This window comes from Cyrtonyx montezumae, unplaced genomic scaffold (assembly GCF_038088225.1).
Source record: "Cyrtonyx montezumae isolate F1298 unplaced genomic scaffold, pur_monq_1.0 scaffold_3, whole genome shotgun sequence".
Taxonomy (NCBI): domain Eukaryota; kingdom Metazoa; phylum Chordata; class Aves; order Galliformes; family Odontophoridae; genus Cyrtonyx; species Cyrtonyx montezumae.
The window spans coordinates 136,603,582-136,672,653 of NW_027072034.1; the positions used below are offsets into that span (position 1 = coordinate 136,603,582).

The 69,072-nt window shown below is 41.7% G+C and overlaps 2 protein-coding genes across 2 annotated transcripts; both read left to right on the top strand.

Annotated features, from left to right (window-relative positions):
• Positions 1-27,187: 27,187 nt before the first annotated feature.
• Positions 27,188-35,959, top strand: CAV2 (caveolin 2). Its single transcript, XM_065743477.1, has 3 exons — positions 27,188-27,380; positions 27,460-27,647; positions 33,929-35,959. Exons 1-3 carry the CDS (start codon positions 27,234-27,236, stop codon positions 34,077-34,079), a joined length of 486 nt encoding a protein of 161 aa, XP_065599549.1. The 5' UTR covers positions 27,188-27,233; the 3' UTR covers positions 34,080-35,959.
• Positions 35,960-41,134: 5,175 nt separating this feature from the next.
• CAV1 (caveolin 1) lies at positions 41,135-58,522 on the top strand. Its single transcript, XM_065743478.1, has 3 exons — positions 41,135-41,240; positions 41,761-41,925; positions 56,178-58,522. The coding sequence occupies exons 1-3, from the start codon at positions 41,211-41,213 to the stop codon at positions 56,517-56,519; spliced, it is 537 nt and encodes a 178-aa protein (XP_065599550.1). The 5' UTR covers positions 41,135-41,210; the 3' UTR covers positions 56,520-58,522.
• Positions 58,523-69,072: the final 10,550 nt, after the last annotated feature.

The following is a 69,072-nucleotide window of genomic DNA, read 5'->3' on the forward strand; positions in this document are numbered from 1 at the left end:
CATTAGAATTGAATGACTGGAAAGGCATTATAGTCCCTCTTGCAAAATTATTTTTTCCTATTATTTACTGCATAAAAATTCCCTGGAGGGAACTGGACAACTTCATTTTACACATTTAAACACAAGAATCCCATCTGTGTGTTCTTGTTCATGACAAAGATGTTGAGGCTTTTCCTGATTACAGATGGGGTTTAAAAAGCTGATCATTTCATCCAGTGTTACTTTCTTTTCGTTCAAAGATGAAGAATAAGAAACAGCCTTATTTAAAAATCAGCAAAAGCCAATGATGGCAAAATTAGAAAATGTGCATACACTGTCTGTGCAAGTTACTGAAATCCCAGGTGTTATTCATCTTCAGAGCGGGGAAGGCAGTGCTGCTAGTGCAGGCTGAACCACGAGCAGCATGGCTTCGTGGAGGTTGCCCATCACTTCCCTGGGGCTAAGAATGAGGGAACAGACTGTGGTAACCACAAGTTCACAGTTAGCTTTCCTATATTTCCCTCACTGACTTTTTAATTTTGTTTTGAAGCTTAATTTCCAGAGTTCACTGTGGTTTGTGTACACTGAGGAATATTCTGCTAAAACGTCAGAAAATTTATAGTCCACTGCAGATGAATTGCTGTGCCCTAAACCCTGCTGGGTGTGTGGATGAAACAACAGAAACTCAAGTAACATAAGTCCCGTATACAGAAAAGCTGTGGGTGTAGGCATCTGGAGCATTCCACTACACAACAGTGGGAAGGAGGATGGTAAAAGCACAGCAGGACTATTTGAGACCAGATGGGGAGAGAGAAAATGCAGAGGTAGAGGAGAGAAAATACAGCCATTACCTAGATCTGACAACATTTACATGGCATTTCAGGACACAGCAGTGCCTGCAGCCCCCAGGCTTGTAGTAGCATTCCTTAGGAGTGTAAACTTCCACCTTTGTATGACACTCACAGCAACTGCCACCTTCACAGGACTAAGCATCTCCTCCTAAGTGTGAGGGGTTTTAATCCTAGTGGAGGAATGGTTTCAACCTGGAAGTGATGTCAAAGTTTGACTGTTGTGTTTCACATGCCTTTTAAGTTGTGAAGGGAAACAGTGAGGCAGCAATTGGCTGTCTGCACTGAGAAACACATCACAGCTCTGCCACTGCTCGCAGGACCAGCATGCCAGCCACAAGCAGGGGTCTGCACCCATCTGCTGACAAACACTATGTCCAAGGAGCTCAGAGCAGCTGCTCCTCTTGGTGGCTCAGAAGCAGGGTGCTCAGCACTGCTGTACCCGGACGCGGCATAGCAGCAGCACCCAAAAGTAGGAACAATATGATAAAGGCAAATATGCTGACAGCCAGGGGCAAGGAACGCCCAAAGAGGAGAGTTGCTTAAGTCTGGAAATGACATTTTCTTCAGGAAGAGCTTTGAAGTGTCAGTAGTTAAAAGGAAGTGAGAATTTTATTTGAGCTTTTTTTATACTTTTAAAGACCTCCCACAGGATTTTTAGGTACTGTTTGGTATCTCAGCCATGCCATAAATTTCACATTAGCTCTGTAATGCCCTTAATTTTGCTTATTACTTTTATCTGCAAAAATTGCTTGTGCAAATGGTACTTTGAGGACACAACACACAAAAGCATCACTCATCTCTGCATTGCCATTAGGCTCCAAAGAGTCAACACTGTAGACTTTAAAATCTTTTTCTGTAGTAAAGCAATGTTATTAGTTCAAGTAAAGGAAAAGAATGTTCCATGAAAAAAGCCACCATAGAAGCAGCAGGTTAGTACTCCTTTAGATAGATTTTTATTTTTTTCCCCAAATACTTTAGGGATATCAGTGTTTTTACTAAGCTTCTCATTTGGGATGACTCACAGCTGTGGCGTCCTAAAACAGAAGGGATTCCTATTTGGATTCCCTAAGGGGGCACCTCCTTGCCTACTTGCTACTTACGTAATAATCAGATGCAGAAAGAGATTAGCAGCCTCATTCCAGTAACTGAAAGCAGCCCAAGCCCTCAATGTTCATCTTTTGCAGATTTTCGAAGAATGATACGTTGAGCTGTACAAAAGCTTAGGGTGGCAGGAGAGAACAGGGGAGAGATTTGTTATCCTTTCAAGAGAAAAATAAAAAGGGGAAAAAAACCCAAACAACTGTTGCTTGAGCAATTAATGATAAATGAAAACAAAAACAGTGGAAATTCAATAAATAAAAGTAAACCTGGGCTGACATGAAACATAAATTATGCTACAGGTATCAGGGTTTTTTTTTTTCTGCTTTTTCTGCTTTGGACACAAAGAGGAAAAAAAGTCAACCTCCCAAGCTTCGACTGAAATGAGCAGCACCATTAAGGGACCAATTTAAAGCTAATAAAAGCCACTGAACTCAATGCACCAGGGTCATACTGTTAACAATCTGGACTAGGAGGTAAACAGAGCATTAATTCAGCATGCAGCTGATTGCAGTGCTATGAGATCAGGGACAGAACCTGAAAATAGATGGGAAATCAGACTGAATTTAAAGTAACGTGAACTAATTCATCTGGGGTGAAATAGAGGGAAAAAGCAGCCATGGTGTGCTCCCCAGCCTGGCTGACATATTTGGCTGCAGGGCTTAAACTATGGGTTAATTCTCTACTGGCTGGAGACTGGCATGGACAGGTATTGCCTCCAAGAGCAGGGCAGCCAGGAGCTAACTCTTCTGGTTCAGGAGCACTGAGGGGTGAGGTAACACTGCTGGGGCAGAAGGAGTTGTGTGGCCATGGAGTGAGCACTGATCTGGTCTCACATCTGATCCTCATCCAGATCCAGCAGTTATACCAATGCAAAACTTGTGTAAATTTACATTAGGATGAAGCTTTTATAAACTATTCCCACTGAAATATGTGTTTATATTTGATAGCCTGCAAGTCTCACTCAGGAAACTAGTGAAAAGAAAGCCATTCCAAAACAATCTCATTTGAAAAGCCTCCAAGTGATACATCCCAACAAAGGAAACATGATTCCCTTATGAAATGGGGTTAAATGTCTCTGCACAGGATCAACATTTAACATAGGTGAATTTGCAATATTGCAATAAATGTTGCAATATTACAATAAATGCAATATACATTTGAAAGGCAGATATCAAGATCATTCCACATGTTTAGGAGCTAAGCCAGGAATAATGCTGCTTTTAATCTGGAAACTTTTCTGCAAGCTCTTAGTCACGAAGACATTTGCCACAGAATAAAATAAAAATCAAGCCTGTCCTTAGAGCTGTAGATCCAGTATCTGGGAGTGCTTTAGACTTTCTGTGTTGCTCCCATATACCACTTCTGTGTTTGCATTTCCTTTCCTTGAAATTAGGGTGTAATAGTTCCATACTTGGTAAGTAAGTCAGTAAGCTTTCCCATTGAGCATCCCTTCCCAGCAGTGGTACTCCTACAGCACTGCATATGTTTACCTGACAGCTCATCTACCTGCCTGCATGTCTGTTGTGAGTTAATCTTAGCAATGTGTTGTCATTAAGGTGAACACTATAGATAGCTGGATCAAAAGTTCATTTGCCATGCTCCGTATTTTCTTTTACTGATTTTTGGATTAATCTTGCAGACTGCATTACTGTGCTTAAAAGCAACTTGCTGAACTGTGTAAACAAGTTTCAGATTCCATTAATATTCTGGAGCCAAATATGGTGTTCTCTTGTGGTCTCCAATTAAAAAAATAATTATAAAAAAGTACTTCATATATGGATTTTTTTTTTCCTACAGTGAGAAAAAGGCTGAGAAGAAAGATGAATCTGTTTGGAATCAGAATGGATACTCTGTTTAAGATCGTCTGAAAAAAAACATTCGAAATTCTACCACAGAGGTGAAGATGGGCAGTTTTTTAAAGGACATTCCTCAAGCAATTGCTTATATGTACCACATAAATAATATTCGTTGCACATGGGCTTCAGGAGCAGAACATAAATTGAAGACAGATTCAGCTAAACAAATCAGAACATAGAAGATTTTCCTTTCCACAGGTCATTGAGAAGTTAAGGGATAGTCCAGAAAACCAAGCTGTTTACAAAAACTCTTCATCATATTACTTTGCATTAATTACATCTAAAAGACTTGTTATTAACAATTTTAATAACCAATTATTGACAAATGGTTGAAAAAACAGAAGACTGTCTAAACTGAAGATAAAGCCAGATCTAATTGCCAAAGCATGGTATTGCCTGGCTGATAAAACCAGCCATGATATTTGTTTTGCTGCCTACCACAGATTAGAAAAACTGAAAGCATCACATACATGTGAAGAGGAACTGTGGAGAGGAGCGTTTCCACACTGCAATAGCACATAGAACATTATTAGTATGTCAGAGAAAACCAACCACATCTTTTTATGCGATCTATACGAAATCAATTTGCACATTTTTGTTTGCATTTTATGAAAAGAAAACAGCTACAAATATCCGAGCTAATACCTTTCCCATAGCCTAGCCATACCTATTCAGGAACTATCTAATCAGATACAATATAATATTAACATTCATCAATGAAGACATTCAGTACAATTTCACCTATGTCAGAAGGTCATTTCTTCCAGTGGTAATTTATGTATCAATAACTCAGTAATCCAAAAATATTCATGTTGGCTTCAGCAAAAACCGTTTGCTTACAACTATCCCGAGGCCGTGGCATCTTCAGGATACTTTGTTCCTGCTTACTGCTGTCCGATGTGAGAGAATCTTCACATTTATACTTAAAATTTCTTCTTCCTCTTTCTCAAGGCCAAGGAGAAATGAAGGTGCTGAGGACTCACAAAAGTAGGATCCTTATTTATCTTTCTAGTGCCAGAAGTGTCAGCTGGTCTTTGATCCTGTAAATAGAATGATCTCCCCATGCTCTCGTTAATAAAAGCTGGGAACTACCAGTGTTCCTGGCCCTGTGCCTCTCTGAGTCAGAGAGTTATCAGCCCTAGACTCATCACCTATCTTCCCTGGAGACATAAGCTCAAAAGGCAGCAGATGATATAGACTGACATTGCAAAACGATATTAAATTCCCAGACTTAAGATTCTATTATTTATTAAACATAATTGTAAAGTTGCAGATACATTTTCCTATCCATCTTGAAGTTCCACCCAAGCTCTAGGCAGTGTCCTGTCTTTTTTAAAGTTAGCCATTGTCTGTGGTTGATGAGCAGGACACACACAATGAGGGCAGGACCAGATTCTCCCCTCCCTTTGCCTACATGGAGGTAGTGGGAAGTAAAGATTGTACTTGTAGAGACAAGTCCTTGGAGTTAAAGATTGCAGTCCCCAGAGAAGAAAAGTAGGATGCAACTCTCATTTAGGTGGGACAAATTTTGAAAGTGATTGCCTTAGGAACAGGGGAGCACTTGTATGTGGGAAAAAAGTCTTACCCTCCTTGAGAACAAAAGGAGGAAATACCATCAATTCTTCCTTTGGATGTATTTTGTCCAAATAACATGTAATCTTGTACAAGTGCATGAATATACCCACCTGAACACATGCTAAAGTGCATACAAGCATTTAAGATCAAAGTTGCTTCATGCTCTGGACTGATCACAATACCACAATAACTCCTGCCCCAGTCTGATGAGGGAAATGGAACAGAAGAAAAGAATGACAAGGATGAGGGAAAAAATATGGTTGTCAGTAAGCAAATTGTCCAGGAGGATTATCTTTTTCCTACTTTATTCTCCCTTCTTTTCTTCAGCATGAGTTCCTATTGTCTCACCAATCTATGAGAAATTCAAATCGTTCAGTCCTCTGTGATTGGGAAAAGAGTACAAATGGTTTCTTTGCTTCTTGCTTAAGCACTGGCCTTTAATGGCAGCACAGAGGGTTATCACCTTTATCTCTGAAAAATGTTTAATGTCTTTTGACATCCTAGCAAAAAAAAAATCTTAATTAGTCACCTCAGGTTTTCTCATCATGGATATTATTCATAAGTTTTGCTAATGGCTATAATGGATATAATAATTCCACAGACAGGGCTGATATATTCAGAAGAGCGGGCGCATCAGAGAGTTCATTACTGCCACTGACTCATCCATATCAATCCAAAACCACAGGTTGCATTATGGCCCAGAAAACACATGACTCATTTAGAGGTAACTCTGAGACTCTGTTGCCCACTTTCCAAGCTGTTTACATATTCACGCTAAATCAAAGAACTCACAGGAGAGCACAAAATCACATAAGAGCCTCCTTGTCCACCCTTTCTCTGCATTCATGATTTCTTCACGTGGGCTATCAGCAGTCTATCTGTGATAGGAAGGATGGAGTGTGACCCCATCCCAGCTCAGCGCAGACTGGGAAATGGGAGGGGGCTGGGACTTCCTCAGGATATGGAGGAAACTGAATCAGATCTCCCACTTCCCAGTCAAGTGCCTTCCCCCAGGCAATTGGGAAAGCATGTTCACTGGCTTTCCCTCTTTCCTAGGTAGTTTATTGCTATTCCTTGCTGTACTGGGAGTGCTCAGACAGCTTCAAGCAAACCAAGCCCTTCAAGCAAAACAAAGCACTGGGCAGCTTCATTTAGCCAATAGCTGTGGCCCTATCATGTGTAGCAATGCCACTAAGGGTATCCAAGTTTTTCAGGATACACGAGCACCTAAACAGCCCAGGTAGATTATATGTAAATTGCCTGGGAAAGTCGGGACCCTTAAATTGGACTTATAAGGGAACACAGATGCCAGAATTGTGAGTCTGGCCATTAAATCTCATTGATTTTGTCTAAACATTGAGCAAAGCTAGGAGCCTAAGAGCAAACTGAGTCTAGACTCAGACATGTCTCTAAGGCAACCTTGTGAAAAAGCTGAGAAACCACAAGTAAAATGCCTCTGCAATGTGAATATTAACATGCAGCCTTCTGCCTTCAGTGATCTCTCACTGATCACATCTAGTGGGAGCCTTTGCTTTGCTCCAGGCTTGCTGCAAGGATCTGTGAAGAGGCATCTCCACTGTTCATGGCAGGAGTTGGTGCAGCTTTCCCAAATAACTAACAGCAGACATAAAACCAACTCTTTTGTGGTCATTTTCCAGAATTAATTCCATTTGGCACTTGCCCCAGAGAAATGCTACTGCTGTTTTCTATGCTCATATGCTTTCCTAATTTCTAATAGCACATTATAATAGTTTCTCTATAAGCACAATATTTGAATCAGGAAGTCAATATCGAATTCGTTATATTAGTTTATAGATAAGATAATATAACTCAACTGATGTCAAACCTGAGAGAATGAAATCAAAAAATTCTTTACTGTCAGTAACTTTTCACTTTTAATTCCTTGCTAATTTTTACTTCAGATAAAAAAAAAAACAAAAACAAGGTGCTATTTCAGAATTCCTGGCTCTTAATATTCTGGAATAGTAAATGTTTCAGAATGGGGCCTGAACCTTTCTTTCTGTAAAGTAATAATTATAATTATATATACATACATAAAATACCTAATTTTCTGATCTGAACTGGATAACACAACGGAAAATATCAATTTTTCTACAGGGAAATGTGTTTTGTTTTTATTTGTAGATCAACAGAGCCACTAAAAATGTAGAGAAAAGGACAACATGAATGGGACAACTAGTAGATGAATACCTGGTAACTGGTCTACCTTCTGTTAGCAGACTTGTCTGAATGTAAATTACTTTTAGATACATTTCAGCATCATTAGATACATATCTTGTCATGGAAAAGTTCTTCCAGAAACTTTTAGTCCATTCCTAATGTGATTGTGAATAAAACAGAGCATGAATGACTTCTAATTTGTTCTTCAAACAGGACCTGGAAATCAATTTGATAATAAATGTACAATTCCACTAGAAGTCAAGTAATCCTTATATGCAGTTTCTTCTCTGACTGCATAAAAAAAAGTCCTTCTGAGAATCCTTGCTACTTTTTAATGATTCAGGGCTTGCAGAACATTGTATTTTATGACTAGAAGATGATTTAGCATAGAGAACATTGACTCATGGTGGTTTATCCCCTTCTGCAGGGTAATAAAGCATGTCTTACCATGTTGGATGTGGTGACATTTCCAAAATAATGGCCTGAAAGCAAAAGGCTTTGTCTGTATATCACCAGTGCCACTATTGTGTTACTGATTTTACTAAAAGAACTGGAACCAGAATAAGGATGAATAAACGTACTTCCATGATGACCATATGCTTAAAAACCATCAAGACTTTCCTTCTTTACAACTTTGCTACACACAATGCTCTTTAGGGCAACCTCCATTAGATTTTTAGTGAATAGGTGAAAACTATGAGCTACAAGATGAATTTTAAATATCTAAAACAGACTGCACTGTTCCCACAGAGCAATAAAAATGTTTGCATGCTAAGAGCATTCTTGTATTTACATTAGGAAAATATTATCCACTTGACAGCTGTTACCCAGCCTAAAAAACAATGCAAGAGTGAAGCCAACAACTTGGAGTGGAAAGGAGCTATTTATTTCCTTGCTATGGTCCAAGGTGTTTTCAGGATGGTTGAATATAGTTTCCTGTTTTTTAGACAGTTCTTAAAAGAGGACCTTTGGGGGAACAGATTATTCTGAATGTTACAGCAACTTGAAAGTAATGTCATTGATTTCCTTACAATTACTGCTGTTTTAAGTTGCTGTGACTCAGATTCTTTTGTGTGTTGCAAAACAACACAGTGTAACTCCATACACGTTCAAGTATGGAAGTACCCATACTTCTGTTATCCAAAACTGGGAGCAGTTCTAGTTTTATGAAGTTGTTTGGAGTCACCAGTGCAACTGTAGATGACATTTGAGATGTAGCTGAGCATCCAAACCTATGGTTTTCTCTAATGTATCTCCATTTTACAGTAAGAAAGCAGTAGTTCTTCCTATGTGTGTGTCCCCCTTCTGCCTTCCTGCATCACAAGTTCCAGTAGGCCATTGGCAAGCTCTGGGAAGCCAAGGAATTTCTAATAGACTCCTTACTGATGGCCCATTACTTTACTGATAGTCTGTTAGGTGCTTCACATAAAAAAATACATCTCAGCTAATGGAAGGAGCTCTGGAACATCACAGACCATAGTTTCCTTTCAGCTGAATCAGTGATAAATAGAAATAAATTGGCTATACCACAGTATTTAATGTATTTTTTTTCTTTATCAAGAGGGAAGTATGTAATATTAAATAATGCTCAAATATTTAGTGATACTAAGACACATAATGTTTCATTTTCTCCAAGTATTATTTGGAACGTGGAGTTATTTCATCCCTATCTACCTTGTTTGCTTGACCTTTTTACTACTCTGCAACATGCAGGTTTCCTGGCCTGAGGTGTTGGTGGTGTTCCTGGCCTGTTGGAGAAGATACTACAGCATTTCAAACTCGTAGGCCTGAAAACAGATGTTGGCTTTTCTCAGGACCTATTCAATTCAGGGCTCAGTGTAGCTCCAGCTGGAAACTGGTAGGCATCTTCTGGATATTTGTCCACACAGCTGCTTTATTTATGATACTGCATTCATACTGCCAGTCGTGAGTTGTTACAGAGGCATGATGGCATCTTTGTAGATTTGGCACAATAATAAGACGAAAACCCATCTATTTCTGTGCAATTTATATCTGAATTAAATTTTGAATTCTTGTCAAAGAGTTGTTAAAAAAAAAACATACTTGTCCAAAGTTCACATTAATTCAGATATAGCATGTTGAATCTTAATGGTCAAAGCTATAGCATACATAATTTAAGTATAGATCAGTAAACTAAATGTCAAAACTGATGTTAGAGATAAGGTTTAAATCACACTAGACACAGGGGAATCTCTGTCTTGTAAACTTTAGCTAGAAAACTATTCACAAAAATCTGTTTATTCAATAGGTCAACACTTATCTTTAAATATAAGCATTTTATGACCAAATAGGGACTGTTAATAGGATGTAGTTTCTTTTTTAAAAGATGATCTAATGAAAGATGTTCTGATAGATGTTAGCTTGCCCCTGTTACTCTTCAGGATGTGTGAATTTATGTATAATTTAAGTTTTACTTTTCCTGGAAGACTTCCTAGCATTCGCAGAATCAGTAGAATTACCAGATTGCAAAGATCTGCAAAGCAAAAACTAATCAAACTACCATGTTTTTCACTATTTTTATGTTTTGCTTCCTTCTACTCATACTCAACACTGTAAACACCTGCGAACAGACAGAACTGTCTCTCCTGCAGATTAGCTCTTCCTGCTTCCTTAGTCAAACTGTGCAAGCCTGCCATCCACAGCTCTGAGGACCTGAGGCTTCTATTGACAAAAACAGAGTCAGGGTACAGAATGAAGCTCTAAAAGGGATGATCAAAGGATGTTTAGCATTTCTTATGTGCCATAACATTATTGAGAAAAACACATAATCCTACATGCATAAACATGGAACTATTAACAGGGAGTTTACTCTAGTATTTTATGTATTTAAGAGATTACACAGTGATGAACAGCTGAATGTATAGATCAATAACTTGAAAAAAATTGAAATTAATGTGAACTAGTGAGATTTATCAACATACTGACACTCTTCTTTAGCTGTTGTCAGACTGGAAACAATTTTACATTTATCTGTATGTATTTTAAACTGCTTTAATTTAATTTCAGAGAAAAATTTCCTATTCACACAAGCTAAGTGAGTAATCTATCAAATCAGTGATGTCACACATTTTACAGTACCTGTAGTGGGAATTATATTTAGGCACGTGTACTACTAATCATCATTTACATGGATTGTGGTTTTTAAGAACACTGCTTTATTGTCAGTCCTTAATATTCTGTAATTTGTTTTCAAAGTTATCTTCCCAGTGATTTTTCAGCCCTCTTGAATAAACACCCATTGTCAGAATGACTCTTACAATGTAGAAAACAAATACATTACTGAGTAAAAATTGAAAAACCAGAAAAAGAAGTTTCATGAATAATACTAATGCCATAATATATTTATGCAAAGGAATGATTGTTTTGTTTCTCCACTTATTTTACCAATCCATGGTAAAAAGAATAGCCCACACATCCCATATTCTGAGGAAATGATAGAACTTCCTGTTCTCTCACATCTGGAACATTAGCAAGCTCAACCTCCAAAAAAATAGAGGCTAAATAATTTACCACGCTGTTTATTTCAAAGACCTCCTTCCAGAATTAAAGGAAATCTATTTGCATGTTTCTAAAGGCATTGTTTCTTCAGTCTGTGATGTTCATCAGTCAGTTTTGCTGCTTTTGTTTTTGTAATCTAAATAAATATAGTTCAATGGTTTGGAACTCCATGGTTATCCCAGTGGATTCCTCTGTATCTATTGTGTAAGGCAGAACTAGGGGAAGCAAAGGATGACTAATTTTATGTACATGAAATAATGGAAGCAAGTGGAAATCTCTACAGTCTGCTAAAATCTGCTACTCTTGTAAAGCCTCATGATTTGACAGCTTCTGAGTATCTCACAGTTAAGCTGGTATTTTCCATTTTTCAATGATCACAATTTATCTGAGGCAGATATAATAAATTCTGCGTAGCCAATACTTGCCCATAGTTTTCACAATAAAGCAAACCTCTGAAAAAGTTTCTCCATCAAAGAACCTACCTGTACTTTGAGCAGAGGTTTGAAGAAATGAGACTTTTTATTTTTTTGATGGAAATCTTGCAAACTGTGTTTGAAACTGTTTTGAGGCAATCTAAAAATTTCCTGGTATTTCCTATGAATCAGGCAATACCAGTATTTTCTAAGAAAATAACACTAAAATTGACTTATATTTATATTGAAAGTCAAGTACTTTCATTTTAGCAAAACACTGAAGATAAATAATTAAGCACTGTTGGTTGATGCCTATTTGGAGCCCAAACCCACTGCTTATTCTGTTCCTCCATTGAAAACAAAGTGGCTTCAGGTAGTATCAATATACAATATATATATACAATGCAGGACTGAGCTCAAGTCTATACAGACAAAACCCCGGAGCTCAAGACATAACTAAAACAATCTATACAACAGGAAGATTTTATTCTAAGCCTGTCCCTTACACTGCCATGCCCAGAGGTCGATGTCCCATCCCTGTGGGTATTCAAGGGCAATTTTGCTGGGTTTCTGGGCAACCTGATCTAGTTGGTGGCAACCAGCCCACAGAAGTGGGGTGAAACTAGGTGGGATTTAAGGTCCCTTCCAACTCAAGTTGATATCCATGATAAAGAAGAGATTGCCTCCTGAAAACATTAAAATGAACATATAAAATGCATGTCTAAAATATAATAATGCAACTGAGAAAATCTCTGGTCCATAAAAGCTTTGAAGACCAAATGGCTCTGGGGATCCTCAGAAGATATCTGGAGTTCATCACAATCTCCACTCTCTTTAGAAAGTAATACCTAGAAAACAGTGTTCAGAGATACTGGGAAACAATTTCTGACAGATAGATGCTACATTTTGAAATACTTGCAATTCATGATAATTTTTATTCCAGACTAGAAGTGTAAACTGTGGTTGCTTTGAACATCACGAACAACATCACAAAATTTGGTCAAAGTCCTGGTAAAAATTGTACTTCAGCTTGTAGAGGAAAGGCTTGGAAGACAAAGGGCAAATTCTGAACTGTCATTAGAATTGTGTAAGAGGCCAATGAAGAGTGACTGAGAAGAAGGGTGGAACATTTCCATTTCCTTGAGTAAGTCCATGATTTAGCCACTGAACTTTGGACACTGAGAAGCTAAGAGAGTTAACAGCACAAAAGTGGCAGCATAAATACCTAAGATGGGAAGTGATTAAGGCATGAACAATGTGAGGATGGAAAGTACTGCAACAGGCCATTGGGAAATAATGATTACTGTGTCAGCACTGAAGTGCCAGATGTGTTTTCTGAAGTGGACCCAGGATTTCTTAGTTTCAAAGTACAACACCGCTAAAAATGAAATATTTTGTCTCAATTGATAAAAATAAAAAATTAAGACAGTGCTGTTACCTCCAACCTCCTCAGTGGACACATTTGTGCTACAAGTGGTCATGGACAGCAGCACATCAGTGTTGCTGTCAGTAGCCCATGTTTCTTAAAGTAATTTTCCCAGTGTGTGGCAGAAGTGTTGCCTGAATGGTGAATGGAAAATAAGGCAGCGTGCCTTAACAACTTATTTCAGGAAGAAGAAATGTATTAAAAATTCACTGGCAAAACAGCACTGTACTTTTATAAAAAGGGAATCACTCAAGGGGACCTTTCTCAAGAGCAAAGCTTGTGCAATCTAAAACTTGGAATGATATTTCGACCACACTGAGCAATCTGTTGACCTTTCAGCAACATGCTCTTGGTAAACTTGTGTACCAAAGGTACAGGAGCCAAGTGACTATGAAGTAAAGTTGTGCCTGTTCAGGACATGCTTCAGAAGAATGCAAACTCACTGTTCTTACAGGACTTTGAGGAAAATATACAGTCATATCATACTGTGCAATCTATCAGATTATCAAAAACCATCTCCATTGATACAAATTAGCATTAGATATATTAAAATGCTTCCAGTACTCAGTGAAAATGTACTGGGTAAAATGTTAAATTCAACATCTGTTTACTTACAGTGCTGGAGCTTGAGAGGTCTCCATGTTATAGTTTCACAGCAGCTCCAACAGCTGTGTTTCATGAAGACAGGCACACATTCTACAACAGAGGCCTTTGGAGAAAACTTCTTCTTTTCTTCTGTGTGTGGAATTTATATTTTATTGCTAAATGTCCCTCTTCATACTCTGACATTTACCTATTCAATATTTTACTTTAATGCCTCCATCTTAATAAAGATATTCTCAGATGCTGCCACACGCATTCACAGGGAATTTATTACCACTTGAAAATGCTTTCTCATCATTCTGTTCTCTAAAAATAAACAATTCGCTCGGTAAAAATGGATTCTTCTGAATAGCCAGCATCATTTAAGCACGGCCATGTCTTTTGCAGTAAATCCAAGTGGTTCCAACACAGAACACTTCATGAATCTCACCTTATAACATGAAAAATAACAGACATTGAACAGTCCCTGTGGTTACTTCAATGCAGGAGCTGTAATTCAAGTTAGCCCTGTGGCTGCCCATGCAGGAATGACACATTTTCACTTTCTGCACCTACACTGCCTCCCACGTACGGTTCCGACCCAGCCCATGCAGATTGTCTTGCCCACACGAGCCTGAAGGCCTTAGAGAAGCAGGACCTACACATCCCATCCACACACTGGAGGGGGCTGGAGGCACTCACTGTCTGCCTCTCTGTCACACACTGGCTCCCAGGGGAAGACAGCCCAGCCAAGTGAGCTCTGGAGGGACTGCGGCACATATCTGGCACATTCTTGTACATCCAAGCTACAGGACACACAGCAGGCAGTATCAGCCTTATTCTACTCCCAGTTACCCAGACACTAAACTGCCCTCAGACTTCTACAGTGTCAGGATTTACCCTGAAGGGTAGAAGAACAAAGAAATGCATCAACACATAGAGGAATAATTTCTCCCAGGCATTTACATTTTTCTGCATGTTAAATAACCTCAGGTGGTTTCCCCTGGGTGTTTACATTTGAACTTGGGAACCATAAACCTCACTTCACATTCTATTCATTCATGGATTTGTAAAAATGGCTTCATTTTGTTTCAAGAGCCAGATGTCAGTACAACACATCACTAACAGATCTCTCTGACTGAATAAACAGGAATCTGTGTTTATGCACGATACAGGGAATTGTGTAGGGAGTTCTCCTCATTAAAACAGTAAACTAAACCCAACATAATTACAGCTGGAAAGCCAAATGGGAAGTATGTGACTATCTTATCCTGCAGGACACAAGGGAATTTTAAAAAACAGTCTCATGCTAGTGATAATGTAAACAGAAATAGAAAATCAAACCAGGCAATAGTATTTGATGTGCTTCATCCCTACAGAAATCTATTTCCATTTCTGATGGTGATTTTCTGTCTAGACAAAAATAATAATAATAATAATAATAGTTTTCTGAAAGCATCTCCTAAAGCATGCTGGAAGATCTCCAAATAATAATGGAAAATGAAATGTATATATAACATATTTTACTCCAAAACATTTTATATAGGTTCTGCATTCATGCTCTGTAGAGAGAACACACTCGAAGAAAATTATTTTTTCTATCTTCTAACAAGAAATTAGAAGTAAGCTTTCTCTACCTCCTTGTCTGATGACAAAAGGCTGTAAAACTGCTAGCCAAGACATTAAGCAATTGGGCCAGAAAGAGATCTAGGCACCATCATATAAAAGTCACAGTACTGCAGACTCCACTGGTGCCTTTCTCAGACACCATTTTGGACTTACTCTTGGTTTGCTTCATTTTTGAAATTATTTATGTCTGAAGGCATTTCCAAAAGGAACTGAGCACAGTTTTCTCCCTTGCTGCCATTTTAGTAGCAAAATGAATTCACAGCCTAAACAAATCTCCCACTAAATGATCTAGCTACGAATAGCAGTGGTATATGCCACAGTAAGTCAACACTTCAACTGGAAATAAAGCACTATATTATCAGAGCAGCTTCAGCATCCGGCTTCGGCTGTTCATTAATTCTCACCTAAAAGAAGAACTCTTCTTTAGTTGGGTTGAGGTGATGCATCTCCAGCTAAAATATGTAATTCACATAGTAGATATCCTGCAGGCAGCATACATTGAACACTTTATGCCCCAAATGATCTGTGGTGCTATCTTTGCACTGTATCTCTGTGGTTAGCAGAAGCACTCTATAAATAAGCTTTGGGTTCCATGTTCTCAAGATTTTCAGTCTCAGGAGGTTGGAAATTAAAGCCTGTAAATCATTGGGATGTGCTCTAACCACCCAACATGGGGAAGCAGGAGGATACTATGGTTTTGGCTTGCGTACAATACAAACGAACTAATTGTTTCCACCTCACTGAAAATGTAAAAAATACCTACTTCTGTCAAAAGTATACAAGAAGCCAATTTTTCAGGGAAAAAAAAAAGGGGGAGGCTCAGAAAAAGTGAAAACCATCCAAACTTAACACTGAAACAACACCCAAGAAGCTTGTGAATACAGTCAGTCTATCAAACTTCACATGAAGCAAACTTCAGCTGTGGATAGTGTCACAGAGCCATGTGCAAAAAAAAAAAAAAAATACACACATTTTACCACTCCACAGAATGAAACTGCAATCCCACTGGTGAAAATAAGAATACTCTCCAAATGAGAGCAGAGGAGCCAGGAACCACAGAAGCCACGTCTGAGGCTCTCTCTGTTTTACTGGCAGTGGCTGAGCCGCTACGTTAAGTCCCTGAAGTTAACTCAGATTAATAACTGTGCTGTGGGTTGGCATTTGGCCATCTCTAAGCAAATCATATTTATATATCTTATCTGGTCTTGATATGTTAAATCTGATAACGTAAAGGAGCTGTTCCTGTGCTGTACAGAGTACTGGCATATGGAGATGGTGCTGAGCAGTGGACTGAGTCCACAGTCTGTAATTCTGAGCCAGGGAATGGAATTAAAACACTTAACCAGCCACCCAGCTATGTGTTAGTGTAGTGTTATCAGATGACTCTTCCAGATCCCTGGTGCCCTGAGCAGAGAGAGCAGTCAGGAAGCAGGGAAATGGGCTGTGATAGATCACTAATTCCAAAGTTCATCTCTTCACACAGGTGGGCGCACTTGAACATATTTTAATGCCAAAGAAGTTTGATATTATTTCTCCTTTCTTTTACCAGAGGTATTACTGCTGCCTCGTGCTCAGCAAGTGACTCAGTTCCCATTTCTGCTTGAGCAGGCTGCAGGGTGTGCTGCACAGGACAGTTGTTTAGTGATGCTGACTGACGTGCTAGCAGATGGCAGACCCTGCTTGATGGCAGACCCTGCTTGGAAGCTCTGTGTGAACAGAGGAAGCTTAAACACTAATTTAACCACATATTTTCCCTACCAAGCTCTTCGACCATTAATAGAAACATACTTTTTAGACAGTTTGCATGTCCTGCCTTCCAGTTTCTCCTTTTCTCTACAGCCTCGGTCTGAGCTGTGCTGCTCTGCCACAGTCTCTGCTCCTCTGCAGTGGGTGCCAGGGCAGCCCAGAGCTCAGCAATGTGCAGGACGGGACAGCCAGTGCTGTACACATCTGATTCTTCTGTCCTTAGTCAGAGTTTGCAGATGCCACTGGAAAAATAATCTTGCAGCACCTTCAAACACTGCTCACAGAGGACGCTTGTGGCACCTCTGCAAGTACAGGAATGTTTGGCCAAGCTCACCCACTGCCCACAACTGGCTCTTACAGAGAGCACTTAGCAAGCAGCAGAAAACTGGGACTGCTGAGAGCACACTCATTATGAAAATGAGCTTCTGTTCATCATGATGGACTTTTGTGTTGTTCCTGAATTTCCTTTAGATTTTTGCTCTCCGCTCTCTCCTTTGTGAGTTCTGGGTAAGTGCCTGCATTGCCTGGGGTTGCTCCAGCTTGCCTACATAAGGGTAGTTGCACTGTGAGAGCATCTGAACAAAACACCTCTGCTGTCTGGGTCATGAGATGGGGTGGAATTTATGAGGCATATTTCTCCAGATCACATCGCCTTCGGCTACGTTCTGTCAGAGGCACTCCGCAGCCCTCTGTAAATGCATGCTCTTTCATGTCACAGTGCTCTGGAAATAATTCTCTGAATGGAACAAAATAGAAAGAAAAGATGTCTTATAATGGCATCTTTAAAAATATCAGAATAATCCCTATCCTATGTAGGACAGACAATAATGTGCCTTTTTAAAATTCTAACATCTTTAGAGAGCAGGTTGGACTGCACAGCCCTCGTGCATTCCTATTTATTTTTATAGGTGCCTCCTAGCCAGCCCCTAACAGGAGGTCTTCCCAGGCAGACTATGCATTTTGAGGAAAACACCTCCCAGCTGACCTGCAGAATGCTTTGCCATAAAGCTCATTTCTGCTACTTCAATGGGATCAAGGTTCTGGGCAGGATTACACATCTTCTTGTGCACTCACTGTGGAGACTGGCAGACTTCTACAACACCTTGCACCTCAGCTTTTCTCCCAGCATCAACAAAGATCACCAAAGGCAACAGCAGGATGGGGAGCACAGCCACCTGCTTCCTAACAGTGGGTGGTTAGGCAGTGAGCTGAAAAAGAAACAGTGGAATTTGAATGCTGCCTATACCACTGACTTGACCTACAAGTCGAGGACTGGACAAAATATATCTCCATTTGAAAAAGAGCAGTGCCAGGAAGCACGGGGATAAACTGCTCTTTAGTCAAACATGGTGGTGATCCCAGAGCTGAGTCCTGAGTCCTGTATTCTCAAAACCACAGTGAAGACAGAAGATGCATCCATCTCATCACACACAATAGGCAGATTATATTTAGAACAGCTTTTGCATTCCTCAGTTTTACCTAACAAGCTTGATGAACAAGACTTTGCCTTGAAGCAATGTTGCCAATAAGGGCAAACAAAGTGTCTAAAAAGATTTGGGTGCTCATACAATGTCACCAAGATGTGAACTATTAAATGAATCCCAGTGAAAAGGAGAATTTGCCAGGATGATGAAAATTTTCACAAAATAGCTGGGAGCCACGTGTATCATACTGTGCAGGATATGCTAACAGGTTTTCAGGTGGCACTCTGTGCATGTACAGAGGCAAGTGGGTTCCCTGATTCGCTTCCCACGATCAGTAAGCCTGAGCCTAGCAAAATAGAACCACTTCATTCTCACATAATGAAACTGCAGTGAGCCACACAGGCAAAGACAAGATAACACAAAAAGGTCAGATGCCTTGCCTGGCATTATACAGAAAGAAAAACAAAAACCAGATCTATCAGCTCGTGGCATGCACACTGGTAGGTACTTCCATACTCATGTCAGAAGGTCCTCAAAAGCTGTGTTCTGCCAGGCTCATGCCTCCCTTTTTCTACCAATTTTTAAGTGAATTAGAAAGCCTACAACAAAAAGAGTTAAGCAAATCTAAAATGCTTGGTCAAGGCACCAAAATAAACCTGGAGCTGCTGAAATGGAAAACAGAATGAGTCATAATCCAAGAAATGCCTCGGGCTTGCCATGTTCTCAGCGCAGTATGTCAATATAATCTAATAAACCTGCTATTAAAAAAGGTTCAGAGTGCCTAGTGTATGTTCTAGATAGTCACCAATACACACACACAGATGTGTAGATGTATATGCATCTCCACTGCTTCTGCATTTTGGGAATGAGGCTGAACAGATGCTTCCCAGCTGCTTCCTTGGAAGAGCCCTGGGAACTCCCCTTTAAGTGTCCCCAAGTGCGAGCTGCAGTTTGGAGGAACCAAAGCTCAGGTCGAGAACAAATTGCCCCAGAGGGTACAACGAGGCTAGGTCACAGGAGTGGCCTAGAATTCAGTGTCACCCAGACTGTTTTACCATATATAGCTTGGACACAGTCACTAAGCACTTGGGTGTTCTGCCCTTATTCCCAAAGGTTCAGCTGGAAAAACTGCAGCTCTGACTTGTTTCAGCCATAGGGCTAACAAGTTTCTCACCAGAGGGTGGAGATCTTTATAGAGAATTCTTTGCCAACGTGGAAGAGAAGAAAGACACAAAAAAGTAATAAGTAGCAATACTGAAACAACGTGAACATACATACACACAAAATATTCAGCTACAAACTGAAGCAGCCTACAGAAAATAAAATGGGCACACCTTCAGCTGGCATAAATAGGAGCAACTGAGGCCAAGCATTTATTTTCATGAACCTTAAACCTATAATGCCTGAGAGAGCCCACAGTAATAGCAGGCAGAAATGCACTGTCTGCAAGGTAATATGGCAACAAAACAACAGTCTCAATCTGTTTTCAGATATACATCAAGTCAAAGAGAAAGGAGGTGAAAATCTATCTTTGTATGACCTTAACCTCTGTGTGCCTGCCAGGAATTTTACATGAAGTTACAGACATCTATCAGAAAGATGGGGGGAGAAAAATGGAAAGAGGCCAGAAAACAACAAAAAGGAACAGAGAGCTGGGGAGACAGACACATATAGCATGTGATTAAAATAGAACTGGATTCTGAAGACCTTGGCAATATGACAAGAAGAAAAGATAAAACTAATATACAGTTTGAAAGGCTTAAATACAAAAAAGCAAAGGACTTTTACGGCAAAAGAGGAAGAGCAAAGAAATAGTAACTAAATAAGTGAAGAAAAAAGTATGCCGGACATCCAAAATAGACTGAGCACTTTCTCAGGCATGGAAGATATAGATCCATAAGGATTAATGTAGGACTGACAATGGTTTCTTCTCCCAAAGCTGTCTGCAGGAGGTCTCTTAAAACCTATCCCTCAGTAGTTCACCTATTCTGTGTTGCATGCTATTAAGACAACATAGCTGGCATTTCATTTAAGGATCATCTACCTCTGGTCAAAGCAGCTTTGGAGAACAAGACGAACAAAATGATCCCTAACGACTACTGTCATCTGCTGTCTCTCCTACCACTGCTGTCACAGGCACAAACACTGAAGGAAATCTTAAGATGTGCACATCACATACACACAATTTCTTCCAGCGCTTGTTGAATCCACTGGGTGCTGCTGACTCACTTAAGCAAGTTTCCTTATTTCATCCAGGCTTAATAAAAGTTATTTGAAAGACAGAAAGAGAAAAAAGCATATAGAATTGGAAGGGAGCAGGCTGGAAGGGGAAAAAAAAAAGAACAACAACTGAAAAATAAACTGGAGGAGCCAATTGATGAGGAATCAGAGTTTGCCAGAATTAATCATATGCATCCTGTCTGTAAGGTAACTTTGCAATCATTCTCCTCCTGTCTCCTTCCTCAGCACAATCTGGACAGAGCAAAACACAATAATAGGTAATATGCATATATACATGTACATGTACATATAAACATGTTTTCATACGTATGTTTAGTAAGATACACGTGTGGTAGTTGCAATCTGCAATCCCAATGATAATAGAGAATTCTTACAGAGAGAAGACACATAACCCAAGCGTGTTTTCAAGAACAGGAGCAACTACACTAATTTGACTCAAAGCATTTAGCAAAAATGCTAATTGCTCACACGGTCAACAAGTTATCCAAATGGAAAACAAACTGATTCTTTCTCTCCTAGGCTCTCTCAGTGCAGTTGCCAAAGTAGATTTTTTTTAATTGCCTGACATTTAAAAAAGTATTCTGACAATTCTGCAATTCACAAAGTAGCAGCCATTTTCACAAAGGAATATATTTTTTATCCCAAAAATGACTTTACGATTAATTTACCCAAAGCCAGCCAAATAAGACATTCAACCAAGCCACTACAAAAAGATAGAGAATATGGTAGGAAAAAGAAAAACAAGAAGTGCCAACACCAAAATAGCACAACAGTAGTGTTCGTGAAGCACTCCTTCTGCAAGTAAAAATCCCTTATGAGCCGTAAGTGTAGGACCAGCCAACGCCTTGGAAAGGAAAAACTCATCAGTTTTCCACTACGCCATTCTAAAAGTAAACTCTGAATAAGAATGAAAAGTTATTTTGTCTATATTTTAGCAATAAATAAATAAATTCCTTTTTCTCAAGGACTGAATCAATTTGTTGCTGAGAATGTCCTGAATTCCTTGGAGATGTTCCATCTCATCAGCATATTGCAAACAGAGCAAAAATGCATTCTCAGGATAAGTAGTTTATCAGATCACAAGAATATTCTGTAAAGGCACAAGAACTGTACAAGAGAAGAACCTAATTCAAGCAAAACATGCTCAGTATTTCCCTTCCACATCCCAAGTATGAGAAAAGCAGAAACCTGTGAAAAGATCAAAGAGCATTCAGCAAACCCTGTGAGATATTGAGTTGCAGGAATCATCCAGAAAATTTAGTGGCAGTAAATGGCTGAAGTGTGGTTGAGAAATGCTAAGTAAACCATGCGAGTCTGAATCAAGTCATTGTCACTTTCAGAGTCAAATTTCAGCCGGACATCTTTCATAAACTGCTCTGAGATGTATTTGATCCATCTACTGAATGGATAGGAATCTGCAGCTTCAGAAAAAAAATATTAAGATATAAAACAGCAACAACAAAAATAAAGAATTCCTGAACATCTCAACTTGCAGCAGCTATTGAGGAGCTCCAAGAGTTTGTTTTTCTTTTTTTTTTATTTTTGAACTCTCTGTCAACAACTGCACATCACTCTGCAATTCCCAATTGTCATCTGGGCATCAGAACCCTGCAAAGCAGTGATCCACTAATAGAAGCACGGAACAGCCATTAAGAGTGCCCTCGTTAAACCAGAGCATTTAGTAATCTTCAGCAAACGTGGAGCAGCCCAAGATAAAGAGCAGGACTCTGCATCACAGAGAGCTAAACCTCAAATGTTTCCAACAGATGATGGCCAAACAGCTACTCCTTTTATTATGATTTTCCATCAGAATCCGTGGTTTAACTGTTGGCTGCACAAAATGAAATCCTTGTGTGGTCCTCCCCACAAGTCACACCATCATCAGGGCTGTTTACATATCTCTTCCATCATAGCCCTTTTTCACCTTAGCAAGCTCTGAGGTTTGATCAGCATTCAGTTCTGGTTTCATGCTCTATCAAACTTTAAGGCTTTTCTTTACTTATACGAATAAACAGTCATAAAACACTTGGGTTACCATATTGTAGCAAGCCACCACAGCAGTAGCTGTTGGAAGACCATGCTGTAAGGTTGAGTGAGAGGTTTTTCTGTGGCAAGCTTGGAGCACCAACAGGCATCATGAGCAGTCAGTCAGAGCTTTCTACCCCTTACATTCCAACTTCTTGGAACATGCAGCTGGCCCACCTAGCACAAACCTGTCTCAGATGCCTTAACACCCAGTATACTTCCCTATAACAACATACTCAAGCATATAGGAAAAATGTATTATAACTATCTCAGTCCTTCTGTAAACCTTGAGGTATGTGTCACACATCAGTCAGCCCCCAGTGCCCAGCTTGAGACCTCTCCCACTAGATCACCATTTTTTCAGCATCCAAGCCTGGGTGCCACTGAGTGTCATGGTCACTTTGACCTTGTAGCATACCCTGACACATGAGTAACATCTCTGCCGATATCAATAAAATGCACCAAGAAGCAAAAATTAAAATAATAATATTGATAATTAAAAGGAAAATAAAAAGAAAATATGAATTATGTAAACACACTGAAAGCATTTCAAGAGTTTTACTGATTGGAGAAATGAGACAACGAAAAAATGCCTCACCCCTGCCCCCTCTGCTATTCTCCATGCTTTCCATTTCCTCACAAGAAAATGAATTCCCCCTGTTGCCATAAAGCAGCAAACTCTCTCATCTCCGCTCTAGAGCTGATTTGAGCACTAAGTGGTAAATCAGCAAAACAGTAACTCAGGAGCCCTCGTGGGAGCACTTACTTTCTCATGTTAGAAATCAGAGGCTATGCTGAAAGTTATTATAAATACCTTTATTCTCCCCAGCCTAGCTTGGTTGAAAGATATCCAGAAAATCCTAAAATCATTTCTGCAACCAGTTTCTGACCTGAACACATTTATCACATCATCTCTACTCAGATTCTGTAAGCAACTTTCACCCTGACACATATACAAACTGACTTCATTGAAGCTTTTGGCTTAAATTCAGCAGAGTAGGAGAGAATTTGGCAAAATAAATACAAATGTTTAGCTGTGGCTTCCATTTGTTTATATTGATTGATCACTGAAGGCAGCAAAATTTGCACTCCATGAGGAAGAAAACTACAAGAGAAGCAACTGGGAGCAAGAGTATCTACACAGGGTCAGGACCTACTTATCCTTTTTCTTGAAACAAGTGTTAACTGGTTCACATATAACACAGCCAGTTTTGGTAAAAGTCTCCCACCAGTTTTTCTTATGTGTACATTTCAAAAGATAATAAATATATGTATGTACATACACATACATTCATACCTGCAGAAATGGCAAAATCAAGACAGCTTGAAGTTCCCCATGTGTATTAAACCTGAATATGTAATCAATCCACTCTGAAATTAAACAAACAAAAAAATAGATTCTAATCCATACCTTTAAATTCTGAGAGCCACCATTTTAACTCATCTTGCACATTCCTGAATGCTACATGAATCTCTCAGTTCACTATACCTGCTTCCTTCATATGGATTTAGACCCAGGCACACATTTCTCAAAAGAAAACTTAGGAAAAGGGTCTGCACCCTCCCCATTCCTACTGCCTTGTTCATTTCTTGATATCTCAGCTGTTCAGTTCCTCTCCCTCCCACTCTCTGAACACAAGTTCAGCTGAGGGCTGCAGCCACTCCACTCACACCTCACTTGTGATGCTCACTAAAATACTCAGGGCCCAAAAGACATTCTGTGTCTCATCAGCCCACCTGTGAAGCAGTAGTAGCAAAAATTCCTCAGTATGTCATAAAGATATGAAGACAAGAGACTCTTTCCATAGCTACTTAGAAATTTTTAAGATTTTCAACACTGTGAAAAGAAAATAACTTACTCTAAGCACACTTCAGTTGAAAGTGGAATGAGATGACAGGAGAAACTAACATCATTTCTTGTTCTTCGCCTTTGAAATGTAAAGTGCTATTAATAGGGTAAGCATGACACAATCATTTTAGATGAGGTTAGAAATATGTACTTTTAAAAGGGGAAAGAAAAGGGAAAGAGGCAGAAAGCAGTCTGAGAACTGAACTCAACCAAACAAGCAGAACAGACTAGACAAGGCCCAGCTGGACATTATTCAGGGTCTTGTTGCAAAGACTGAAGAACTTTCTGAAATGCGAAGTATATCTGCGTAAATTTTTGCCAGAAGCCATATAATTGACATCCTTACCATGCTCAGGAAAGATAGCCTCTATTTGTATATAAAACACTACAATAATCAAAGTCATGCTCAAAGTTTAAACAGGAACATCCTTATAATACAAAGGTTGAACTGACTTGACATTTTGCAATGAAATTACACACTGGTTAGATGCTAAATGTAACCAACTTAACCTGTTCTTTGCCTCTTTGCCTCTCACAGATTCATAGACTTTCCTCTTCCAAAAAGCTGTTCATGAGCTGTTTCCCCTTCTGCTACACTTCGCTGCCTTAGAGGAACTGTAGTGAACATTTATGGTGCTACTTCATAACCCTCCTCCAAACAGTTCTTAGAACTCCCTCTTCAACAACATGTTAAGTGTATGGTAGTAAAACTGCTGCTCCTAACACATCCTTGCTTGTTCCACAGGATGCCCCATCGATATGTCTGCATCCACCAGTCACCTCTGGGCCTTTGCTTCTGATTACAAGCTCCTTGAGAGACTACTATTCAGTGCTTTCACAGTCTACACTGCAATAAGTTCTTAGTATTCTAATACAAAGAAGCTGTAAAAAGAATAATTTTACCCTTCTCCTTGTTAAAAAAATAGAGCAACAAAATGTGGAATGATTAGAAAATGGAGGCACATTTTATCTCCTCAAAATCTGGTGGCATCTTAAAGCCCCACAAAGAACTACACGTGGGCTAGTGTACACAAAAATTGAAGAGAAAAAAAACAGCCTGTCCCAAGGATGTTACAGAGCATTATATAAGACAGGAGAAGTTATGCAGAGACCAATTTGCACTGTTTGCAGTCACTGCTCTCTACTCCTGTGTTAGTACTTCCAGCTGTACTCTCCAGCCATGCTGGCAGAAAGCTGGGTCTGGCAGTCCTGAGGAGAGCAAATAGACCAGAAGGAAGAGTTGGGGAAAATCTCCTTTCCTAAGCATGCCTTGCTGTTTTCTGTTTGCCAGAGAAGCCAGGGATCAGAACTTGACATTGCTTGGGTTTTACCATCAATCCCATTTGACAATTCATGTACAAATCATATCCAAATAAAAACCCTGCCAGTTATTGAAAGCATATTCTAAAGGGTCCTCAAAAAACAATATTCCAAGATCTTTACAGCCTTCAACATTTATTGCTTCTAAACAGGTTTTTCCTGAAAAATGTTATTCTTTCAGGAGCAATTGCATCACCACTTTATTTCAAATCCTTCAGTCGTCAGAGATTATAAAGGAAAAAATCTTCATTTTCCACAGTGGTCTCTTGACAGACATCATTTCTCAGCTACTACACTAACAGATTTCAAAACCAGATGGAAATTAACAAGAAAGTGCTATTCTTGTTGTTGTAAAGGTGGCTGATACTCCAAGCCATTCTCACATGACAAGCTGTGATTTGGGTCATCTTGCAAGAACAACCCCTGCTTAGCTTTTAGCAAACCTGGACCTGAGCATGTGGAGCTACAATCTCACTGTTCCAACTGATTGGTGGAGAGAAACACAGGAGGAAGGCAGATGTGTTCAGGAGCAGTACGTGCACCTCAATCTATTTGTCAAGTGAGAAAGAAGGTAAGTCACTGACAAAAAGGAGAGTGTTCTGACCTCAACAGGGGAAGGGCTAGCTTGGGACCCTCTGCTGGTTGCCCCTACCTCACTTTTCAGCAGCACCAGACCCAAATTTCTGTATCCAACACAAGCAGACACCAGAATCCCATTGACTGTCCTCAGACTGCACTCAGACTGAAGAGGCAGCTCCTGTTCCCAGAAGTTAAACATATAATTGCTGGGCAGAAGGATCCTGAAGGGTGTCTGAACCTCAAGCCTACCAACTGGCCTTCTTGTTCCCCCCACTCACAGAAGAAAAAAAAAAAAAAAAAAAAAAAGAGGAACTGAGAGGTAGAAATGAAGCTCAAAAGTATATCCCGAGTCATCACTCTGTTTCTTTGCTTGTATTTAAACCAATTGTATACCTCTGCTTGCGAGCCTTTACAGCTAATGAGCCACAGCCAGACTGCTGGATCTAAACCATTTATGTGACACCAGGATCTCCAAATTCATCAGCAGGGAAGAAAAAAGCATCAGCGGGAGTTACGCAGAGCTGCGATCCGGGCAAGAACAATGCAGCGTGATCCGGAGCATTGTGTTAGGTGACTTCCTACCCAAACCTTGCAGTAATTTTTGTATCACTTTCCTGCACGTTCCTCTCAGCTCGAGGCTGTTCTTAATAGAACGTAGCGGGGAACATTAAAGAAATGAAAGAATATTAAAGAAAATTACAGGTGGGCGAGGCTGCTTGTGCCCCGTTCACCCTCGGGCTGGCTGCGGGCAGCACACAGGACCAGCACGGCTCCCGCCCGCCTCAGGGCCGCCGTCGCTCCGTGTGCCGGTCCCGGCGCAGGACTCGGTGCGGCCCTGCGGGGCGTGGCCGGACCTCCCCGCGCCGCTCCGCCCCAGCCCGGCGGGGCCGCGGTGCCGGGGGCGGCGGACGGGGCAGGGCGGGAGCCGGGCAGCGCCATGGGGCTGGAGACGGAGAAGGCGGACACCCGCATCTTCATGGACGACGATCACTTCCCGCCGGGCGGCCCCGCGCTGTCCGAGGCGGAGAAGTGCGCGGAGGACGCGCTGGAGCGGGACCCCCGCGGGATGAACGCCCATCTCCAGGTGCCGGGCGGGGCGGATGGGGCGGCGGGGCCGGGGCCGGGCGGCGGCTGACGGCCGTCGGGGCTGTTCGCTCTTCCAGCTGGGCTTCGAGGACGTGATCGCCGAGCCCGAGCTCACCCACTCCTTCGACAAGGTGTGGATCTGCAGCCACGCGCTCTTCGAGCTCAGCAAGTACGTGCTGTACAAGCTGCTGAGCCTGCTGCTCGCCGTCCCGCTGGCCCTGGTGTTGGGGATCGTCTTCGCGGCCCTCAGCTGCCTGCACATCTGGTGAGTGCGTGTGCGGGGCGGGGGCAGAGGGCGTGGGGCCGGGGCTCTGCCCTGCTCTGCTCTGCCGCCTGCGTGCCCCAATGGCACCGCCGCCATTCAGCTCTCTGCTTTGCTCTTAGCAGCTTTCCCGTCTAAGGTAAGCTCCTTGGGGACAGAGCTTTGCCGTTTGTGCGGCACCCTGCCTGGCTATTGGCTGCTTGTTATTGTAAACCAGAGTACAGAACTGTCGAAACGAGTGTGTTTTAAATGGCAGGCCCGTGCAGGAGCATTGCTTACACCTGACACCTCCTCAATAAGCTTACCTCTTTCTTTGCTCGCTGACTGAAGGAAGCTTTAGGAGGCCCAGCTCAGTCTTTCTTTGCTACTGTCACGAAGTCAGCTGTCACTGCCTCACAGCAGGTGCATCTGAGGTGTGGTGCAAAGACCCGCTCCTGAGCTCAGAAAAGCCATGGCCATGGTTCACAGGCAAATACTCCAAAGTTGCAAGGCTGGTGTGCTTTATACAGAAAGTGCTGGTGAAATATCAGGGAAGAGCCTCTTGAGCCCAGAGAGACAGGTGATGGTGGAGAAGGAAGAGAGGCAGGGGAAAGAATGATGTTGAAGGAAGAAGGGAGACCATCAGGCTGCAGAAGAAAGCACAAATGCCTGTCATCAGTGTCATTCTTGCAAACCAGGATTTTCTGTGTGCATGAGTTTTGACGTAAGCCTCGTTTGGCTTGAGTAATACTGGTATCATGAAGGACTCAGTAAGGAAAACAAAATGCTATCCAGAAACTGGGAAAAAAACCTATGTAAAAACATTGATTGTTTGAACTTCCAATGGCAATCTTTTGGTTGCAGATTTCAGATTTCAGAAGAGGAATGGAAATTTGGGTTGATGGCATTGTTACAATCAACTTCAAAACCTGATTAACTTCAATTCTGGAGCATGCGGAGTTTGCAATGAGGAGTTGCAGTATAATTTAGAACTGCTACTTTTCTGAGCCTCAAATTATTATGGACAGTTTATAGTGGGCCTAGACTTTCATGTCAGCCAGTGATCACTGTGCCATACCATACCAGGACTGCAAAAGGATATGGCGGACATAAAGATTTCTTTTAGTGAAATGTCTATGGAAGAGTTCATTGTTGCTCAGACTAACAACATTTAGTGCTGGAGAATGGCCTTATATCTGGATTTCGTGGGCTGGATATGTGGACACAAATTCCACCGAACAGGACTCAGAGGTCAATTTCTATTTGTGCAAGTAGTCCCCAGTGACAGTGTCAGGAACTGTAGTTCCCAGTACATCTGAAATAGAACCGAGTGAATGTTGCACTTGATTTTGAAAAGTTTCCATTGACTGTCTGCAGACTCATTTGTCTCCCCAGCAACTAATTTTCTGTGCTTAAGTTCACTGTCAATACGGAGATGATCTTTCATTTTGATCTTGCACCTGGATGGGTGTGAAAGAATCACCCAGCTCAGGAGTGCTGTCTGCACCCCCTTGCACCCTCCCCAGTGCTACAGTTGGTAGCACGGCACAGTCTGGTCTTCCCACAAACACAGCCTGGATTTGTTCTCACACAATGTTTGAGCAGGCTGAGGTTTTGGTAACTTATTTCTGCAACTCCCAGTGTTGTAAATTTCTTGGCATTAAGGAGTTCAAAGTTGCTGTGTTTGGGAGGATAGTGCAGGAGCAACTGATAGCAGAGACATTAAAAGGACCTAAATGCTGGCTCCCATGTAAGCCTGTTGGGTCTGTAAAAATAATCAGCTTGTTTTGTGGTTGCAGGAATGGGAATTCTGTTATAATTCTGACTTCAACTGTTTCAACGTCATGGGAAAGCGTTGGGCACGCTCTCCCACATGGCTGCCTACAGGAGGGCTTATCTCTGCCTCCTTTGCAGCATCCAAACCACTGAGATGCTGATGTTGATCACTTACAGGGGAGGTTTTCCTAAGAATAAATTAGAAACTGTTTCAACAACACTTGGAAATTCCAGGGAACAAAGCTCACACAAATGTTGCAGTTTTGTCGTCTTGCTAAAAATCTACTGAAGTTGGACAGCATTCCTCAAGCACCAAGGACCCTTCATGGCTTGCACTCTTCATATCTGATAGTAAATGTTGTCTTTCATCAGAGAAAGAGCACTAAAGAAGGAAATGAGCACATGAAACATTGTGGAAAGCAGAAATAACCCTCGAGTTTTCATTGTGACCTATTAAAAATGAACGCACTCTGGTTCACTTCTCACATTGCTTGAGCTAAAATCCAGATTTACACTGCCTGGTGAAAGATACTGAAACTGCAGTAGCTAGTGTGCTGGTGACATACATACAAGCTACTTCAAGGAAGGCTGCTTCTCCTCGTGGCTTCTCTCTTAGTGATGGCTGTCGTTTTCATCGCACCTATACATTCAGAAGTTGTCAGACCAACTTTAACAGTTATCTGTGAATATCTGAGCAACCTTTTAAACATGTCCCTAGATTGAGGCTGTTAAGATTATTGATTTTTTTTTTAATATGAGCAGAACACTGCTGGTTCTCCAGGCAGCTCCTGGAAAGTCATGATCTCTGTGGTCGATCCAGAGACTAATTCTTGTTTCAAGCCATGTGTTTGCAACCTCTTGAATTTCACATACGCTTTTTTTGTAATCTTATCTATAAAATGTCCTGTTAATAAATCATATATTTATTCTCGGAATAAATATATGAGAGTCTATAACTTCAGGTTGGAGATGAGCTCCAAAGCTCAAGGAGTCATCCGGCGTTGTGCTCTTGTCACACGAGCATCTGTTCACAGTGCTCAGACATAACCAGGGGCACACACACAGATGAGCAGATTTGAATGTGCATCATCTCCTAAACAATTTTTGTCTGCAGCTCCATTTACATGGCTTTTTGCTATCATATTCAACCCCCAAAATCTCCCTATTTGGCTGTCTGAAATCAAAAGAAGTTACAGCACAGCTGTGCCATGAAGACATGCCACGTGGTCTGGTGTTGTCTTGGTGTATAACTTGTCCTCTAGGAAGGGAGTAGGTGGTGTTGTCTTGCTTCTCTTTTAGTTTTATCTTTTCCAGTCTACCTGAGCCCTGGGATATGAAATGCTTGGTTTTACTGTACTTTGTGTACTGCGTGTGGGTCATGCTTCAGTGGTTACCTCTTTGCTCGTAAGTATGGTTAGTGGGGTTTTACAAGAAGCTCTGAAACTGCTAGCTCATATCAGCAGTCTGTTCACAGTATTTGCTTATACTGTAATACCATGCAAGACAAAATCATAATGCAGTGCTCATGCAAGCCTGGAACCGGATAGTTTAAGCACTGGCTGGTTTAGTATTTGAAAAATGTCGTTAGGATTTGTCTGAGATTTCATTTTGAAAGACTTCACAGGAGAAGATGCAATTCTTCACTATAAAACAGGAGCCTGAATTAATGGTGAATGATTACTTCAAGTACATTGTCCAGCTCCATGAAAAGTTCAATTGCCTCCTGAGAAAATACCTTATGAGTAAGAATCAAGTTGTATTTTGTTTGGTTCTTACCAATGTTCCATTAGGAATTAGCAGGAAAAAAAGCCAACAGTGTTAACAAACATGATATGTATAAAATGGATGATATGTATAAAATTGTAGAAGTCATACCTTGAACAAAAATAAAGACAACAGAATAGGCTGGAACAGAGGGGATCATCTGCTCTTTTCAGGTCAACAACTCCCAGAAGAGGTGAATTGTTTTACTTTGTAAAAGGATGGGTATTTTATAACATATAGGTACAGTATGATTTAAAGGCAGGTTATATGAGTAGCTGCAATACCCTGATGATGCTTCAGCTTAGATATCAAATTCAGAAAAGCTTTATTCTTCTTTCCAGTGCTCTACCATTCTACCAAGAGTAGCTCCAAAATTGCAGTAAATGTTGATATCCTTAGGATATGTGTATTTTAAAAGTAAGAAAACACTAAGTCAACTGACTTTTGTTTTAAAATTGAGAGCTACTTGCATTCTGTTTTTTTTGTATGCAGTATACCGTAAACATGGATAATGTGTAAAGAGATTTAAAAAGTTACCAAACATTTTTATATTTCTTCTATGTAACATGACCAAAAGATGCTGAGTTGTGGTACAGTGTGGATGATCTCTATAGCAGCTGCCTGTAGTGTGATGGCTGTTTTCCCAGCCTTCCCTATTTTTCTCCTGGTGATTCACTGCAACTTTCTGTAAAGCTTTTGCATAATGTGGTATTTGTTTAGGTTGTAGTTTGTGTGGTCCTGTTTATAGGTGATCCAATAGAAATGCAGGCCTCCAGTAGAGATGTAGGCCTCTCTGCTTCCCTGCTGATGAGCTAGATTGAAAAAAAAGAAAGGAAAAAAGGCAGGCCAAATTAAACTTAGATGGCAGCAGAGGAGGGGTAGCCTCTATAAAATAGTTGGAATGGAAAATGGGTGCAGTCAACACAAGCTGAGTAGCCATTTCTGGTGTTCTCCATGTGTTGGTTGGAGAAGTTTTTTTCCCTTTGCATTATTGATGCTCATCAACTTCAGCATGAAGCCCTGATTTTATTTTCTATAAATTATCTATTCTATATGTAGTGATGCTGTAAGTGATTAATAAACATGCTGTTTACGGAGTTCAGTTTAAAGCTACAGGTACTATGTTCCAGTAGCACTTGCAGTTCTATGCGGTGTGTGATTGACTAGCAGACACAAAGGAAGAGAAGGCTTTAGAAAAACCATTCTTGTTTAAATCCATGTGGGTTAGCTTGGAGCACAGCACAGACATAGTAGCATACAGCTTGCACTGTATGCTAAAAGCTGAGAGTCCAGTTAAACATTGAAAATAATTCTTTTATTCTTACTCTTTAGGTATCTAAGCTTTGATTTTTTTTTAATGACAGTTATATTTTTTTCTACACTGTTATTTTGAGTAGTGCTCACTGAAAATACACAATATTTACTTAGATATTTTTCAGAACTGTGATAAAATAATTAAATGTTTTGCATAGTACTTCCAACCGAAGTCAGTGGGAGTTCTGAAACTGAAAGCAAGACTGGGATCTTAAATCTTGAACGCAACAACAAACTGAAACAGCCTGTTATCTCTGTCAAAATGATCTGTGGCTTCTTCTGCCTCATGTAGGAAATGAATACATTACATATGGTGCGGAGATTTTTGAAAACCTCTTTCTAGTATGACTTCAGTATTACATATATTATGTATACATGTAATCTGTTTGCACCCAAGAACACCAAGCTTAGTGAAATGGCCAGGGATCTGGGCCAGGAAGTGATTAAAAAAGGAGAATAACTGGTGCTGCTGTGGTCACTGATCCTGCATGTGTCAGCCCTGGTGCACCAGCCATATGTGCACGCCTGGCTCCCCTCTGCTGTCAGTGCACTTAGCTTAAGCCACCACTAATGACACTGCTTTGGAGTCAGGACATATGGAGAGCGTACACGGATGATTCCTGAGCTCAGCGGACTGAAAGCACAATTCTTTCAAGTACGCAAGCAGATAAAAAGATCTTTTCCCTAGGCAAGAGTTTTGACCTCATTCTGCTTTTCTGTTACTCATGCATAAGTGAAAAGCTTCACAGTATCAACAAGGTCCTGCATGTGTGAGGTTTGGCATGTCTGTGTACTACAGCAATTAAATGTAATTCAGTATTGCTCTACTGTTTCTGCACTATTGTAACAAGTTTAACCTTGGTCTTCCATCAGCAGGAATGAAGTGTGGATGCCAAGTTGTGTGTGTGTGTGAGAGGGGGGGACAGAAAAGAAACACCTGAGAGATGTCAGACCAAGGGACACAAGAGTGCCCTAAAGGGATCATAGAGAGCAGTGTTCCCAGGTGATCAAACCAGGGAGAGAATGGTTTCTGTCAGACCCCAAAAACTCCCACTCCTGACTGCTTTAAGGACAGATCCTTAACTACAGGTTGCAGCATCACCTCCAGCAGTAGGAGAGAACAGCAAAAGTTCACCCCTATAGGAGGCATGGCCAAAAGTTTGCTCAGTGTTGCCACATAAGGATAAGCAGAAACATGACAAGGAGTGACCATCTGCTGCACACAAGTGAGCACAACCAGAGGAGCATATGTGTTGTGCTTGCATAAGTGTGAGGCTTTGAGTGAACAAAATTGTTGGAGAATGAGTGCAAGATTGCAAAATAGACTTGTTTAAGAGATGTAGAGTAGGAACATCACCTCCCTTTGCCATAAGTAAGCACTTTTCTTCTCTCAATTGCCCCATGTTATGGCAGCAGTAATCTCACAGATCCTCCTTCTGCTTTTTTTGCAGGATTGTGGTGCCTTTTGTGAGAACCTGTCTCATGGTCTTGCCTTCAGTGCAGACCATATGGAAGAGCCTGACAGATGTTTTTGTTGCACCGTTCTTTCATAGCGTGGGCCGCTGCTTTGCCATGGTTAATATACGTCTGGACCAGGAGTAATGTCAGGGTTGCAACACTGCTGTAATTGTAGATGGTGTTATCCCTCTTTCTAATGTAACATGCAAGCACTTACCATTCATTCCAACCTGTTAAGATGATAATGGCTGGTTAAGTGGGAACATGCTATTATTCTAAAACTCATTTATTTTCAGGGAATCAATTTAAGACTAAGTAGGCAGTTTTCATATCTAACTATTTTAACGGTAGAATAAATCTGGAGTATGTTGGCAACACTTTATTTTAATGGTACGTTGATTGCTGGATTGCAGAAAAATTCTCTTAAAAGTTTAATTGTCACCATTGTGAGGACGATTGGCATTATTACGATAAATATTTAAATTTAAATTAGTAGGCTGGGTGGGCGAGAATGATCTCTAGGGTTTCACTTTGATTTTACTGCAATTCCTCCAGGGATCATTTTTGGCCCTCACTATGCTGAATGATATACTCAGTCCATTATTTTATTATCTGCATTTAAAATGAAGGACACGATGCATAAGCATACACAGAAGTTAACTCTTCCACAATTCTGTATTGGGGAAGAGACTCCCTAGAAGGTTATCCCTTAAAATAAGGTGTTACCTAATGATTTGGAATATCAGCTCATCTGTATATTTTATTTAATAAGAGGTTAACTTTGCTGTATATTTTGTACCTTTGTAAATGGCACTTGATGAGCTTTCTTTTATTTCTGTAGTATTTGAACTCTTAACACTTACTAGGCAGCAAGAGTGAGAAACTGCAAAAAAGTGACTTGAGATAACTAAAACTTCAGTGTATAAATTATGCAGATTTTTAAGCATTGCTGTGCAATTCTAGTATATCCATTATATATAGTCGTGTGCAAAAGAAAGTTTTTTCATACAAGACTATGCAAAAGAGGTGGAAATATCTGTTTATGAGAAGTGGTTTTTCCTATTAAAAAATGGACTGTAGTAAATGCAACCCTGCCTATTTCTGTGTATTACCTGTGTGGACACCAGGATATTTAAAATGATGGATACTATGCTGGCACTTTAACTAAGTAACAAGCTATTTAATAAATCAAGTGGGTGTAATTGGTATCCTTGCCTAACTCTTGGTCTACTGCCTTGACTCAACTTCCCATGTTGCTTATTACTACTTTAAAGCCTAACCTGTAACAAAGCCCTTTTTCTGTCTGCACCTAATGTGGCTTGTAAACCAGAGTAACAGAACATGTATGGAGGTACACTGAAGTTACATTAGCCTTCTAATGGCTTTATGCTGCTGTTTTTCCTGCTGTTGTGAAATGTTTGTATGACTTAGAATTTTGTTTTCTAAAATGGTGTCACAGGTTTCTTATCAAAAAGAGTATATAATAAAAGAATAAAATATCAGCTTTTTTCCAATTGTCAACTTTATTTTTTCAGGTTTTTCAACTTTTAAAAAAGCTTTTAAAATGCTGAACAGCGTGGGATTCTTCCAAAATATGAGAGAGGGAAAAGAAGTGGATAAGCATCAGTACTGTTCCACTATTATCCACTGTATTTAAGTTACACAGGGAAATTATGTATCTCTTTGTGTCTCTGATGCAGGTTTTTTGGTGCAGAATTTTGGCTGTACTCACTGAAAAGCTTAATTCCTTTTTTGAGTGCATGCTTTACTTACAAATAAGCTGCAGAATTTTCTTACTCATTGGCCTACAGAAGCTAGCTAACACTGCATATTTTTTGCACGTTAAGGACATCTTTGTACATTAAGAACTTTTCTATTTGTCACAATTAGAGAGGGATTCATAAGGCTTTTGAAAACTGGACCTTAATGACTTCTATGGAGTTTGGTCTTCTTCAAAATATCTTTCTTCTGTTAAAACTGAAGTATTTCCTGCTGAAAATAAAGATTCATCAGGCCAGGCTTGACTTCTTTTGGTATTTATTTTTTTCTTTTCAAAGTCCAAGGATGTTTACAAGGATATTTTACACACACACACACACAAATAAAAATAAATCCCTATAATGAATTAATTAACTAAAAATGTGTATTGAATCATCTCAATCACTGGTCTAAAAGGAGCCCTATAAAAGCCTGAGATATGAGAGAACTCAGGTGTGCATCCAACCTTGACATTAAGGAAAAATGTGGCCATTTAGGTTAAGTACTGGATATATGCACTCAATAGCTTACTGAAGTCATCCAGCTGTGGCTACCACAGAGAATGAAGTGGAATGATTTTCTTAGTTCTTTTGATTTGCACCTTTCTGTTTGTCATTAACTGGTTCTTTTCACCATTCCTCTGTTACTGTGCATCTGCCCCAGGCAGCGCTGGATTCCAGTATCCATGGACTTCAGGATGTGACAGTTGTGACATATGACAAAACCCTCCAGTAACTGATACTATCCATGGACAGCAGGAACCAAATGGATTCTGACTCTGAACTGTGTTTGTAGATGTAGGATCCATTCCTTAAATTCATTTCTGTTTTGAAACATGGACAAATGATACCAACTGGCACCAGAACAGCAACTTACAAATAAGAATTTAGGCAAAAGGAGGAATCCAGAAACTTAGGCTCATTCTCTACTACAAATCTGGGCAAATTTGCACCTGATTCAGATTATCTGCTTTGAATGCTGCTCCCTCTTCCCCTATGTGAAGTGGGAAAAATGTTGCTCAAAGCAAAGGTAAACGTTCCATCATTATGGTAGAGTTGTGAGGGTAAGTAAATAAAGCATGAGATGATCCAATTCCAACCTCTTTTTTTGTTAGCAGACTTTACAAACAAGAACTGGAGATTCAGTTCTGTCGTGCGTAATGTTTCAGTATCATGTTTTTCATGGAGGTCACAAGTTAACAGACAGAAATAACCCCATTTATCTTCCTGGGCTTTTTTCTTTTAACTCACAATGAAATTTAACCTGCATCATTCTGAAAACAATTTCTTAAAATCCTTCTAATCTGACTGTAGAACTTAGATATTTATATCCTATCTTTCCACACCCTCCTTGCTCACCACATAAATTGGCACAAATTCTTAACAGAAACTTCGAGATCTTAGGAAATGAGGAGCCCTCCTTCACCTACCCAGAAAGCTCACCCAGACGTACAGCAACTAAAAAATGCAGAACATCCCTGCAGCTCTGGGACCTCAGACCACACATTCACATTTATTGGAAGCCAAAGAATGGTAAGCCCATTATTTTTACAGGGTGTGATCTTTCCCCCCACCTGCAGAGATAAAGCTATTGCTGTTAAGCTGTACTAACTCTCTTTTAAAAATACATGGACAAAAACATGTGGTTTTTTTCAAGAAAAACAAAACGAATATGGAACACAGTCAAACTCTGGACACTCTACCAGAGTTGTCTGTTAGTACACTGTGTTCATGAAGACCTCCAGTGAGCACACAGAACCACCAGTTACACATTTAAAACTGAGGTGCTTTCTTCATGCAGTTTTACAACTGAGGGGTGAATTATTAAGGCTATTTTTAACCCAGTGACACTGATCTTCCAAAGCTTATTTCAATAAAAAGAAAATGTCTTCTGTAGAGACAATCCAGAGGAGCTAGGATAGGTTCCGGCTCTGAATCATTCTCCAGAGAAGAGTCTCTGCAGTGATTAATGCAAAATGTTTGTCTTGGCTTGGGTCCTTTCCTCTGCTGAGTAAAAAAATTTGTATCCTCCAAGAATTGTGCAGGCCTATGGAAGCAATCTAAGTATCTAAACAGCAGAACAGGCTCTTCTCCATGTACATTTCTCATAATCTCATAGTTTAGATGTTAAGAGGAAATTCTGTACTGAGAGGGTGATGAGGCAGTGGCACAAGCTGCCCAGAGAAGCTGTGGATTCCCCATCCCTGGAGATGCTCAAAATCAGGTTGGATGGGGCACAGGGCAGCCTGAGCTGGGGGGTGGCAATCTGCTCATGGCAGAGGATTGGAATGAGATGGTGTTTAAGGTCCCTTCCAACCACAACCATTTTACAATTGTGTAATTCTATGATCTCAATGACAAAAAATCATATCTTATGTAAGCATCGGGGAGGGGGTGCTTGAGTCCCATGAGATAGAGTCGTTCTCAAGCTTCTATTTCTACACAGTGTAGTTAATATCATGCTAGAACTGGCTGAGTGGCACAGAATGGTGTCGACACCAACAGCAGTCATGGCCCAGCTCAGTTTTGTCCAGATACTGAAAAGGGCTGAGAAAAGAGTGACTCAAACTGCTCAAGGTCTGGAAAACTTACCTTCAGTTGACAGAAGCGAAGCTTTCAATCTATTTTCCTCACCAACCAAGGTGGTTACAAGACGCCTTGATTGAGAACTACAGGGACTAGCTATAAAACAAGATATACATGCCTTACACAGGATTGAAATGATAGTCAGGCATTTAGATCCAAAACTGTAATCCCTGCCCAGATGCCACCCAGCTAGGAACATGTTTAAACGCAGAAGGCACCTCCCTCTCATATAACCTTCCCTCAATACCTACGGTTTTATTTTCATCGTGCCTAGAGCTGCCCTTGTTTGAGCAACTTATCATCTTACTTGCATCCAAGCCCAATCAAAATAAGCAAAGAAAGCGACTACATGTCAGCAGAGTGGGGTACTTCCCAAAATATGCTTTCCCAGGAGTCCAACTGCATTAGCACACTTCAGATTGGCAAAATTGAACTCGGGTTTCTCACTTGCTGGATTACACTTCTAGCCCTCAGGCTGTTGTGAAATGTGCTATGGCAGCAGCACCTCCATTTAAAAGGGAATCACTCACAGCTAGAGGTTATGAGAAGAAAGGAATGTGAGGGCAGCTCACCATCTATCCTGAGGAAATGTCTCCTCTGACACAAACGGGCCAAGTAACAAAAAAGCATGCATGAGAGATGATCCTATATTCTGATATAGGACCGAGGCAAGGCCACTCACTTCAGTGGAAAAGCTCTGATTCACTGAGTGGTAATTTAAACCATGGACAGCCTCTGGAGTGGGGACAGAAGAACTATCATGAATTCTCTGAGACTGAAAGTCTGTACATTGGGGAACAAGGAAAACACTGGTCTGCACTTTAAGCCCATCCCAATGCCTGCTATCACGCAGCAGGGTAAGCACTGTATTCAGAGCTGATAAAAGCTCGCTACCAACAGCTCTGGCAGCTCAGGCCTTCAGCCAGCAAACCCTCCAAAAATGCACATAAAAGGATTCACTTCAGCAGCTGAACAGAAGACACTGGAACCACAGTGATTTTCCTCTCCTAAGCCTGAGGTTTAAAAACCTGTGTAAGGAAGGCTGCTCGTGGGCAGGCTGTTATCTGACAGCCTTGCTGCCGTTGTAGCCATACAAAAGAATACCGATTCTCAGAGCTGATTCCGATCTCTCTGGCATTGTCATGCAAGTATCAGGAGTATTGCTGATACCATAATTGGAATAATTACACAACTTCAGGGGGAGGAGTGGAGTGAGAGGCAGCGTTTGATAGCAGACAAAGCCACGCAGTGAGCAGCCATGCACATTTCGTTCAGTTTTGTGACTCATTTTCTGACACTATTTTTTTGAGGAATTGTTTCCAATCCAATTTTTGCTTTTGGGAAGAAATGTTTCCTGCCAGTACCAAGGCTTTTCTTCTCAGAAACTTCTTCTTGCACATGCTCGGCTCCACGTTTACAGTCAGTTCTCACTTAAGGCAATCCCAAGATCTGAAAGTTGAGTTAAAGCAAAACTTTGAAGCATAAAATGTTTTTAAAATGAGACTTGAAATACTTAGAGTCGGTGTGATGGAAAAAGAACAAGGGCGGGGAGGTGGAAAGCTAGTTAATACATATTCTGTTCAGCAGCTACTGTGGGCTGCCAACGGTGCAGCAAAGCTCAACGAGAAGATATGCAGTAATACTGAATAATGGGTCGAGATCTTCCTTTCAGCACTTGAGGGGAGATTATCAGCAGGAGGAGGCCTAAAGTGAGTTATCATGTCAATTAAAAAATTACTTCCAAAAATGACAACTACAGCTCTAAAGTTTATGAGCAATAGAAACATTTGAAGTTAACTGATGGCCACATCAGAACTATGAAGGCTGCATCCCCAACAGGTGCATTTATTTACATTTACTGAGCCTTCCTCATCACAGCCAGTGGGCCTGTTTGAGGTTGCTTCTCTGTTGAACTGCCAAAGCTGAACTCACTGCATTAAGGCTGTTCTACTCCTGCTGCAATTCTCTGCTTAATGGCATAACACAAAGGTCTCCATTTTCCTGTTAATGTTATAAATCTTACACCATGCCCTGATTCACTAAGAGAAAAATAACGGCTGCAAAACTAAACATAAGATGAATGTTTAAAAAAGGGCTGAATATAACTTGGGGTTTGTAGATGCCATTGCAGCTGTGCCCTGGTCCATGCTGGACCCAGCAATGGATTGCTACAGCTTTTCCACTTATGTATGTCCTGGGCTTATGGGAGGTCCTGAGAACAGAGCACGGCCGAACATCCATGTCCCACCGCACCTCTCAAAGTGAAGTCCCAGCAGTTAACATGCATGGCAGACATGGGTCAGCTTCCTCCGAGGAAAAATACAGTACAATTAGCATGTGAAGCTGTTCAATATTTGCAAAGCTTTGAAATGCCAGTAGAGAAAATCTTTTTCTTCTACCCGAGGATGTCCCAGGTTTCCACAGCTGCTCCTGGGACACCGTGTGGACCATTGTCAGAGGAGGGGGTCCCTACCAACGCCTCTCTCTCGCACCACTGTTCAAGTTTTCCATCTCCTAATCCCTTCCCGGCCCTTCCACGGCCCCTTTCCCCCGGGACTCTGCCACACGCGGGCACCGCCAACCCCCCTGTGCCCAGCGGCGAGGACCCGCCGCCCGGGTACGGCCCGAGCAGGGCAGGACGGCTCCGGCCGTTGTCGCTGCGGCTACCCAGGCAGCCGGGGCCGCCCGCCCGCCCGCAGGTCTCCGGGGCCGGGCCACTTTCCCCTCCCACCGCGGGCCGCTCCAAGGCTTGCTGAGCGATGCGGGGCCGCTCCGCCGCTTGTCATCAGCCCCAGCCCGAGGCGGGGAGCAGCCCCTGGCCGTCCGCCAGCCGCCTCCCTCCCCCTGGCCGTCCGCTCCGCCGTGCGGGATCCTCCTGCCTCCGCTCCTCCGAGTCATAGCGCAGAGCAACCTGCGGCAGCGCCGAGGCAGCATGTCCGGCACCAAATACGTGGACTCGGAGGTAGGGCTGCCCGGGAGGCACGGCCGGGCGGGACGAGACGGGACGGGACGGGGAGCGGGGTTGCAGACAACGGGACGGGACGTGGTGCGACGGGACGGGACGGAGGGCGGGCAGGGGGTCGCGGGCGACTCGACCGCTTCTAGCTGGGCCGGGGCTGCGGGGCGAGCCCGAGGGCGGCAAACCGGAGGCGGACACGCGGGGAGCAGCGCGGGGGGACCCTCTGCACCACCCACCAACTGCGGGTGGCAGCGCCCCGAGCCCAGCCCGAGCGGAGCGTGGGGGCTGCGGGCGCGGAGGGGACGCCTGGCGGCGGCGGTGAGAGCGGGCGCAGAGCCGGGCACAGAGCCGGGCACGGGGGGCGGTGAGAGCCCCGCGCCGCCGTTAAATAGCCCGGGCCGCCGCCTGCCGCTCCGCGCCGCGCTCCTCGAGGGACCGGGGCCGCCCCCAGCCCGCCCTCCCTCCCTCCCTCCCTCCCTCCCTTCGCGCCGGCGCTGCCCTCCGGCCGCTCTCCCTCCCGCAGGGCTTTCTGTACGCGGCGCCCGTCAGGGAGCAGGGCAACATCTACAAGCCCAACAACAAGATGATGGCAGACGAGCTGAGCGAGAAGGCGGTGCACGACGTGCACACCAAAGAGATCGACCTGGTCAACCGCGACCCCAAGCACCTCAACGACGACGTGGTGAAGGTGAGGGGCCGGGAGGGAGCACCGCTTCCCTCCACCTGCTGCGGGAGGGAGGGGCGGCTCGCGATGTCTTTTTGATATTGAGGCGAGACGGGAGGCTCCGAGCTGCGCTGCCCCGAGCCGTGTGTCCGGGGCTGCGGACCCCGAGCAGGCGGCCCCAGCCCGGCTGAGCCGCGGGATGGGAGCTGCTGCAGAAGTGGTTTGGGTTCGTTTGTTTGGTCCCGTTCGGGTTCGTTTCCGTGCTGTTTTCCCTCTCTCAGGAAATAAGGAAGCTAGGTGAAACCCGACTGTGCCCCTTTCTGGAGTTTTTCTTCTGGTTCTTAGCTCAGTTTGACACTTTTGACAAATCTGGAGTGACGGAGGTTTTTGCTCGGACTCAACTTTGGTCAGAAAAATCATCGGGCGGGAGAATTTCATGCTGTCTGTGCAAAAATCCGGGATGCTGCCATCTGGGCTTGCCAGAACCCAGCAAAGCCACGGCTGCCCAGTCAGTTGCCGTGGGTGAGAAAGCCGCTGGGGTGCTCAGCACCCAGTATAGGCTTCCTGAGCACTGGGGCTGTTGAGCAGGAAGACCTGTTTTTTTTAAAAAAAGATAAATGTTGTATTGTTTCCGGAGGTTAAAAAGGTTGGAATCCAGTTCCTAAATGTATGTCAGGAGTATGATTTGTGCCATGTGCAGGCAATGCAGAAAGGTCTTGAGTAACCTCAAATCCCACTGACTTCAACACTGTTTGGAGGTGCTGAGTGTGGCTGGCCATGATGCTGGATCAAGAATAGAAATTTGGGCTGTCACTTTAATTAGACCCATTGTCCGAGATCTATAAAGAAAAGGGATGAAGTTTCCGTGTATTTAGGCGAAAATAATCATGTGTACTACTGCATAGTGGTACAAAACTTCCATTAAAGTGCTTGATGTTAGGAAGGAGGGGACAGTTCTTTTATCTGCTACCCACGGAGGAGCAGCTGGGTAGCAAGAATGTAGGAGCTGGAGAATGAGGCTTCCTCATGGCTCATTGCGTACATCAACAGAAGGAGTCCCCAAAGCAACCAAACCTTCCAAGGATGAGTCACAGCCCCCGGGCAGGCTGGAATTCGAGTGTCCAGACTTAGCCTGGGAGAGAAGGATCCTGCTGGGAGAAGAGGCGGGCTGCTGGTGGAAAAAACTCCTAATGGACATAAAAGAAGTGGCATGCAGAGCCTGTCCTGCTTTCTCTGCCTCTTCCTGGGGCAACGATTAAGAAAGTTAGCTTCATAGGTTCAATAATCCAATAGACATTTGAAGTATAAGAATTATACCAATGGAAAAATCAAGCTTTTCAGTATGTCCCTTCAAGATAATTGAGGACCGTCAAATGCATTCATTGGGAACTAGCAAGTAGCCAGAACAAAGAGTTTGTCTTGTATCCATGAGCTCCTGGTAGCGCACAGAAACAGGTCAAGATACAGTGATATATCAAAATGAATGTAAACCAGACAGTATCCATTTTACATTATAAAAGCAGCAGCATTTTTTTTTTAACTGGACATCTCAAAGCAACATTTTCCCATCTTGTCACAAGGACAAATAAGAATCACTTTGATTTGTATAAGTTAGATCCAACGCTACCAATACAGAAAGGAATTGACACGCTTTGAGTTTATTCGGGTGCTGCTTTCAGGTTCAGCAGATTAGAAGTAGCCACCAAGTCTAGATCCAGTTCCTAGGGGGCAGACTCTGACTGAGAAGACAAAGACTCAGTTCCTACCTCAGCCACCAGTCTATGACCTCTTCCATCATGTTATCTAGAGAGAGTAAAGAATGTACCCGAGTAACAGGAGTCTTGGGTACTGGAAGACAGAAGAATGCTATTCAGAGGTGTTCTGAGGCCTGAAGGGTGCTCCAGGTTTAGCTCAATTTTGTTTAGAGCTGTTGCATTTTTCTGGATTCAGAACCTTCTGCATTGTAACCAGCATATAATGCATTTCTTGCCACTTGACTATGAGACACAATAGCATGGAAACTAGGGACAAACCGTTCAACCGTGAAATAGAAATGATTAGACAGAGAATGAGGAATCTGCTCTGTAAGCAGCTCTCTAAAAGGCCTCAGTGTTGTCTGCATTCAAATACTTCCCGTAGCACATTATAAAAATAACACTTGCTCGTAAGAAGCAATGCACGTTCCCTTGGAGTGCAATACAGAGATTCTGCAGCTCTGTCCACAGCAGATAAATGGGGCAGGCAGCAGCAGGGGAGCAATCCAGGCAAGAGGGAGAGATCTCATCCAGACCCTTTAATAAAAATTAGTTTATGAAGCAGGTTTGTACCAAAGTTATTGGTGACTGTGACTTTACCTTTTATTTTCAAACTAGATGCCGAGTGGACACTAAGTGCTGTGTCAGGTTTCTAGAAAGGCAGGGAAGGTAACTGTCTCTGTATTCAGAAAGGGCTGAAAATTGGGCTTTACTGACCTTGTGGTGTGAAAGCGGAGGTCCACAGTCAAAACTGTTGGCAGCTCCATGCAGGAGGAAGCACAATCTAGTAAAACCACCAGAGTTTCCTTCCTGTTCTAATTCCTTCAGCAGAGAGCGGAAAGGAAGGAGTTTCTTCCTCATATGGCTGCCCTCGTGAGTCACCTTGGGATGCTGACATTGTGCAGCATGGTCCCATTCCTTGGGGTACCAGCTTCTGGGGTTGTCTGGTCAAACAGAAAGCAAAATAGGAATTTAGCAAGGGAGATGCAGCCTCTGTGTACCTGGGAACTCTCTGAGAGTCATTTTGATGATTATACAGCTGTTTGCCTCAGTTATGTCTTTTTCACACATCAGATTCCAAGGCTTGTAATCCACAGGTTATATTTGTGTGTGTTGAGATGGAACTGGCAGAACATAATTTAATTTTTTTTTCTGTCATTTATCGTTCCCTCTGCCATTGGCCTAGGCTTCACATAAAGTTGCCCAAAGTTCTCTTTCAGGTCTCGCTCAGTCTTTGCTCTTCCTGTTTTCCATGCAATATTTATGTTTTCCAGGTTATGGCTAAAATTACAGCCTTCTAATACTTTGCAGTTCAAAGTCTTTCAAAGTATCTGTGGCCAAGTCTGCTGAGTTTGCTGAATTAGGAGGAAACATGGGAGGCTGCTTTCCTGCAGCTCTCGGAGAGCCTGGCTTGTGCTTCTCCATGTTTCCTTGCTCCTTGCTCAGGTTAGGAATGGACCAGGCACCCAACCCAGCAAACTCTGCTCCTTCTGGACTAGTGAGGATCAAATGTGCTCACATCTGACTACAGTTCTTTCCGATAGTGTTGTCCTAGGGTACTACCATACCATCCAGAACATAATTATTACTTTGTTTTTAGCAAGTGGTGTCTCTCTGCTGCTGTTGCGTAAGTGCCCTTTTCTCTGGGAAAAAAAATCCATTACTTGGATGTAGCAATGTGGAACTTTTATACCAAGCAGTTGTGTTCCTGCCTTTTTGCTTAAGCCAATGCAGTTAAGGGCGACTCAGCTCACTGCAAGGCTGAGCCTGGAACTTTTAGTCAGATCTTGACAAATACCACGATACCATGATGTAGGCGTTAGGGAGCACAGTGTTGCTCAGCCATCTTGAACCGTGCTTAAAGCAATTTAAAACTTATGCAACTTTCTAATAAATGAAAAATAAATTAAAAAAAAAGAACCATTTTCAGTTCTGTTTACTTAATCCTTCCCAAATGCGGTCACTCGCTGCACAGTGCAAGTGCTCGGGGACCTGACTAGGCCGCACCTCACACCTCCAGGCCTAGGAGCCCACTGGTAGGAAAGTGGGTGCTGTCCCCATCATGTTTGCTGAGGTAGGAAGGGTAAGGCTCTGAGGGTTGTCACTCTTGTGTGGTGGCATGGGGGAACAAAGCTTCTGCCCTTCAGATAGTTGGGCGCCTTATGAAGGAAGATTCGTGTCATGTTGTTCAGGCCTAACCACAAGGTAGGGTAAGTGGATCTCCCAAAGTGCATGTCTCTCCATTTGGTGATATGAGCATGACTCTTCAGCTTTACACAACTGCATTTAAAGGAGATGTTCTTTGCATCATACTAACATCCAGCTGTGGATTTCAGATTTTAAAATGCAGCACTATTCCAGTGTTTTGCTATCCACATGATACAGTTCTCTTCCAACTATTTCCTCCAAGGCTAGTGCAGGATTCAGAAATGACAGCTCAAGTTGTTACAAAGCACAGTTTGTGGGGGGACTGAGTGAGGGCCGGGAATTCCGAAACACAGATTCCTTGCACAGGAGCTAGGAATTTCCAAATTGTTACACGTGGATACCCATAATATTACAGATAGTAATTGAATTTGTTCTGATCAAGCCTCAGATCTCAAACAAAAGCGGTTGTCTTTAAGCTTATATTATTATTAAAGCCTTATGCACTGCCTTCTTGCTTAATGTGATGAACATGACTCATAACTCCATAGGAAAATGTTCACTTGATGACAATGATGAGAGAGCCAACTATTCAACATGAGTGTTTCTTTTGTTAGAATTTACTGCTCACTACCTCATGTTCAGAGAAGGCAACTATTTTTTTCCTTCTGTTAAATGCAATATAATTCAGGCTATGTATTAGACAACTTTAAGAAGAATTTGAATTCATTTTAGAATTTTCAAGCCTATGTATGGATAGAAATACCATCTCCATTGAAGAAAGTAAGGACTTCTAATACTGAGAAATGTACTGAAATCTAAAACTCTCCAGTGGGAACAGGGAAAGTGTGTGTGGTGAAACAGCTTGTCCATGAGATCCCAGTGAGAATTTGATCTTTGTTATATTTTAAGCAACAGAGAAAAAAATCCAAATGAGCATAGATGAATCAATAAAACTTGTGATGTTTGGAAAGCAGAAGAGAAATATAGCTCTAAACTAAGGTTTGTTTCCCACTGCACTCAAATATCTTTGTAATGAATAGGCAGTTGGATAAAATCTGAATCAGCAACTGACTTTTTGAGCTGTTTTGATCTAGAACCATTTGCTTTTTCCAGAATATTTTTAATAAAAAACATCCAGAATTAATGAAATGTTATTTCTTAGTTTGAAGATAAGTTATGACATTAAATTTATTTGATTGCTTGGAGGGCCCGGGTTAACTCTGTAAGTGTCTTTAATTTTTTTTCTAGGAAATTTCTTATGAAAATGCTTTTTAATAGTTCCAAAACTAACTTCTGATTTTATACTATATCGTTCTTGTCAAAATGATGTCATCAGTTTAGTATTTAAAAGGACAGTCTCCGTAGCACTATGCCCACTCTAGTGAATACATCAGCTGAGGAAGTTTGCACCCTGTTTTATTCGTGATAGTCAAGGAGTTGTGCTACAGATGCTAGTGGAGCTGTTCAGTGAGGCATGTTTGTATTCTACTTATCTGACCTATGCACTTCCATTTCAAATAAATGGGAGCTGTTAAATTCAGCTTCTTGAATAATAATGATGATACTACTGCAGCTAAAGGTGAAAGCATTGCATTCCCTGTCCAAAATCCTGCTGTGCTGAATGTTAACTCAGAATTTCCAAAAAGCCAAGGGAGCCTTATATGAGGGTTGCAACACTCCCTCTGTAAGCTGTAAAACACCTTCTCAGAACTCAAAACAAATACAATAAAAACGCATTCACATTTCCCTGAAGGTCGGGTTAATATCTCCTGTAGACTTTAATCTCAAAGTTTCCCATCATATTAAGAAATCCAATTTCATTTATCTCTTTTCCTGTGCAGTTTATGGTAAGGCCGTAACTGTAGACCAGTGAAATCTTGATCTTTATGAAATATTAAAGAAATAGTTGCTTCATATTTGAGCATCAGTAACTTGAGATCTTCCAGTACAAAGAGAACATTCTAACAGAAGATTCAACGCATAGGCCAATCTCTTTCACTGTAACATTGTTTGCTGGGCATGCTGCATGCTCTCTGTAAGTGGTAAGTGATCCAGACACAAGTGAAGGAAGTGAACAAGTCACACACATGTGCTGAAATAATTGCAGCAATTAACAGGAATGTTTATGTGGGTAGTATACATAGTTAAGAGTCGTTTCTCATCATACTCCCTTAAAAATGACAGAAATAAAAGAATTCCATTCTAGATCTAAGCACCCTGATGGAGGTGCCTGTCTCTCTCCACATGCTACCAAGAAGTCCAAGGTCACTGTAGTTCCATTTCCCATTAGTGCCCATAGGAGGACTGAGGCTAGAGCATTCTTTAAAAAGGCTTAAGGCAGTTTATTAAATTAGGATCAGGTCTGTAAAACCACCAACACAAGGCAACATGATCAACTAAAAAACTGTTTAGAGAATGCCTTTACTTTCATTAATGTTTCTGAATCCTGGTTAATTCCAGATCTCAGAAGAATCAATGAAAGAACTCTCATTATTTTTAGTATCATCCACCTCCCTGTTCATACTGATGAGTATACATCTTTAAACATAGAGAGATGGACACACGTATGTACGGGCACATACACAGAGATATTGGAGTTCCTTACTAAAGTAGCAGCATCAAGCAGGGTGAAACTGTGGAACATGAAATAAATAATAAAACGAAGAAAGCTTTGTGAGAGTTCCATTTGGGGAAAGTTGCAACCACTGCCCAGCAGACCAGTTTCCAGGGATGAGAAGAGCCGCTTTGTTTTCTGACTGCTCACTGACTGCACCGAGATATTTTTCATGGAATTGACTGATGTGATCTCCTGCACAGGAAGATTAGCTGTGTTTCAGAGGAAAGCAGATGTGTCCTTGAAGCTCTTTCCTTCTGCTGGACTATATAGTAAGAAGCATTGGCAGGTGAGGTCTCTGGAGGATGCCTCCTTGCTTCAGTGCTGACCCACTGCCACAGCAACATTTTTCCCACGAATACTTCCACAGATTTAGATGAGCCTGTCCGCTGAGACGGAGCCCATCACATGGGCTTTCCTGACATGTAATCAGTAGTTCAGTATGGTCAGAGCTTATTCTCTTGATAATTATTACCAAATTTTGGCAGTTTTCAGTGATTTTCAGTTTGTGAAAGGTGATCTTGCAGTCATGACTTCTTTCTAAGTCATGGCGTTATATTAAATTGCTCACAGTCCATCTGGATATTTGTTACTTGTGCAGCAGTGGTCATTCCTGACAGGATGTACTTTTCTTTTCTAGCCAGAAGAGTGTAGTCCTTCAGTTCTGTTTCCAACACAAGTATCCTTGTTTGTTAAAACGTGGTTTGCTTTTTCAGCATTCTCTTTAGCATTCAGGAAAGTTCATAAGTTCAAAGTTCATAAGGTTGGAAAGGACCTATAAGATCATCTAGTCCAACCATCCTCCTATCACTATCTCTACCCAACTACTAAATTAAGTCCTTTAGCACCTCATGTGCAGTCTCTCCATCAAGAGCTCTGCAGCCAGAGCACTCAGTTTTTGCAATAAGATGGGAAGTAGGCACAAGGAGAAAGGGAATGGAGTGAAATCTCATTAGTCAGTTTGAACACCTACAGGTGGTGAAACTCTCCCCTGACTGAACCTCCTGGACACAGCTGGGTTCTCATGTTGAGCATTCACCCTTGCCATAACCTTAGGTAACAGAAGGTGTTGTGCTTTTATGACACAGCTGACAGCAGTAGTAAGATGTTATTAAGGTGTATGTTTTCAAGCACAAGGTACCAGCTTCTTTATACAACGCAGGTAAATGTTTGCCAGGTGGAGGCTGCATAGAGCTCTTGAAAAGGTGAACTTTATAAACAAGTGAGACATGTATGTAAGTGGTTCATCAAAGACCCATCTTTCAGTCTGGCTTGGCTATAGCCCTTGTCTGACACAACATTTAAGCAGATTGACATCAGCATACAGTTCTCATTTTACAGGTTATGTGTACATTTAAATGGTTTGCCTGATGAGAGATATCAGTGATGACTCAGAAGAGATGTGACAAGGACCCAGGCATCTGTTCACTGGCTCCAAAAGATATCGGTGGTGCTCAGAAACAAGGTCATGCTGAGCTGATGGTTGAGTTCCTCCCCTGTGGTGCCTGTCTCTTCAGGCCAGGTAATAGGAGCACAACAGCAGCACACAGGCAATGCACACAGCAATTGGAGTTAATTGTAGTTACATGCACAGAAACGTGGCTTAGGCCAAAGCCTCCATAAAATGCTGATGGTCTTTATATGTATATAGTTCTGATGTACTGTGCTGAGTCTATTTTCAATGGAACTGATACTTCAAAGAACAAATTTTGAAGAGAAGCATAATTGTTATGTAGGCAGTTTGAGGATGGGGTTTGATACACTTCTATAGCCTGCCAGATTTTGATTCATAGGGACCAACATGACAAGGTCAGCTACTTTCATATATGATAAAACTGTTTTCATGTATAGAGCATATATTCTTGACTCAGCTGTTGGGATTTCTGTTAATTGGTTGGTTGGTGGTTTTTTTGGTTGTTTGTGTTTCTTAGAAAAACAATAACTTCACAATGTTAAGGTTTTTTTAATTAAGTTATATGCTTTAAACAGACTTTGAAAACAAAGACATTTTTCCATACCATTTCCCTTTGTTGTAAATAAGTCTCTTCAAGAGTCAGCACAGATTCCTAAATTTCTCAACCAAAGTTTAATAAACACATGTAAAGCCAAAGAAGTTACAGTAGTTCTCACAGCAGAATCAGACAAAAGCTTCAAGCAATGTAAAGACGGGCTTTACCAAGCTGAATAGTAGGAAACAAAAAATAGCTGAAGTCAGGAAGTGTATTGTAGGCATGGAACAGAAGTTAATAGTGTTTAATAGCTCTGGGTGAAGAGGGGGGCTGGTGTGAATTATTAGCATCCTGTAAAGGGTCGCAACAAATTTCCTTTGCTTCTCCCCTTGTCACAAGTGAACGTGCCTGTATTTTCATTAGCCCAGCAAATAACTCATAGTTATTTCACAGCACACCCTGACAGCTCTAAAGGAACAAACTACACACCGAGCATGTAATCTTCAGGGCAGGACCTGTGGCTAACTAAGTATGTCTTTATGTAGATCACACAGAATCCGACGCAGGTTTACATGTACTTGATGCTTAAAGTGGAGTTGCAAAAATACCCTAAATGAAGGTATATCTTATCCTTGCGAGACAGTCAGGTCCATTTCCAGAAATTAGTGGAGAACTGCAAAGTGTCTTTCTTCCCTAGAAGCCCATTTCTGGCCATCTCTCTTTTCTCATGTCACTCCTATTTTTATTTTACTTAGTTCATTTGGACTCTTGTTATCAGCCTGATGACACTTACCATTGCTGAGTGCTGCTGGACTGAAATACAGAGGACAATGATAGAGGAGGCTGAGGACAGTGTAACTGAATGAATTAGCAAGACAAAGCACATCTGTCCACCTATTCCCTATGCTGCTTGCAGAGGATGGATCTCTGAGAGATAAAAACAGGATCTTCCATGGGAGGGGTTCAATGCAGGAAGAATCTGGGTGATATCCGAGTTCCTGCAGTGTGGGGAGTTATCTGTACTGCCCGAGTGGTGAAACAGTTGGAACCATTCCCAGCCAGGGGATTCATACGTGATCTCTTAGCAGCTGAATGTGGAAGAACCTAGCTTACCTCAGCTCACTGCCTGTCTTGATTTAGGCTCTGTACTGTTTAGAGTAAGCCTAATTTTGGACAGTACTGCATTGTAGCTGGACTCTCTTGACATATATGTAATTTCATAAGATTACTGTGGCCTGTACTCAAATAACAGATTCGTGTTTATCTGAGAGTGTTTTAGAGCTGCCTTTCTGTCTTTTTACTGTCAAGTTTAGTTTGATATCTCCCTTATTCAAAGTGGAGCATTGGGGAGCATGGAACTTGAGCAATAACAGAATGGAAAATACACAGTCATTGGTTATAGTCCTTATGGCACCATCTATATGCATTGGTAGAAATGTCCATAGCACTGTCAAAATTACCACAAGAATGTACTCCACCAACTCTTTGATGACTGTTGGTGGCATGAATGCACTGTTGTTACTGTCTCACAGACAGATTGATTCCCAAGTACTTTTAGGACAACTGTGCCTGACTTGAGTTCAGAAGCCCTGGCCAAGGATATATCGTGAATGTTCTAATATTAGCATCAGCTCCTGGAATGGGGACAGTGCAGTCCATCTGGAAATGTGTTGTGGTCTGATTCTTTTGTTGGCTCCCCAGAATTAACTCTCTGATATCTTGAGGTACACAACAGACTAAAACCATCTGCTTTTGAGAATCACTATCATAGAAAATTTACTATATGATTTGAAAACTGTTGAGTTTACCAGCTTCCATTTTTCAGTGAAGTATTCACTATAATTAATTATCTAAAAGGAATCAAATTACAGGCAGTCTTACTGTTCATTTGCAAAGTTCTAGGAGATTTACATTAACTTACAGTTTATTTTTATATGCCAAAAACATGCTTTGCAGATAAAATAGGTCCCACTTAGCTAAACACATAACCGTGAAGAAGCTGATAGAGCTCCACATAAATCTGCTCTCCTGGTAATTTAACATTTCCCTTATCAGCTAGCCGAAAGCATGCAAGATAGACTCTGCCATGACAGATAAATAAAAAGATTTAAGGCACAAACCTGAATAGCTCTTGGTGCACTGAACTGCTGTTTGATAGCTATGTGCACACTGCCTCTTCCAGTTATCACAGCAGCAGCTGGTGGGAAGCACACAATAAAATACCAGAAGTTTTAGAATATGAGGGCTATGTGAAACACATGAGAAAAAATGAAGTCTTCATGTATTGTCATTTTCTTACAGTCAACTTTCTATTGCTGAAACCATCTTCCTTTTTTTTGCTATCATCTGCATATTGTTTTCTGGTTTCAAGGCTGATAATGATAATAAGCCAAGAGCACCCCTTTGACTTGAAAATGAGCACTGTGTGATACAGCCTACGATGAAAAGCTTGCTTTTGAATAGCAGCAGGAACAGATAATGCTAACATGCTTGCTGGTGTATTTCAAAAAATAAATAAAATTAGGCATACATGTTTCCAACACATACACTCAGTTGAATAACTAAGACTGATTTCAGTGAATAATATGCAGTTCTTGCAGACTTTTTTCTTTTTTAGAATAGATCTAAGACAGTTAGATAACATCATCAGAAGGTAATATTGACTTTTCTATGTATATATACCTACAATCTTTTCTTCTTTCTGTTGTAACGCAACTCTGAAATCCAGTAATTGATACGAGGACATCTGATTGTTCTGTTTGATACAAGAGACCACAGTACATCATGGAAGGCTTCTTGTTGTGGACAGCAGCTAACTTCTAATGAGCAATTCATATAAGTATTTGATGGCCAGTGTACTTCAAAAAGCTAATATTGTGTCAGTTATACAAGTTCTTATCTGGAGACTAAATATCTAATCAGGCTACAGTGAAAATACAGAACATACCATCTGTAATGATTTTCCCAGAATCAGAGTTATTTCTACCAGTGCTTCAGCGTTGTCCTCACTGAAATGACAGTCCAAATAAGTTCAGATTTCCTGTCTTCATTCAGCAGTGGATGTAGTGTTATATGTGCTGCTTTTCTACACCAGTTTCCATGAAAATATTTTCCAAGATCTGTACCAAAAAGTCACGTGTGTGACCTACAGAAGTGTGGACTGTTTTGTATGTGTAGAAAGAGTGTAGAAGGGAATAGTTATTCTATCTCTCTTTCACTTACTCTTTTTTGTAGCTATTATTTCAGAATTACTGTGTTGAGTTTCAGAAATTCCAGATAGACTTTAATCTCTTCACGCCTTTACAGAGAAGGGCATGGAGTTGTGGTGTGTTTGTTGGGTACTCAGCCAATGCAGATCATGCTCTTGATTTCTGTAGAGATAGAATTTCAATCCAAATGCTAACGTTAGGTGTGATGATGATGATGATGAATTCCCATCCAAAAGAATCGTGGATCACTTTCAAATCACTAAAGCCTCATGAAGATAAAGAAGCAGATAAATAACAGAAGGTTTATAGTTTGCTTTATCTGGTGCCTGCAGAGATGCAGTGGCCAGAGCAGGCATAGTGACATTGAGGCCCAGTAACACATTGAATTAAACCTGCATGACATTAGGGATGCAAGATATTTGATATCACAGCTGATTCAGAACTTTCCTCACAAGGGCGTTCAAGCTTTTTGGGTAAATTACCCCTAAACTGTACAGTTTTGTTTTGGAATTAGATTTTGTTCAGAAAACTGTAAACTTCCAGTAGTTCCTTTTGTAGCCAGTTGGAAACTTTTGTTAGGAGCTAACTGAAGACTCAGTGAGAGAATCATAGAATTGCTCAGGTTGGAAAACACCTTCAAGATCATCAAGAACTCCTGGAGAGCAGCTCTGTGGAGAAAGACTTGGGGGTCCTGGTGGATGAGAAACGGGGCATAAGCCAGCAGTGCATGCTTGCTGCCCAGAGGGCCAACCTGGTTTTGTGGTTGGTGACTCTGCCCCTGACAGGGAGGTTGAAAATAGATTATGTGCTCTTTAACCCAGGCCATTCTGTGATTCTGTGAAGTCCAACAACAACCTGACCATACTACCCTAACTCTAACAACCCACTGCTAAACATGTCCCATCCAGATGGATTTTAAACACATTCAGGGATGGTGACTCAACCGCCTCCCTGGGGAGCCTATTCCAGTGCTTAACAATCCTTTTGGTAAATAAGTTTTTCCTTATACCCATCCTGAACTGCCCCGGCACGACTTGAGGCCATTTCCCCTTGTCCTGTCACCTGTCACCAGTGAGAAGAAACCAACCCTGTTCTCCCTGCAATCACCTTTCAGGTATTTGAGGAGAGCGATAATGTCTCCCCTCAGCCTTCTCTTACCCAGACCGAACAGTCCCAGCTCCTTCCATCACTCCTCATAGGGCATATTTTCCAGGCCCTTCACCAGCCTTGTTGGCTCGGAGAGTATGCCCTATGAGGAGCAACTTGGAGGATTTTTTTTTCAACCTCAGTCTGTATCTTAATTGAACTTATTTGGAGCCTTTTCCTACAGCACAGGTGATACACTGAGTATATTTATATTCATGTCCTTCCAACATGCTAAGGTGCTGTTGCCTGAGTTTCTGAGACCTCTGGCCCATGTCATACTTAATCTGCTTCTGTAAATATTCATTTATGGCAGCAGTATCATTGGACATTGGGATTCAGTCCCAGGAATGTATTTTTTTTCTTCTTTCATCTAAGTTAAACAATCACTTTGTTTTATGCAGAGATATAATTTGATGGTGTTCTTTTTCCTGTTGTACATAGTATGTATGTGATTCGTTGTGCTAAATGAAATATCCTGAATTGTGGGTTATGTCAAACATGTGTTTGTGTGACACAGAGCCAAACTATCATTGTAATTCTGTTAATTTTCTAATAGAAATGTTATGACAATTAGGCTTCCTGAAAAGCTCAATATTTCAACAGAGAGTGATAAAATATGCATGCTGGAATGTACTGCTTCCTTAGCTGACTTCGTGAACGATTTAGAGTAATACTCTATAAAATATGTGGAAGAGTGTGTTCCTTGTAAATACTAATATGTCATCCTGACTGTGCCTTTCACAAACAGTGTTATCACATAAACAGAGCAGGTTAGAACAGACTGGCTCTAGTGTGACGAGCCTTCTTAGATTTAGTAAAATTGAAGACTGCCTCACTCTTTTACAATGAAGAGAAGTTCCATTTTAGGCAGATCTAAGTCCAGCACTTTGTTTTTCATCCAGTCAGCAGTTATCTATGCCTATTTCAAAGTGCATATTTAGGTGTCCTCAATGTTTATTCCCTGTCAAAATTCAGCAGTACTATAAAAGGGAAGATGGAAGAATTCTGACAAATAAAACACATTTTATTGAAGTTTAAAATGTCAAAGCACTGACTGCATTTGTTCCTTTCATAAAGATGTGAGATGGTTAAGTTAGACAATGAAAACATGATTCTATCACCTTGCTTATCTCTTAAATAAACTTAAAGGCATTCCTTACCCTTAAGGCTGCAGAAGAGGAGGACAAAATATTCAGTTTCTTGGGTAGTTCTTCTCTGTCTAAAAGTTATTTGTCTGGTTTTGAGCTAGTCATTAAAGCTGACTTACAATCACTGGGGGGAAAAGAAAAGAACTTATTCATGGCTTAGATGATATTTTAAAATAGGTTGACTTATGTTGGGATGTATTGAGCGTCAGTGTTTGTTGCAGGTGATCATTGCTTTTGAGGCAGGACCTTCCTGGGCTCCACACTTGATGCGTGTCTGACTGACTCGATTCTTGTGTTCTCTGCTGCAGATTGATTTTGAAGATGTGATTGCTGAGCCAGAAGGAACACACAGCTTTGATGGGATTTGGAAGGCCAGTTTTACCACCTTCACTGTAACAAAATACTGGTTTTATCGCTTGCTGTCAGCAATCTTTGGCATTCCCATGGCACTCATCTGGGGCATCTACTTTGCTATCTTGTCATTCCTGCACATCTGGGCGGTGGTGCCATGCATCAGGAGCTACCTGATTGAGATCCAGTGCATTAGCCGTGTCTATTCTATCTGCATCCACACATTCTGCGACCCACTGTTTGAGGCTATGGGCAAGGTGTTCAGCAGCATCCGAGCCACGGTACGGAAAGAGATCTGAGGGACATTACAAAAAGCGCCATCAGCCTGGAGAGGGGTTGGGAGTCTTGTGTTGGTTGGGGTGTTTTGGTGCCAGTTTCATGTTTCCCAAAGCAACATACTTCTATACTGGTGGATATACTGGCCCAAAACAAAAAAGTCAGTTGCTCAATTACTTTTTTTTACTACGTATTCTTACTGGACTACTTGCCTATTGTGTTTTTTTAACTCTCTCTTCAGTCTGCATTTCAAACTAACCTTAAATGGCTATTCTTCCATGACAGCTGCATATCATTTTGCAGGCTGTTCAGTTCAGAGACTGAAATGTTGTTGGATGCCTTTTTATCTCGCTGTTCATTCCTTGTAAGATAAATCCACAGAGTTACCAAAGAATGACAAAAATGCTTTCCAACACTGTAATGCCATTCATTTTATTGTGGCCAAAGAGTGTAGAGCTGCTGCAGCAGAATAAACATGACAAGCTGGCAGGTTTTAGCAGAATGTTCCTTTTCAATTGTATAGTCAGTTGACCACAGCAATTTGCAGTCATGGTCAGGTATGGTGTTCTATGAATACGTTGGTTAAGTAAACAATTTACTTAATGAATGCATGTCCTGAAAAATAAACACTTCATCAGGTTGGAGACAGTGACATGTGAAAGCTTTGCGCATCCATAAAAAGGCTTCTGTTAGTGCCTTCATATCTCATTCCTTCTTGGAAGTTTGCAGCCAGTTGTTTCTGGCTTCACTAGAACTGCAGAAGAAAAGTGAGGCTGAAAACTAAAACTGGTCATTATGGAAATGTTTTCCTGACTGTGACTTACGACACATCCTTTAGCTAGCATTTAGGTGCTTATCTCGTAGGCTTCATTTTTTTCCAGAGTATTCATATACAAGTATGCCAGAGATAACCCTGAGTTACAAGAAACATGAAGGTGTGCCAAACACAAGCCACAAAATGCCAAGGAGGGGCTGTCTCTGAGAGAAACTTTCCTATGAGCTTTAAAACTTTCCTATCAGCAGAAGTCAGCATGCCACTAGCATACATTATTTTCAGAAGAACTGATGCTTTGCTGAGTCTAAACTAACCCATCATGAGAGATGGTTTAGAAACTTCGCATTGTGGGTTAGCCTGTTTTTAGCTGTGCTACAATATCAGGAAGTCTTAAATGGAGGGTGTCGTATCTCACCAGCCTGTGTAGTGAGGTGCAAGGCCTACAAGGCAAAGCCCTTGCCACACAATCTGTTGCTGTGACCTACAGGAGCTCTTTGCCCTCGTGATAGTACTGTGTTGAGAGATACGGCCTGTATCCTCATGTGGTTTGCATGAAGCTTTTGTAAAAAGAGTTGTGAGGCTGATCAGCTTTATTGTACACAGCCTGGGGCCTGAGCCTGCTCCGGTTGGCATCGACTGCAAACCAGTCCTTGACCTCTGAGAGGGCAGGATTTGGCCTTTGGGATTGAGCACGGAGCTGTCTGGTACACCTGCAGCTTTTTTATCTAGCGCTGATATTTCACCTATTGCTTTATCTAACATGGGAGTGCCTTCAGTTGCATTTCTGCCAAAGCGTTGAAAACTTTAGGAAATGCTGCATTTTTTAATGGGGATGGGAGGGAGGAAGGGAGGGAAGAGGGGAAAAGGTGCACAGAAAGTTACAAAGCTATTAACTACTATTGTTTGCATTTAAAACAGACACTGGTATGGATATAGTTTTATGTTTTTCTATGTACATAATGGAGAGTGTACTATTATAGATTTTTTTCAGTATTGAAACCAAGTAAGATTTTAAACAAGAAATATTTTATCTTTTTATGAAGAAGATCATTTTGAAGAAAACCTTCTTGATTTACCATATAAACTGTATATCCTGAAAGATGTCTGTTCACTTAGGTTTATTAGTCCCTAATCCAAATACATTGCTGATCCGAGACATTTATATTGTTGTTATATGCTTACAGATATAACTGACACTTTTTAAATTCTGCATGTACATTAAATAATACAATAAAACAATGTTTAATGGTAGCTACTGTCTGACTTGGTTATCCTTGAAAGCTGTGTGAACAAATCCCACGTTATGAGGGGAAAGAAGAGCAGTATATCTTGATAAAGAAACAAAAAGCAATGCCTATCATGTTTTAGCCTAAAAATCTAGTAACCAATTTTTAATGTTCAAATGACAAATACCAACCAAAGGTATTCTGTTGTGTGTTTTTTCAGTACTAGGACCATGGACTTAATGGTACTGAATGACCCAATGGTAGCAGCTAGTACACTGAAGGGGACTTTACACTGAGGGAAAATGTAAAAGATCTTAAAAGCTTAAAATGCTATATTATTTACACCAGAAGATCAGCTCAGAGAAAACTTAAGAGACCACAGGATCTGTAGTTGTATAACTTTTTGGCAACTACCAGAATGCAGGCGTTCATCTGTGGCTATTACTCATCAAAACATGCAGCCTTCCCATCTCCAGCAGATGGGGCAACAGATGTAGCTTGCCAGATGTAGACGTTGCCAAAAATCCTACTTGCAGAAAACCCAAAGTGAAAAAAGTGATGCAGGAACTAAATAGCTGGTGTTAATAGAAATAAAATGGAAAAAAAAAAAAAAAAAAAAAAAAAAAAGAAGAATCAAAAGAATCAGTCATAGCCTAAACAGAGAATGGTGGGTTGGAGGAGACTCGGTTTCTTTTATAGTCAGGGAAGAAGGAGAAGCCAAATTCAGCAGCCACAACTCCTTTGGGCAGTGACAGATGGAGACTTTGGGGAGGTAAAAAAGAAGGAGATGACTCTCCATGCCTTTCTCCAGATTCTACCAGTCACATTTTGCAGGTACATTCTGAAACAGAATAAAATATGAGCAGTGGAGTGTTATGCACTACTAGATACAGCAGTAATCAGGGCACTAAGGTGTTGGGTTGTGTGAATTTCTGAGGTGCTACTTGCCTTGAAAGGATTTGACCCTGGGTACAGTCACACAGAGCTAGGTTTAAATGTACTGCCAAGTCAGCTGAAGTCTTACCTCACACTTGTTACATATTACCAGTCTTATACAACGTCAGCCCATCTGGGTGGACAACCAAGCCTGCAAACTGCTTCCCATCTCGAAGGAGCACACTGGGAGCAAGCTGAGGTACCACCACCAGCTGCAGGCAGCTGTCAGGACACAAGGAAAACTGCGTACAATCCCAGCGCTCAACTTCAGTATGCTGCCGAGCAACACATAGTGTGTGTTCCCTGCAATCAGCCTTTGTGGATTATTTATTTTATAGATCAGATTTTTCTCGCTGACAGAAATCCTCCAGTGTAGTCAAGGTTTGTTGTAGGACTATAAATAGCCCCATAATTGGAAATGACAAGTGAAAAAAACCTATTAGCTCCTGTATGTTTAGACAAGCACCCTCAAGGTCTGTTCATGCTTTTTCAGGTCCTGATATTTCATCTTCTGGCTTGTGCAGCGTTTTATCTCTTTATTTCATTACGTGTAGACTGATTCAGCTGTTACGGGCTTCTGTCAATTCAGCTGTCTTCTTTCAACAAGAGTAGATGTTGTTACTCCCGTATTAGACAATGATCCAACTATATTTGGAAACAGCTAAAATTCTGCCTGTTTCATCAGTGCTGAGTTTCCAAAATTGTCCAAGGAATTCCATGAAACAAATATGTCTAGGAACAAAAAGCTGGAGCTGGTTTTGTCAGACTTTAGCAGGATTGCTTATTCTGCTCTGCATTTGAGTGTCTTTGAAGCATCATTTCTGTAGTCACAGTAAAATTTCTGTGTGTATCCTTTGAGGAAAGCTGTGCAGCGTTGCCCAACCAAATGCAACATTCAGCTCTCACAGGTTACAGACAGCATTGCTCAGCTCTTCAGCAAGAGACTTTCTGCTGCAGAGCTCTTCAAAACAGTTGGGTTTCTCAGTTCGTCAATTTATTCCTCCTGGCTGAGGGACTAATACTTTTAGTTTGAAACTAAACTGTGGGCAACTGCTGGTGGATAGTCATCCAACGTTAAAAAAGCCTTAGTTGTCTATGTCCTGTTGATTCATGGATTAATGAGGGCTGAAACTCAAAGCAGACGTGTTGCTGATGGCAATAAAAACAGGGCTCAAGCATGGAGGGATTCTTCTTCATATTAGCAAAAGCCTTTGGTTTGAAGCCCTACCCTGAGACCCAGGGAAGCTGAACATTGACTCTCTTTGTAAGTAACATTTGTCACTTATAAGATTGAGTCACTGGAAAATAAAAAAACAGTGCTGAATCCATCGTATATTTGTATAGCAATGTCTGAAGGCACATACAGTATTTCTTTGCACTAAGCTTTTTACTCAGCTTCACAGCTACAACCATAACACTTGTCTCAGCTATTGTCTCTTTGAGTTCACTACTGTCACTTCAGCTGTTTCACTGTCAGCAGTTATACTGACACGATTGTCCAGGAATTCCTCCATTTTTCACAGGAATTCCTTCCTGTCACTAGCTCACGGGGAAACTTGGCTTTACCACACCTGTTTCAGTAGACATAGCATGAGTTCACAGAGCCCTGCTGCTCTGCTCAGTAGCTTCATCTCAAGGTATTTCTCTCCCTCCAGAACTACCTCCATGTTAGCTCATCATAATGTCTGCAGAAGAAGGTCTACAATTTGCAGAAGGCTTAAAGTCCTTGCTCTGACCCTTTCTGATCTCTGCTCTCCCTGTGAGCATCAAACTCATGCCATGTAGACAAATTTATATCAAATCCTAACTGAAAATATCGCTCATACATGCCCAGAGGGGTGGTGGATTCCCTCCTCCTTGGAGACACTCAAATTCAGGCTAGACCTACTGTAGTAGGCTGTAGTTACTGTAGATGTCCCTGTTAATTGCACAGGAGTTGGATTAGATGACCTTTAAGGGTCCCTCCCAACTCAAACTATTCTATAATGTTATGGTTTTATGGTTCTACTTGCCCGCCTTCTTGTTCAGTGCTATTTCACAGCCTTCTAGATGGAGCTTACATTCATTTTTGTCTCTGTTTACAAGCACCAGCTAGAAGCAAAAGGCCTTTATTCCATGTGCAGGAAGCCTCAACAAAATCAGCTCAGAATTACTAGAGAGCCATTGTGTTGTTCTCTCATACTATGCCTCCAAATGCCCATCAGGCAATGACATCGGTACTAGATCTAGCAATTCCAGTGTATGATGTTACTCACAGGGGCCCTATGAGCAGTGTGTCAAATGTAGATCTTGAATTGCTCCAAACAGCTCAGCTGTCCTGCTGGGTTACCAAACCCAACTACTGATGAAAGCAGGCCAAGAAGGAACACTTTTATCTTACAAAATAATCATTTTCCTGTCAAACAAGTCTATGTGGATGGTTGCAGCCTGTATGAGTGGCCATGTTGATCCCCTTTCATGACACACACTATCATATTTCACTACATATAAACACCAGATGATATTCTGAGGTAGAATGTAAGTCCCTTAGGATCTTTGTGAAAGAATCAGTGACTTAATTCTGCATAAGAAATGTAACAGGTGCAAATAATTGGTATAAGGCACATCTGAATATTTCTAAAGACAGCTCAATAGACTTGAGGGTACAAAAAGGGCACAAAGTGGGATAGTTCTCACAAAGCTATTCTGCTTCCAGAATTAATATTTATACACTTCACAGAAAAAAAAAAAAACAACACTTCAATAATGTCTGACAGAAATAAGGTTTTTTAGTTCAAACCTCTTCCAACACTGAGACCATTTTCCTTCTAAAGTCTGTATGACACAGAGCTAGGACTGAAGCTGGAACCACTTCTGCCACAGAAACCCCTTGGAAGCCACAGAGCAGTGATGTGATCGTGGTGAATCTGATGTAAATTTAAACTCAAAACACTGTGGCTTTCCAGTGCATGGAATCTCTCCAGGAAATGATATCTATTTATTCAATTAAATTTGTGATCATTTTGTGTGTGTTTCAGTTACTAGAAACTTCTTTGCAGTTAAACACAAAAACTGCACAAAATATTAATCACAGCCTAAAAAGTTTGCAGTATTTGTGTCAGATACTTCTAGTTCAAGCCCATTAATTCATGCCATTGCCACAGCTATTGTTTAACAATCATGGATTTGGTTTCTGACAGAAATACTGCAGCAAGCCACAAAGTCATATGGAGGTTGTACAGTGCAAGAGTAAATCATCAGCTAACAAAATATCTCCCAAACAAAACTGTAGTGCAGCCAGAACACAAGTCCAACTTAACCACGCATGTATGCGGTCTCATTTAATTTGCTGGGAGAATTTATGCATGTGTCACTATGTAAAGGCCTTGTTGAAAATGGGCCTCGTTTGTAGATACCTTTGGACATGGTGCCTTCTCCATTCATGTAATGAACTCACAGTGGAGTCTGAAGGTGTACACTGGAAATAAAGTAAATATTAACTCTGTGATGGCAAAGGCTCCAACTTCTATGTCTCTGCAAAGTACTGAGACTTCTGGGCTTGCTCAGCTTGAAGAGAAGGATTCAGTGGGACCTCATTGCCTTCCTGTACTTGAAAGGAACTTACAAGCAAGAGGGGGGTCGAATTTTACATGGTCTGATAGTGATGGGAGAAGGGGGAATAGTTCTAACTGAAAGAAAGGAAATTCAGGTTAGGCAGAAGTACTTTGCTCAGAGAGCTGAGAGGCCCTGGCACGGCTGCCCAGAGAAGCTGTGGATGCCCCCATTCCTGGAGGCACACAAGGCCAGGTTGGATGGGCCCCTGGGCAGCCTAAGCTGATGGCTGGCAGCCCTGCCCACAGCAGAGGGTTGGAACTGAGTGGTATTTAAGGTTCCTTCCAACCTAAGCCATTCCTTGATTCTATGATTCTATGGGATGAACAAGGAAGGCAGTAAGGTTGAAGCGGTCAAAGCACAGCCCAGAGCTCACAATCAGGATCCTTGCTGCTCCTGGCAGGTCCACAAAGCCCTTGAGGAAGGGACATGATCTCCCCAGGAGGGCTGATGGGAAGGAGCCAGTGCCTGAAAGCTGTGTCACTGTGTCACTGTGTAGCTGAGGGACCCCAGCAATTTGAGCTCACTACTGTTGCTCCATGGCCACACATGTCAGGTGGTCCCATGCAGGGGTCAAACACACTCACAGGAACCTAAATATGCCTTGGCTCACTGATTAACCTCCTTGGTGAGATGTGGTATAATTTAGGATGAACTTTTCTGGATCCCGTGACATCAGAATCCTTCTGATTGTGGTATATAATTACAAAAATGTCCCGCTGACTTCTTGTTGCTGAAAATATACCAGCTGTTTTGTTTCAGGGAAACAAAACAAAACAAAACAAACAAAAACCCAAACAACAACGACAACAAAAAAACAACACAACATATTCCCTCCCTCTTGCTTTTCTATTTCTGGCAGGTGGCCTCCTCTAGCATGGAGCTTCACAAAGGTACCAGGGCTTCAGCTTCCCTCCCAGGATTAGCACAGGCTCTTTCGTTTATACAGCACTGCTCAGCAGAGCATGGAACACACTGCTTGTTTATAACTGGTGCTGTCTAAGATCTCACTAGCTTTAACCACAGAGTAAACTAACACTGCAGAGGGAGATGCAGAGCGGCAGAAAGGGAGTAGGCACCGAAATACACCATGCAGGGGCCTGAGTAATGGGCAAAAAATGGGAGTGTAACCCTATGACCATATTTAGTTTCTACATGTGAATCTTGGCTGCCTGAAAGCCTCCCTGAATGCCAGCAAAGCCTGAGAAGCTGGAAATCTTTCGCTCTGCGCATACAAGCAGAGTCGTGACTCATGTAGAAGAGAAAAAGCTTTCTCCTGCAAGGGGAACATTTTTCTCTATTGACCAAAGAGAGACCCGAAAATAGCTTTGCTTTCTGAGTGGTTCTGTCAAGTCACAGCAATACTGCAGAGATACAAAAACTGAAGAAGTGTTTACGGCTCTTGGATTTGCTAGTAAGTAGTCAAAATCTGTATTTAAAGACAGTGAGCCAGATTCACTGTGCATGCCAGCTCCTTGAAGACAGTGAATTAAAACAAGGGTAGCTTGGGCTGTTCAATAAATTCCAAATGTCAGGCAAAGAAATGAAACAAAGAATCAAATATATATATATATAAATGCACAATACTTAAATACTGTGCAATTTAATCTCTTTGAGTAGGGATCTCAGTGTATAATCTCATTTACACTGTGCTTTAATTCTGATACAATGCATTTTCAGCACTGAAAGAGGAGTTCTGTGAGAGACAGAGCTCTCTGGGTCTCCAACGAAAGATGTTTCTTGGAAAGGAAGAGCACTTCCGAGAATCCCAGATTATTCGAGCCCGCTTCCACCAAAACCATTGGAATTTTCCAAGTTACTTCAATGGAAACTGAAATGAGCCAAGGAAAATCCCACCCCGAAGTGGGGGAGAACATCACTGAAAGGTGTCAGCAATCAGAGGAAGGCTTCGAACACGTAGTGGATGATACAGATCTAAGCCAGCTGAAAATTAGACTCTCCAATTAGTCCAACGGGAATGAGCTGGCTGAGCCTCGCCGTGCTTATCGCTGCCACCTCGCCCTCCCTGAGGCACTGAGGGCACAGCCAACCCCGGGCAGCCCTGCGCGTGGGGAAGTTCAGCGCGCGAGAGCCGCAGTGCGGCGGTGGGAGGGCGCGGCGCGGCCGCCACCTGCTGGGCAGAGCGGGAAGCGCGGAGACGTGCGCGCCGCCGGCGCACGCGTGCCTCATCCCTTCCAGCGTTACTCCCGTTATTTCACCTGGGCGGCTCCACACACGGCTCCCTCTGGCTTAAGCGGGGATCCGGTATGCCCCTGCTGTGACACACCTGCTTGCATGTCGCTTGTGAATAAACAAGCTGTAACATACTGGGGAGCGAAGTTCCTTGTGCGTCCATTTCGTATGCAAAACAAATGTTTGCCAAGCGTTACATCAGTGGCAATGTGCCCCCCGCTTTTACCCTAATTAAAGCGTTTCTGAGACTCACCTGTTACTGAGGGGAAAGTAATGTCATAACACTCCTCCCCAGGGACAGTGAATATGGACTCAGCAGAGCATTGACTGAGCTCAGCACGGGGCTCTCTGCACCAACGGAGTGCAAGCAGAAGGAAGCAGAGAACACGTTAGACATATTTTTTTTCTCTCTCTCTATCTTCCCTGGAAATTTTGTTCGGGGTATTGCTAGGCCGTGCTGAAGTGGTGGCAACATACCATGCAGAGGCAGCCTAGCCCTGTGTCGTGCTGCCCACCAAGCACAGAGCTGCCATTCCTAGGTGTCCTATGACACAGAGAAAAAGTATTCCCATGGGAGGTGATAGTTTTACTGATAATCACCATTTTTTACAAGAACAACAGATGCTCTGAGGAACCCAGTGCCAGGAGGTGCGGGAGTGATGCTACCGGCAGCCAGCTGTGGGCAGTTGTGAATTTGCTTGTGTTTTAGAGGGCTACAAGCAGGGACTGCAAGCTTGTATTGTTGCTGGATAACATCTGGCTGCTTCATGCTGCTCCCAGTATCATGAAACAGCCCAAGGCCCCAGCTTGGCAGCTGGGCTAAATCAAGCAGGCAGATTCTGCTTTCAGGAGCAGATTGGTGACTCTGGCACGACATCTATTAATAATAAAAGCATCAGACTTTGCATTTGAATAGGCCATTTTCTTTGGCAGATCTCAAAGTAATTTCTAAAGAAGGGCAAATGTTATTATCTCTGTGATGGTGCTAGGTTATATGACAAAGCTCACAGTTGGGGACTGGGCAAGCCTTGGCTCTGCAGCCAGCAGCAGCTGCTCTCCTTGGTTAAATGCCACACACCAGCAGCCCCTGGGATGTGAGGTCCTGTCCAGGAGCACAAGGCCCCTCAGCCAGATGGGCAGGAGCAAGCACTGGGAAGCTGCTCCCATTTCCTTGAGGTAACTCAAACGTCACAGAGGCCTTGTTCAGAATCACAAGCAGGCAGGGATATCAAAGACATGCCCTGCCTTTGATATAGTTGCTGTTTCCTCCTTATACTGAGTTTTAAAAATCCTCATTTTTCTTCAGTAGGGATCCAAACAAACATGCTCCTAGGATGAAATATTCCATTTTATTTGGAAACATCCCGTCAGGAAAGTTTTGAACACATTTCCATTGTGTAGGTTTGATGTATGATTCCAGATGCTAGATATAAGGAAAAATTGGGTACTGGGAAAATTTTCTTCTCAGAAAGAGTGCTGAGGTATTGGACCAGGCTGCCCAGAGAGCTGGTGGAGTCACTGCCTCTGGAGGTGATCAAGTAATGAGTAGATGTGTCACAGAGGGACACATTCTGTGCATTGTGGGAATGGGTTGATGATTGGACTAGCTGAACTTAGTGATCTTTTCCAACCTTACTGATTCTATGATACTTTTGCTGTTCTTGAAAATAGGACAACCTTGCAGGAAGACCACCCCACAGGTAGTCAGCTTCATGCTCAGGTAATTGCACTTCATATGTAAACATCAGAGGTAAACATCACAGCTATGTTGCATGCACTGAGTTGTGCTATATATGCTGAAAAAAAAAAAAAAAAGATTTATCATGGTCATTTCTGATTCTTGGTCAAGATATCCAGCTGGCATCTCACCCAAACACCTCTGCAAAAACGCAAATAAGATGTATTCTTTGCTAAATTGCTTTATTCGTTAGAAAACTTTGACATTAGCACCTAAGTCACAGCAATGCAAATCATTGTTTGCAGGTACAATGCCCACTAAAGTGCATTTTTATGGTTGCCACTGGAAACATTCATTAGGAGGGAAAAGAAAGCAGCTGCCCAGCACAGAGGTGCACAGGACACAATCACGTACATATAACGTGAGCAGGCTCTTGCCATTGTACACTGGCACTTGTTACCACCCACCAGCTGCTTGGAACCAGATGGGAAGCAGGCATTTCAGCTCTGCCCTGAGCCATGGCCCCACACCAGCACCGCCACAGACTCCCAGGCTGGCAGTCCCAGCTACCAAGAAGAGAAGTGAGGGAAAAAAGGAGCCTAATCCCTCCAGGAAAGGGCTGAGGCACGTTTGGTGCAGAAGAGAGAGGAGCATGGAGCCGCCGGCTATCAGATGCTGTTCTCTGAAAGCTGTTGCTACGTTTGTTCTGTACAATGGGAACAGCTGGATCCAGCGTTGACAACCTGGCAGCAGCTGAAAGCTGTCGAGTTAGCTAAAGACATGATAAACAGTCATCACCAAAAACAGTAGTTCCCAATGCATGAGTCAAATCTTCTGAGTGAGGCATGACAGCATGGAAGATAAGATACAGGAGTGAGAGCAGGAGCGTTGCTGAGACTGAAGGAGAGAGAGAATTGCTAAGTTTACTGGGTTTCTTCATTCTCTTTTTTACCCCCAGATTTACCCCAGACTAAAAGAGATGGGCTGCAGGAAATGAGGAAATATAGCATGATAGATCTCCAAAGGCAGGGGCTCTGAGGAGTCATGGGTCATGCAGTGATGGAGGAGAGTGGGCAGAGAGGACAGAAAAAAAGCTGCAGCTATGAGGCATGCCTGAGACAAATTGGGTATTACTGCCCTAAAAATAAATGCATTTATCTGAAACATTTCCATATTTAGAATACTAAAATCAGCCAAATCCAAAACATTCCTATTAAAACATGGCACTGGAATCAGTTCCACCCATAGTCCAGTGAATTCTCACAGGAAAATAAAGATTCTTAGCTCTTAAAACTAAGTATTGGGAGTTATATTCCCCCATTTGTGTCATTCTGGTACTCTTCATGAGGATAAACAGTAAGTTCCTTGTTTATTACAAACACAGAACACAGAGATTTAGAAGACAGAGTCAAATTCTGTAATTTTTTATGTATAGTAGCTACTCATAGAAGCACTTCCTGTTCTATAGATACATGTGCTTCCCCAGATCAATAAAGTTAAAGATTGCCTCAAGAGTATCAAGGCCAAAAAAAATCAAAACTCTTCTCTTAACCTTTTCTTCAAATTTGAGGATTCTGTTTGATTTTTCTAAACACTTTTAGGGGGTAAAGCCATTAACATTCACTTCCACTGGATGACGATCATCTGATCATTTTGCTTATTGCAGGTTTATGTCTGTCTTATGTCCTAATACCTACAAAATGGGGAAAATGTAGCAGGGTTTGCCTTGGACTGCTCTCTTTCTTTACACAAATACTGCAGAAGATTGGAAGGCAAATAGGGGAAATTATTAAAACTTGGGCATCATTTATCTCCCGGGACCTGCTTTTTACACTCGTCATCTTCATGCTCCTTTGGGGACAACGGCTTTAAATTCTACATCAGGCTTATCAGTATCACAGCTCCGAGGTCTTATTTACCTGCACAACAGTTTTAACACAACACAAACTCAAGCTGCCAGCCTTCTCCCTGTATTAAGATCCGACACTTTGACCATTTGCAAGGTTAACACCATTCATCCATAGGATCAGCTGTGCACCTGTGAATTTGAAAGGACTGGATTTCATTGGCTTTGGGGTTGGTTCACAGCCTTCTGAAGCTTCCCTTCAGATCTATGCCAATAGATAAACCTGTGCCATTTATAGTTCATATATGGCTGAGTCCATTCCCTTTAACAC

Excerpts from the sequence above, each read along its gene's own strand:
- CAV1 (XM_065743478.1), top strand. The coding sequence starts at position 41,211 with ATGTCCGGCACCAAATACGTGGACTCGGAG. Across the intron at positions 41,241-41,760 it reads CCAAATACGTGGACTCGGAG|GGCTTTCTGTACGCGGCGCC; the intron begins GTAGGGCTGCCC and ends TCCCTCCCGCAG. Across the intron at positions 41,926-56,177 it reads TCAACGACGACGTGGTGAAG|ATTGATTTTGAAGATGTGAT; the intron begins GTGAGGGGCCGG and ends TCTCTGCTGCAG.
- CAV2 (XM_065743477.1), top strand. The coding sequence starts at position 27,234 with ATGGGGCTGGAGACGGAGAAGGCGGACACCCGCATCTTCATGGACGAC. Across the intron at positions 27,381-27,459 it reads GGATGAACGCCCATCTCCAG|CTGGGCTTCGAGGACGTGAT; the intron begins GTGCCGGGCGGG and ends TCGCTCTTCCAG. Across the intron at positions 27,648-33,928 it reads CTCAGCTGCCTGCACATCTG|GATTGTGGTGCCTTTTGTGA; the intron begins GTGAGTGCGTGT and ends CTTTTTTTGCAG.